Raw genomic sequence first — 72,089 nt, 5'->3', positions numbered from 1 at the left:
TGCTACAATTTTGTTTACGCCACTCTTACTTCCTATGGAAATCCAACTGGTACTTACAGATTAGCGGAACTTCAATGGGCTTTTCTGGAGCCCCAGTCTTTGCCAACATCTTCATGGCTAAATTCGAAAATGATTTTATACTGTCAGACGTTTGTTGGAAAAAACACTTAGTGTTTTACAAAAGATTCATAGACGACATTTTCCTGTTATGGAATGGCCCAGAAGAACTGTTACAGCAACAAATTAATGTTCTCAATACTAAAAATTGCCGTATACAATTCACATCTAAAATCGATCATTCAGAGATTCCTTTTCTGGACGTTTTGGTCCAGAACAACAAACAACAATTAGAGACAGAGGTTTTCCATAAACCGACTGACCGGAATAATACATTGTTAGTCACCAGCTTCCACCCCAAAGCATTGCTTCAAAATGTACCTCTTTTACAGTTCATGAGAGCCAGGCGCATTGCATCTACGGATCAAGCATTTAACCAAGAATTGTCACTACAAAAACAAAGATTCATAAACCGTGGATATCCATCACAAATTTTACAATCAGCTGAATCCAAAATACAAACAATATCAAGAAGCCAACTTCTACAATCAAAAACAAAAACCAAACAACAACGGATGGTATTTGTAACCAAATTTTCCATACAATCACCACAAATCAAAAGTATAATCAATAAACGTTGGGATCTATTGGAGTCAGAGCAAGAATTTCAAGGAATCTTCAAAGACAAACCGTTGTTCGCCTACAACAGAAGCAGAAACCTGAAGGAGATGGTAACCAAACCAAAAACATTTCCCATTCGACCTAGCTCAGGACAACCGGGAATGAAAAGGTGTGCCAATTGTGTGCATTGTAATAATGTCATCGTTAGTAGCAGTGTCCAACATCCACAAACTGGTAAAATTCTCAAATTACGTCATTGAGCAGATTGTAATTCTACTCATGTTGTTTACAGTATAAAATGTCCTTGTGGCAAATTATACATTGGCAAAACAGACAGGAAAATCAAAACACGCATATCAGAGCATAAGAGTCGTATTCGGAACCAATCCATAACCTCAAGCCTCGCCACTCATTGGAATGAACTAAATCACACCATACCACAACTCAGATTTCAAGTATTAGAAGTAATTGACCAAAAACCTGATCGGGACAATATCCGTTTACTATCCCAAGGAGAGATTTGGTGGATAAAACATATGGAAACCATGATGCCTAAAGGACTCAACGATAAGCTAGATATGATTTGCTTCCTATAACCAAGCCATATGCCCCACGGCATCACAAATTTAGAACGTTAGTTTTATTCTTGGTAGATCTTTAGAAACATAGTCATAGGACTACATAGAATTCATGTCTTTTATAAAAATTCATAGATTCGAGAGGTCAACAAATTCTTTATTTGTAGTATTGTATTATATATTTTTTTTAAAAGCGTTGATTTATAATTACTTTGCTCACAATCATTGTCAATTAAGTTGTAGTTATGAAAGGTAATTCTTGTACACACACGGTATGTTTATAATGTGTCTTTAACCATTTAAGTGCCTGTGGTCAAGTTTTTGTAAACCCATACGATACCACATTAATGCATTACACTGTCTTCGAGCACTAATAACATTACTTATTTTTCTTTCCGTTTTTATTCACAGCTAATTTCAGTGTGTTTGTTAACATCGAACTAATTAAGGACTTGGGATATTCAGTTTCTTGGAATCCACAGTTGGCAGTGGTTGTCTCCTAGCGTCGAGTAGTCCTTAACCATTATTTCAGATGTTTGTGTTCGCTATCTTAGACATTCTATTTTGGCCGCCACAGGCTTTTCAATTGAATAGTACTTCTTCAAAGATGGCCGACTCGCGTACCGTTCGTGCAGTCCTGTTTCTAGCTCACATTAGCGTTTAATACTAACGACACACGCATCTCCGTGTTCCGGTACCAGAATTGTGATTTTGTAGGCGCGGAGAACTTCCTACAGGTAATAGCTTGTTTCGTGAGCGCATGATATTTGATGCAGTTGATTGACTAGGCCAGTGGGTGACGGTATGTTGTTTTTATTTGTTTGATTGCAGAATATCCATATTGGCTATTGACTGAATCTGCCGTTCTTCGACAGATACTGGTGTAAACCTCAGGTATTTCATGTCATTTTTACATGAGACAAAATTGTCACGAGCGTGTTGGGTAGCAGTATGACATTTGGAGTATTCGTTTTTATTTTAGAATCTTCATTGGCTTAAATATTGACCAGTCTCTGGATTACGCTTGGCATTCAGAAGGTACGGTTTATTTTGGAGTACACAGAGTGTTTTAGTGCATAAACCTTAAATGATTAGGTTATAATTAGCGTATTTTTATTTTTTCAGTTTCTGGTTCTCTAAAGTTTATTTCTGTTGACAACAATAGCGCAGTACAACCTCATCTTGAATCTTTGGTAAGCTTCGTGTTTCTATGTGTTTGGTCATTGACTCTCACTAACGACTAATAACTGTGTTCAAAGTGGTGCATGAGATCATTTTGGTGCACATTGCCAGTAATTTATTTTTAAATTGACACATGCAGATCCTCGATCTTCCTTGTTTGTTTGACAATTGTAAAAAGTATTGATACCAGAAAAATTATTTTATTTCAGCTCCCCTGAAGAAGAGATCCGTGAGATCTCGAAATACATTGGGATTCACAACAAGATGATAATATTAGTGTCAAATGAAATTATACATTGTACCTATATGTTGTGGTTTTGCAAAGAAGAAATGTATTAATCGAAACGTTATTGCCATTAATTGCAAAGTAAAAAATGTTTTCTGTTTAACAAAATAAATGATGAAAATGAGAAGTAAATAATTGTTATAACATATTTATTGTTTGTCAAAAGGTTACATGCAAAGTTAAAATAAAGTAGCGAACCTTAAGGGTTAGCATTCGCAGTGCAGTAAGGGCCCGGTGATAAGTTCATCACCTATCCTGTTATTTCGGCCTGATAAACAGCCACGAACTAACACCACTTAAAAGAGAGCTTAACAGATGTAGATGGGCTGTGTGCAAGGATCCCTTGAATATGGCAGGAAGGGAAAAATCAAGTCAGTGGACAAGGGCTATAGGTGATGCCTTTACGTGAAAAGACAACGTGATTTGGATTCCCAATGGCTAGCAGTCTTTGCAGCTATAAAAGCAAGGGACTCTAAAAAAGTCGGATCTACAGTCTATAAGGCGAGTGGGAAGCAAAATCAGGAGGAACCGTTTAACATCCTCATGGCTAACTGGACGGCATACATATCTGTGTTATACACTTACTAATCTGTTGTCCAGGAGGCTATTCAGCCGTCACACTCAGATGGAATGCTCAGCCCTGCAGGCAGTCTTTCAATTCATATCACAGCCAAAATGGCCTGGGAACCTTCAGCATCAATCAGCACTGCAGGTGCTCCTGGTCCCCTAAGCTTTCCTGCAAGCATTTGTAATGTAGCAATTTATAAATAGACCACCTATTTGACTCCTCTGTTTAACTACTGGTTACAGACTGCATTTATGGCCGAGAGTTCACAAGGGTCCCTCCTAGTCCCAAATCATAAGAAGGATGTGCAGGACAAGACTAAAAACTTCAGACTCATTGCCCTTTTGGATGTGGAGGGGAAATGCTACTGGAAAATCCTCCATAAAGAATTGGAGGCTTGGGCACAACAAAATATAATAATTCCCGCCACACCGAGTGGATTTCAAAAGGGGCATGGTATGGAGATCAATCTACTATGTATGTCAATCCTAATCAATAATGCACCACAAACGGGGACTCAGCAGCTCTATAGTGCAGTTATTCGTTTAGCAAAAGCCTTCGACAAGGTAGATAGACAGTAGCTGTGAGCCAAACTAGATGCATGGGGGATTCCCCCATGTATATTGGATCGAATCAGGAGTCTCCATAAAAACATATTGATCAAAGTACAATTGACCAGCAAATGGGCCTACTCATCTAAGATTTATACCAATCGGGTCTTAAGCAAGGCTGTATTTTGGTTCCTTTGCTCTTTAATTTGTACTTTGTGGATCTGAACGACCACCTTGGCAGAGCGAACTGCTTCCCACAGAAACTCCAAGGGAAAAGGGTGCATATGTTAAAATATGCTGATGATATGATACTGTTGGACCAAACCACAATTGGTCTTCAAAGGTCCTTAAAACTCTGGGCGAGTACTGCGAGATAAACAAACTAAGTATCAATACATCGAAAACTAAGATCTTAATCTTCAGTAACAAGAAAAACAAAAAAGGATCTTTGTATATAAATGCCCAGAAGTTTGAAAGAGCACCTAGCATTAAGTACATAGAAGTTTGGATTAATGAACGTGCCTTCTAACCCTGGATATTGAGGCTCTGGCAACATCAGCTAAGGCCCTTACTTTTGCTTTGCAGCCAACTTCGAAATCTCTCTGGCCCAGAACAAACAGCAATCTGCAAAGTTATTGAAAGTAAATTAATGCCCACACTGGCAAATGGAGCATTTGTTTTTTTAAATTGTCACAAGCTAGTTTGACCAGGCTCAATGCCAATGCTAAAGGCATTCAAGTTACCGTCATGTTCTGCACAAGCACAAATCCGTTTGGAGTTTAACCTGGTTAGACAAAGCTATTTGTTACACGATAGCTTTTTATCTATGTGCTTCAAGCTTGTAATGGCCAAGCAGGAATCGCTAAAAAGCTCTTGAAGGACATCAGAGAGGATCTGAAATCTGACACTTATAAGCTTATCCAGGTAGCCACCGACCATTTCGTTGCTAGGGACCTCTTGAAAATTGGGCTGCCCCCGAAAAGTCTGTCAAAAGATTAAGCTAGCGAGGCTCTTTTCAGCCCATGAAGAACTACGCTTTATTAATACCAACAAGCATGCTGACATGATAATTGTTTTACACTAACCGTGAATCTTCCTGTGTACTTATCGCTTCTATTACATTTTACAGTAAAGTCTCATGTAATGCATTTGACATTCGGCTTAACTCCATTCAAAGCATACAAATACGGTCTCCTGACTCGCAACTCAGACATTTTATGTCGGGAGAGTAGTTATAATCAGGGGTCACTTTTACATGTTTTATGTCTGCGCTCTTTTTTACCCTCACTTAGACGGCATTATCTTTTTTCAATTTTCAGGCAGTTGAGTATTAGGGCCTGCAAAACAGCTGTCATTGAATGTCTAATAGGTGATTTGTGTCAATTGACTGCAAGATGTATTAAATTAATGACAATTGTCTTGTCAAAGCTTCAAAATGTTACATCTTGAAAGCAAAGCTCATAATTCAATGTTGAACATGTTCTCCTCCATGATGCTCTGGGTGGCCCTAAAGTTAATTGGAACTGGCACTTCTAGTATTTTAACTTTGGTATAGGCAGGATGAGGGTCTTTCTCTTCTTTTGGCCCATTGTTGTGATCTTCTGCTGCTGCCAGTATAAACGGAGGTTGTTGCTGCTATTTTTTTCTATTATTAATTATGTGATAATGCAGTTGCTGCCAGTAATTGTAAGAGGGAGGGCGCGGACAGGACACACACACCCACATACACACTGGCAACCATGCATTCACACACACGTGCCCACAAACATACACACATCTATTCACAACACTCATTACCAAATAATCAAACATACACGCATGAACGCACCAAACATTCATTAAAATAAATTACACTTACCTGCAGCTCTGCCTCAGTGGTCCCAGGAGGCTTGGGAGTGCTGCCTTCCTTCATTGGCTGACCATAGCCAATGAGGGAAGGCAGCAGTCCCTATGTCGTCACAGAGTGCGATGGGGTCAGTGAGACTGCTGACCCCACCCAACTCTGTAACGAAGTGTCACTGATTGACACTCGACCCTGGGCACTTCAGGGCTAGTTGCAAGCCAATGAGTGACGCTAACCCTCGTCACTGAGGGGGTGGGCCTCAAGGACCTTTGCTGAGCTGAGGAAGTCATGCCCACAGGAGCTGAGACATTCTCAACCCAGCAAAGCTCAGCTAAGGCAGCCAAGACCCTGGCCATTTAGCACATATCCTGGCTGTCTGACTTGAAAATAAACAGTGTCTGTCAGGCCATCCTTTGCTCAGCTTGACAGACACTGTTCGTGAGGGGCAAAAGGTGAGGGGGTGTGGCCCCCCAGCCCCAATGGACCTGCCACAGCTTGGATAATGTGGGGTCACAGCGGGGGTACCTACCTGCAAGAGACACAGCCGTGAGGGCAACGGCTTCCAGGGACCGCGAGCACACCAGCGCCTTGCCATTTTGCTCCCGGGTCCGCCACCGCGCCGTGAGGGCAACGGCCAGCGGACTCCAACACCCAGGTGCCCCGGCGTCGCACCTGTGACGTCACCATCAGCGCACGGAGGCGCTACAAAGCAGCGGGGCTTGCACAGCTCCGTGGGGGTCACAGCGGGGGTACCTACCTGCAAGAGACACAGCCGTGAGGGCAACGGCTTCCAGGGACCGCGAGCACACCAGCGCCTTGCCATTTTGCTCCCGGGTCCGCCACCGCGCCGCGAGGGCAACGGCCAGCGGACTCCAACACCCAGGTGCCCCGGCGTCGCACCTGTGACGTCACCATCAGTGCACGGAGGCGCTACAAAGCAGCGGGGCTTGCACAGCTCCGTGGGGGTCACAGCGGGGGTACCTACCTGCAAGAGACACAGCTGTGAGGTCAACGGCTTCCAGGGACCGCGAGCACACCAGCGCCTTGCCATTTTGCTCCCGGGTCCGCCACCGCTCCGTGAGGGCAACGGCCAGCGGACTCCAACACCCAGGTGCCCCGGCATCGCACCTGTGACGTCACCATCAGCGCACGGAGGCGCTACAAAGCAACGGAGCGTATCCCGCCACGCGGGACGCGCGCGGGCGGCGCCGGGAGAAGCCCGGGACAAGGGCGGGTCAGTCTTTGTCAGTCATCGGCAGGAAGAGGCAGGGCGGGGCCTCCCCCCTTGCATCCGACTCGACCATGGGTAAGCGAAAAAACAATACCTGTACAGATGCTGGGGGTAAAAAACCGAAGGTGGCTAGACATTCGGAAAACATCATTTCTTATTTAACATCTGCAGTGGGGGCCCTATCTAAAGAGATAGAAACCGCCCAACAGGAACTGGGTTTACAAGTGACTGCTCCATTATCTCTGGAACCTAACCCTCATCAAGGCACCCCTTTGAAACCTGAGATATTTATAGTAAAACCAACATCAATATCAGGTCAAACAGACCCTCAAGTTAGCAGTACACCAGCGAGCCCACCTACCGCACCTACTCTGCTCCCTAACCCTGCCACTCAAGTCAAACCAACACCCAGAAAGAGGAAGACAGGAGATGGGGTCTCCACGGATAAATATATTTCAGAGCACACACTTAAAGAACATCTTGAAACCCTTTTTGAGGAACGGATTGAACCCCTCTTAGTGGAGATTGCTAAGGATATTGTTGATACCATGAATACATGTCTGGAAGGGTTATTAAAGAAATGTGTACTAATTGATAACCTAGTTAAGAAACTTGAGACACCTTCTCCCCAACAGCTATTGGCAACCCTGGCACCTAAGGGTGATACTAAATCTGCTTCTAAGCCCTTGCTGACTATCCCTACAAATAGACCTATCACTGTGCCAGGTACAGGGAGGAGTATGGGCGATAGGATCTGCAAAGTAGGCACCGCACAACCCTCCCTAGTTAGGCCCAATAAAGCTGTAGAGTTAAAAACAAGAGTAGATTCCAAGGCACATCTACATCTCCTTATAAACACATAACAGAGTAGACCAGGTCAATAAAGTGTGTGTTACCATACAAGTACTGTGAAACAATTGGATGCATGTATGAACCAATGATGTTGATAAATGCGAAACACATATTATTGTGAAAAACATAAACTAGAACAATTTCCATCAGTCCACCATACGAGTGGAATTCTCGTCATGTGGAAATTGTTAATCGTACCATGCCGCATCCGACCTAGTAGTGTCGGTGCGGGGATGGCTAGCACTAATCTTACTAGAACATTTGTCATCGACTAGTGTGAACTAAAGTGCAGTGCTCAAATAATAATAATGTTTAAAATTAACTACACAGATCCTGGAAAATGTTTAAACAGAAAACTATGTGTTAAAGGTTAAAAACACGCTGGGTGGTAAGACCACCCTGTAGCGCTATGCACAATGGTCGACATGTTTCAGCCAAAAAGGGGGCATTGCCCCGGCTTTCTTCAGGACCTTATAATATAAGATAGCTACTGCAGATCTATATGATACACTGGCTAAGAGTATCAGTAAATGTACTTGAAGATGGTACATATCTACCAGGAGCCTGGAACGCTTAGTTTGCCCACTGGAGGGAAAGAAGCACATCTTCTTCCTAATAAAGACAAGGGGTCTCGTTAGTTCTTACAACATTAGTTAACCCACATACAGCCTCATGCATACACAAATAATCGTATGGACAGACACACCTGCATGAATGATTTACATTCAGAATATCAAAACAGCATATTGGCTGAATCAGCTAGAGGCATTTCCTCTAGTGATACTCACCCAGCTTTTTGTGGGTGACGGCCTCACCTCACCCGGCGACCGCTCGGGAGTATGAGGCCCCGCTCTGTAGTGTAGAAACAAAGACACAGTCAGCACACAACTGTAAAGTGCCCAACCTAATTAGTCTACACATATATAACCCAACAAACGTGTGGCAGGCACCCACCCACCCATTCAACCAAAAACCAGTCTACACAGAAACTTTTATGGGCCACTTGAAGATATTTCTAGTGTATCAGTATACAGTAAGAACGCGAATGTACCTCTAAAACCGGTCACATTCACGCATTGATGGAAAATAACGTAATCCAACCCACAAAGGGACACTCTAAGAACGCAAATGTACCGCTAAACCTGGTCACATTCACATGTTGTTGTAGAATAACTTAGTCTAACCCACGGAGGGGTATATGTTCCAAAATAACCCTATAAATCACCCAAAGGCACAGAGACATTACTAGTACCTAGGGAATAGAGACAACCAAGTCTACAGTGGGAGAGAGAGTCATTCGAGGTTAAGAGCATGCTAGATCTCTTTACTTAGTTACATTAGAATGGTATCTCCCCTCGACAAATGACGACTGATGTGAAGCGATCCATATCAAGAAAAGGCCTCCGGTAGCTCACCTGTCCGTCGGTGCCCCGGATGCAAACCAAGCGGAAATGGGAGGTGAACACAATCCCGCCTTTCCTCTTTTTATATTCGCCGGTAATTGGGTGATAGATAATACAAAACGCATTCGAATGAGGGAGTGTGGAAGAGCGGAACTCTATGCGCAGAGCCACTGTTCCCTCGCGCATGCGTGCTAGATCCACCCCGCGAGGTTGACCACGTCCCAATATTGAAAAGGAGAGCAATCCTTTCCAGAGTCTCCTTATCATTAATTGTTATAACGGGTATAAAGAAAACTGTCTTAAATCGTTAGTCAGACAGCAGAGCACAATTAGTTGGACCCTCTTACCTTTGCCAGTCCAGTATCGGCTTCCTGCGCATGCTCAGAGGGGAGACATTGTTCCCATGGTCCTGTGCACGGAGACCCTTACTGAACGAAACCTAAGGTCGACAGGTTAGCAAGGGTCATTTTTGATGAATGAATAAATGTCCAATTGGAACAATGAATCCAGACTGTCATAAATAGTTGTGTACAATGGCACACGTATTCTCGAAACACCTCACATCACATCAAGTACTCATCAGATATTGGGGAGAAGGAACTTCAACGAAGCGTAAATCTATATAGTGGAGCCTCACTAAGCCCCATATAGAGTTTAAAAGTAATTGTACTACAGTTAACATACAGTTCTTCACTTACTGGTGGAAAGTAAAGAAAGATGTTATTGTCATGGAGTATCAAAGTGGAGGTAGATGGGTCTGGGTGGGCAGGGGGGCAGCATGCACAATTGAGTTGGGTGAGCTGGAGGTGCAAACTGAGATGTGTTTGCATCCAAAAAAGGGACCCGCAACCAGAGGCTGCTCAATTACTATAAAAAACAAAAAGTGTGGGGGGGTCCAGGGGAATATTAAACGACCTGTCTGCTCGATCCCCTACTGACAAGATTATAAACACATAACAGAGTAGACCAGGTCAATAAACGGTGTGTGACCATACAAGTACTGTGAAACAATTGGATGCATGTATGAACCAATGATGTTGATAAATGCGAAACACATATTATTGTGAAAAACATAAACTAGAACAATTTCCATCTGTCCACCATACGAGTGGAATTCTCGTCATGTGGAAATTGTTAATCGTACCATGCCGCATCCGACCTAGTAGTGTCGGTGCGGGGATGGCTAGCACTAATCTTACTAGAACATTTGTCATCGACTAGTGTGAACTAAAGTGCAGTGCTCAAATAATAATAATGTTTAAAATTAACTACACAGATCCTGGAAAATGTTTAAACAGAAAACTATGTGTTAAAGGTTAAAAACACGCTGGGTGGTAAGACCACCCTGTAGCGCTATGCACAATGGTCGACATGTTTCAGCCAAAAAGGGGGCATTGCCCCGGCTTTCTTCAGGACCTTATAATATAAGATAGCTACTGCAGATCTATATGATATACTGGCTAAGAGTATCAGTAAATGTACTTGAAGATGGTACATATCTACCAGGAGCCTGGAACGCTTAGTTCGCCCACTGGAGGGAAAGAAGCACATCTTCTTCCTAATAAAGACAAGGGGTCTCGTTAGTTCTTACAACATTAGTTAACCCACATACAGCCTCATGCATACACAAATAATCGTATGGACAGACACACCTGCATGAATGATTTACATTCAGCATATCAAAACAGCATATTGGCTGAATCAGCTAGAGGCATTTCCTCTAGTGATACTCACCCAGCTTTTTGTGGGTGACGGCCTCACCTCACCCGGCGACCGCTCGGGAGTATGAGGCCCCGCTCTGTAGTGTAGAAACAAAGACACAGTCAGCACACAACTGTAAAGTGCCCAACCTAATTAGTCTACACATATATAACCCAACAAACGTGTGGCAGGCACCCACCCACCCATTCAACCAAAAACCAGTCTACACAGAAACTTTTATGGGCCACTTGAAGATATTTCTAGTGTATCAGTATACAGTAAGAACGCGAATGTACCTCTAAAACCGGTCACATTCACGCATTGATGGAAAATAACTTAATCCAACCCACAAAGGGACACTCTAAGAACGCAAATGTACCGCTAAACCTGGTCACATTCACATGTTGTTGTAGAATAACTTAGTCTAACCCACGGAGGGGTATATGTTCCAAAATAACCCTATAAATCACCCAAAGGCACAGAGACATTACTAGTACCTAGGGAATAGAGACAACCAAGTCTACAGTGGGAGAGAGAGTCATTCGAGGTTAAGAGCATGCTAGATCTCTTTACTTAGTTACATTAGAATGGTATCTCCCCTCGACAAATGACGACTGATGTGAAGCGATCCATATCAAGAAAAGGCCTCCGGTAGCTCACCTGTCCGTCGGTGCCCCGGATGCAAACCAAGCGGAAATGGGAGGTGAACACAATCCCGCCTTTCCTCTTTTTATATTCGCCGGTAATTGGGTGATAGATAATACAAAACGCATTCGAATGAGGGAGTGTGGAAGAGCGGAACTCTATGCGCAGAGCCACTGTTCCCTCGCGCATGCGTGCTAGATCCACCCCGCGAGGTTGACCACGTCCCAATATTGAAAAGGAGAGCAATCCTTTCCAGAGTCTCCTTATCATTAATTGTTATAACGGGTATAAAGAAAACTGTCTTAAATCGTTAGTCAGACAGCAGAGCACAATTAGTTGGACCCTCTTACCTTCGCCAGTCCAGTATCGGCTTCCTGCGCATGCTCAGAGGGGAGACATTGTTCCCATGGTCCTGTGCACGGAGACCCTTACTGAACGAAACCTAAGGTCGACAGGTTAGCAAAGGGTCATTTTTGATGAATGAATAAATGTCCAATTGGAACAATGAATCCAGACTGTCCTAAATAGTTGTGTACAATGGCACACGTATTCTCGAAACACCTCACATCACATCAAGTACTCATCAGATATTGGGGAGAAGGAACTTCAACGAAGCGTAAATCTATATAGTGGAGCCTCACTAAGCCCCATATAGAGTTTAAAAGTAATTGTACTACAGTTAACATACAGTTCTTCACTTACTGGTGGAAAGTAAAGAAAGATGTTATTGTCATGGAGTATCAAAGTGGAGGTAGATGGGTCTGGGTGGGCAGGGGGGCAGCATGCACAATTGAGTTGGGTGAGCTGGAGGTGCAAACTGAGATGTGTTTGCATCCAAAAAAGGGACCCGCAACCAGAGGCTGCTCAATTACTATAAAAAACAAAAAGTGTGGGGGGGGGTCCAGGGGAATATTAAACGACCTGTCTGCTCGATCCCCTACTGACAAGATTATAAACACATAACAGAGTAGACCAGGTCAATAAACGGTGTGTGACCATACAAGTACTGTGAAACAATTGGATGCATGTATGAACCAATGATGTTGATAAATGCGAAACACATATTATTGTGAAAAACATAAACTAGAACAATTTCCATCAGTCCACCATACGAGTGGAATTCTCGTCATGTGGAAATTGTTAATCGTACCATGCCGCATCCGACCTAGTAGTGTCGGTGCGGGGATGGCTAGCACTAATCTTACTAGAACATTTGTCATCGACTAGTGTGAACTAAAGTGCAGTGCTCAAATAATAATAATGTTTAAAATTAACTACACAGATCCTGGAAAATGTTTAAACAGAAAACTATGTGTTAAAGGTTAAAAACACGCTGGGTGGTAAGACCACCCTGTAGCGCTATGCACAATGGTCGACATGTTTCAGCCAAAAAGGGGGCATTGCCCCGGCTTTCTTCAGGACCTTATAATATAAGATAGCTACTGCAGATCTATATGATATACTGGCTAAGAGTATCAGTAAATGTACTTGAAGATGGTACATATCTACCAGGAGCCTGGAACGCTTAGTTCGCCCACTGGAGGGAAAGAAGCACATCTTCTTCCTAATAAAGACAAGGGGTCTCGTTAGTTCTTACAACATTAGTTAACCCACATACAGCCTCATGCATACACAAATAATCGTATGGACAGACACACCTGCATGAATGATTTACATTCAGCATATCAAAACAGCATATTGGCTGAATCAGCTAGAGGCATTTCCTCTAGTGATACTCACCCAGCTTTTTGTGGGTGACGGCCTCACCTCACCCGGCGACCGCTCGGGAGTATGAGGCCCCGCTCTGTAGTGTAGAAACAAAGACACAGTCAGCACACAACTGTAAAGTGCCCAACCTAATTAGTCTACACAAATATAACCCAACAAACGTGTGGCAGGCACCCACCCACCCATTCAACCAAAAACCAGTCTACACAGAAACTTTTATGGGCCACTTGAAGATATTTCTAGTGTATCAGTATACAGTAAGAACGCGAATGTACCTCTAAAACCGGTCACATTCACGCATTGATGGAAAATAACTTAATCCAACCCACAAAGGGACACTCTAAGAACGCAAATGTACTGCTAAACCTGGTCACATTCACATGTTGTTGTAAAATAACTTAGTCTAACCCACGGAGGGGTATATGTTCCAAAATAACCCTATAAATCACCCAAAGGCACAGAGACATTACTAGTACCTAGGGAATAGAGACAACCAAGTCTACAGTGGGAGAGAGAGTCATTCGAGGTTAAGAGCATGCTAGATCTCTTTACTTAGTTACATTAGAATGGTATCTCCCCTCGACAAATGACGACTGATGTGAACGATCCATATCAAGAAAAGGCCTCCGGTAGCTCACCTGTCCGTCGGTGCCCCGGATGCAAACCAAGCGGAAATGGGAGGTGAACACAATCCCGCCTTTCCTCTTTTTATATTCGCCGGTAATTGGGTGATAGATAATACAAAACGCATTCGAATGAGGGAGTGTGGAAGAGCGGAACTCTATGCGCAGAGCCACTGTTCCCTCGCGCATGCGTGCTAGATCCACCCCGCGAGGTTGACCACGTCCCAATATTGAAAAGGAGAGCAATCCTTTCCAGAGTCTCCTTATCATTAATTGTTATAACGGGTATAAAGAAAACTGTCTTAAATCGTTAGTCAGACAGCAGAGCACAATTAGTTGGACCCTCTTACCTTCGCCAGTCCAGTATCGGCTTCCTGCGCATGCTCAGAGGGGAGACATTGTTCCCATGGTCCTGTGCACGGAGACCCTTACTGAACGAAACCTAAGGTCGACAGGTTAGCAAAGGGTCATTTTTGATGAATGAATAAATGTCCAATTGGAACAATGAATCCAGACTGTCCTAAATAGTTGTGTACAATGGCACACGTATTCTCGAAACACCTCACATCACATCAAGTACTCATCAGATATTGGGGAGAAGGAACTTCAACGAAGCGTAAATCTATATAGTGGAGCCTCACTAAGCCCCATATAGAGTTTAAAAGTAATTGTACTACAGTTAACATACAGTTCTTCACTTACTGGTGGAAAGTAAAGAAAGATGTTATTGTCATGGAGTATCAAAGTGGAGGTAGATGGGTCTGGGTGGGCAGGGGGGCAGCATGCACAATTGAGTTGGGTGAGCTGGAGGTGCAAACTGAGATGTGTTTGCATCCAAAAAAGGGACCCGCAACCAGAGGCTGCTCAATTACTATAAAAAACAAAAAGTGTGGGGGGGGTCCAGGGGAATATTAAACGACCTGTCTGCTCGATCCCCTACTGACAAGATTATAAACACATAACAGAGTAGACCAGGTCAATAAACGGTGTGTGACCATACAAGTACTGTGAAACAATTGGATGCATGTATGAACCAATGATGTTGATAAATGCGAAACACATATTATTGTGAAAAACATAAACTAGAACAATTTCCATCAGTCCACCATACGAGTGGAATTCTCGTCATGTGGAAATTGTTAATCGTACCATGCCGCATCCGACCTAGTAGTGTCGGTGCGGGGATGGCTAGCACTAATCTTACTAGAACATTTGTCATCGACTAGTGTGAACTAAAGTGCAGTGCTCAAATAATAATAATGTTTAAAATTAACTACACAGATCCTGGAAAATGTTTAAACAGAAAACTATGTGTTAAAGGTTAAAAACACGCTGGGTGGTAAGACCACCCTGTAGCGCTATGCACAATGGTCGACATGTTTCAGCCAAAAAGGGGGCATTGCCCCGGCTTTCTTCAGGACCTTATAATATAAGATAGCTACTGCAGATCTATATGATATACTGGCTAAGAGTATCAGTAAATGTACTTGAAGATGGTACATATCTACCAGGAGCCTGGAACGCTTAGTTCGCCCACTGGAGGGAAAGAAGCACATCTTCTTCCTAATAAAGACAAGGGGTCTCGTTAGTTCTTACAACATTAGTTAACCCACATACAGCCTCATGCATACACAAATAATCGTATGGACAGACACACCTTCATGAATGATTTACATTCAGCATATCAAAACAGCATATTGGCTGAATCAGCTAGAGGCATTTCCTCTAGTGATACTCACCCAGCTTTTTGTGGGTGACGGCCTCACCTCACCCGGCGACCGCTCGGGAGTATGAGGCCCCGCTCTGTAGTGTAGAAACAAAGACACAGTCAGCACACAACTGTAAAGTGCCCAACCTAATTAGTCTACACATATATAACCCAACAAACGTGTGGCAGGCACCCACCCACCCATTCAACCAAAAACCAGTCTACACAGAAACTTTTATGGGCCACTTGAAGATATTTCTAGTGTATCAGTATACAGTAAGAACGCGAATGTACCTCTAAAACCGGTCACATTCACGCATTGATGGAAAATAACTTAATCCAACCCACAAAGGGACACTCTAAGAACGCAAATGTACCGCTAAACCTGGTCACATTCACATGTTGTTGTAGAATAACTTAGTCTAACCTACGGAGGGGTATATGTTCCAAAATAACCCTATAAATCACCCAAAGGCACAGAGACATTACTAGTACCTAGGGAATAGAGACAACCAAGTCTACAGTGGGAGAGAGAGTCATTCGAGGTTAAGAGCATGCTAGATCTCTTTACTTAGTTACATTAGAATGGTATCTCCCCTCGACAAATGACGACTGATGTGAAGCGATCCATATCAAGAAAAGGCCTCCGGTAGCTCACCTGTCCGTCGGTGCCCCGGATGCAAACCAAGCGGAAATGGGAGGTGAACACAATCCCGCCTTTCCTCTTTTTATATTCGCCGGTAATTGGGTGATAGATAATACAAAACGCATTCGAATGAGGGAGTGTGGAAGAGCGGAACTCTATGCGCAGAGCCACTGTTCCCTCGCGCATGCGTGCTAGATCCACCCCGCGAGGTTGACCACGTCCCAATATTGAAAAGGAGAGCAATCCTTTCCAGAGTCTCCTGATCATTAATTGTTATAACGGGTATAAAGAAAACTGTCTTAAATCGTTAGTCAGACAGCAGAGCACAATTAGTTGGACCCTCTTACCTTCGCCAGTCCAGTATCGGCTTCCTGCGCATGCTCAGAGGGGAGACATTGTTCCCATGGTCCTGTGCACGGAGACCCTTACTGAACGAAACCTAAGGTCGACAGGTTAGCAAAGGGTCATTTTTGATGAATGAATAAATGTCCAATTGGAACAATGAATCCAGACTGTCCTAAATAGTTGTGTACAATGGCACACGTATTCTCGAAACACCTCACATCACATCAAGTACTCATCAGATATTGGGGAGAAGGAACTTCAACGAAGCGTAAATCTATATAGTGGAGCCTCACTAAGCCCCATATAGAGTTTAAAAGTAATTGTACTACAGTTAACATACAGTTCTTCACTTACTGGTGGAAAGTAAAGAAAGATGTTATTGTCATGGAGTATCAAAGTGGAGGTAGATGGGTCTGGGTGGGCAGGGGGGCAGCATGCACAATTGAGTGGGGTGAGCTGGAGGTGCAAACTGAGATGTGTTTGCATCCAAAAAAGGGACCCGCAACCAGAGGCTGCTCAATTACTATAAAAAACAAAAAGTGTGGGGGGGGGTCCAGGGGAATATTAAACGACCTGTCTGCTCGATCCCCTACTGACAAGATTATAAACACATAACAGAGTAGACCAGGTCAATAAACGGTGTGTGACCATACAAGTACTGTGAAACAATTGGATGCATGTATGAACCAATGATGTTGATAAATGCGAAACACATATTATTGTGAAAAACATAAACTAGAACAATTTCCATCAGTCCACCATACGAGTGGAATTCTCGTCATGTGGAAATTGTTAATCGTACCATTCCGCATCCGACCTAGTAGTGTTGGTGCGGGGATGGCTAGCACTAATCTTACTAGAACATTTGTCATCGACTAGTGTGAACTAAAGTGCAGTGCTCAAATAATAATAATGTTTAAAATTAACTACACAGATCCTGGAAAATGTTTAAACAGAAAACTATGTGTTAAAGGTTAAAAACACGCTGGGTGGTAAGACCACCCTGTAGCGCTATGCACAATGGTCGACATGTTTCAGCCAAAAAGGGGGCATTGCCCCGGCTTTCTTCAGGACCTTATAATATAAGATAGCTACTGCAGATCTATATGATATACTGGCTAAGAGTATCAGTAAATGTACTTGAAGATGGTACATATCTACCAGGAGCCTGGAACGCTTAGTTCGCCCACTGGAGGGAAAGAAGCACATCTTCTTCCTAATAAAGACAAGGGGTCTCGTTAGTTCTTACAACATTAGTTAACCCACATACAGCCTCATGCATACACAAATAATCGTATGGACAGACACACCTGCATGAATGATTTACATTCAGCATATCAAAACAGCATATTGGCTGAATCAGCTAGAGGCATTTCCTCTAGTGATACTCACCCAGCTTTTTGTGGGTGACGGCCTCACCTCACCCGGCGACCGCTCGGGAGTATGAGGCCCCGCTCTGTAGTGTAGAAACAAAGACACAGTCAGCACACAACTGTAAAGTGCCCAACCTAATTAGTCTACACATATATAACCCAACAAACGTGTGGCAGGCACCCACCCACCCATTCAACCAAAAACCAGTCTACACAGAAACTTTTATGGGCCACTTGAAGATATTTCTAGTGTATCAGTATACAGTAAGAACGCGAATGTACCTCTAAAACCGGTCACATTCACGCATTGATGGAAAATAACTTAATCCAACCCACAAAGGGACACTCTAAGAACGCAAATGTACCGCTAAACCTGGTCACATTCACATGTTGTTGTAGAATAACTTAGTCTAACCCACGGAGGGGTATATGTTCCAAAATAACCCTATAAATCACCCAAAGGCACAGAGACATTACTAGTACCTAGGGAATAGAGACAACCAAGTCTACAGTGGGAGAGAGAGTCATTCGAGGTTAAGAGCATGCTAGATCTCTTTACTTAGTTACATTAGAATGGTATCTCCCCTCGACAAATGACGACTGATGTGAAGCGATCCATATCAAGAAAAGGCCTCCGGTAGCTCACCTGTCCGTCGGTGCCCCGGATGCAAACCAAGCGGAAATGGGAGGTGAACACAATCCCGCCTTTCGTCTTTTTATATTCGCCGGTAATTGGGTGATAGATAATACAAAACGCATTCGAATGAGGGAGTGTGGAAGAGCGGAACTCTATGCGCAGAGCCACTGTTCCCTCGCGCATGCGTGCTAGATCCACCCCGCGAGGTTGACCACGTCCCAATATTGAAAAGGAGAGCAATCCTTTCCAGAGTCTCCTTATCATTAATTGTTATAACGGGTATAAAGAAAACTGTCTTAAATCGTTAGTCAGACAGCAGAGCACAATTAGTTGGACCCTCTTACCTTCGCCAGTCCAGTATCGGCTTCCTGCGCATGCTCAGAGGGGAGACATTGTTCCCATGGTCCTGTGCACGGAGACCCTTACTGAACGAAACCTAAGGTCGACAGGTTAGCAAAGGGTCATTTTTGATGAATGAATAAATGTCCAATTGGAACAATGAATCCAGACTGTCCTAAATAGTTGTGTACAATGGCACACGTATTCTCGAAACACCTCACATCACATCAAGTACTCATCAGATATTGGGGAGAAGGAACTTCAACGAAGCGTAAATCTATATAGTGGAGCCTCACTAAGCCCCATATAGAGTTTAAAAGTAATTGTACTACAGTTAACATACAGTTCTTCACTTACTGGTGGAAAGTAAAGAAAGATGTTATTGTCATGGAGTATCAAAGTGGAGGTAGATGGGTCTGGGTGGGCAGGGGGGCAGCATGCACAATTGAGTTGGGTGAGCTGGAGATGCAAACTGAGATGTGTTTGCATCCAAAAAAGGGACCCGCAACCAGAGGCTGCTCAATTACTATAAAAAACAAAAAGTGTGGGGGGGGTCCAGGGGAATATTAAACGACCTGTCTGCTCGATCCCCTACTGACAAGATTATAAACACATAACAGAGTAGACCAGGTCAATAAACGGTGTGTGACCATACAAGTACTGTGAAACAATTGGATGCATGTATGAACCAATGATGTTGATAAATGCGAAACACATATTATTGTGAAAAACATAAACTAGAACAATTTCCATCAGTCCACCATACGAGTGGAATTCTCGTCATGTGGAAATTGTTAATCGTACCATGCCGCATCCGACCTAGTAGTGTCGGTGCGGGGATGGCTAGCACTAATCTTACTAGAACATTTGTCATTGACTAGTGTGAACTAAAGTGCAGTGCTCAAATAATAATAATGTTTAAAATTAACTACACAGATCCTGGAAAATGTTTAAACAGAAAACTATGTGTTAAAGGTTAAAAACATGCTGGGTGGTAAGACCACCCTGTAGCGCTATGCACAATGGTCGACATGTTTCAGCCAAAAAGGGGGCATTGCCCCGGCTTTCTTCAGGACCTTATAATATAAGATAGCTACTGCAGATCTATATGATATACTGGCTAAGAGTATCAGTAAATGTACTTGAAGATGGTACATATCTACCAGGAGCCTGGAACGCTTAGTTCGCCCACTGGAGGGAAAGAAGCACATCTTCTTCCTAATAAAGACAAGGGGTCTCGTTAGTTCTTACAACATTAGTTAACCCACATACAGCCTCATGCATACACAAATAATCGTATGGACAGACACACCTGCATGAATGATTTACATTCAGCATATCAAAACAGCATATTGGCTGAATCAGCTAGAGGCATTTCCTCTAGTGATACTCACCCAGCTTTTTGTGGGTGACGGCCTCACCTCACCCGGCGACCGCTCGGGAGTATGAGGCCCCGCTCTGTAGTGTAGAAACAAAGACACAGTCAGCACACAACTGTAAAGTGCCCAACCTAATTAGTCTACACATATATAACCCAACAAACGTGTGGCAGGCACCCACCCACCCATTCAACCAAAAACCAGTCTACACAGAAACTTTTATGGGCCACTTGAAGATATTTCTAGTGTATCAGTATACAGTAAGAACGCGAATGTACCTCTAAAACCGGTCACATTCACGCATTGATGGAAAATAACTTAATCCAACCCACAAAGGGACACTCTAAGAACGCAAATGTACCGCTAAACCTGGTCACATTCACATGTTGTTGTAGAATAACTTAGTCTAACCCACGGAGGGGTATATGTTCCAAAATAACCCTATAAATCACCCAAAGGCACAGAGACATTACTAGTACCTAGGGAATAGAGACAACCAAGTCTACAGTGGGAGAGAGAGTCATTCGAGGTTAAGAGCATGCTAGATCTCTTTACTTAGTTACATTAGAATGGTATCTCCCCTCGACAAATGACGACTGATGTGAAGCGATCCATATCAAGAAAAGGCCTCCGGTAGCTCACCTGTCCGTCGGTGCCCCGGATGCAAACCAAGCGGAAATGGGAGGTGAACACAATCCCGCCTTTCCTCTTTTTATATTCGCCGGTAATTGGGTGATAGATAATACAAAACGCATTCGAATGAGGGAGTGTGGAAGAGCGGAACTCTATGCGCAGAGCCACTGTTCCCTCGCGCATGCATGCTAGATCCACCCCGCGAGGTTGACCACGTCCCAATATTGAAAAGGAGAGCAATCCTTTCCAGAGTCTCCTTATCATTAATTGTTATAACGGGTATAAAGAAAACTGTCTTAAATCGTTAGTCAGACAGCAGAGCACAATTAGTTGGACCCTCTTACCTTCGCCAGTCCAGTATCGGCTTCCTGCGCATGCTCAGAGGGGAGACATTGTTCCCATGGTCCTGTGCACGGAGACCCTTACTGAACGAAACCTAAGGTCGACAGGTTAGCAAAGGGTCATTTTTGATGAATGAATAAATGTCCAATTGGAACAATGAATCCAGACTGTCCTAAATAGTTGTGTACAATGGCACACGTATTCTCGAAACACCTCACATCACATCAAGTACTCATCAGATATTGGGGAGAAGGAACTTCAACGAAGCGTAAATCTATATAGTGGAGCCTCACTAAGCCCCATATAGAGTTTAAAAGTAATTGTACTACAGTTAACATACAGTTCTTCACTTACTGGTGGAAAGTAAAGAAAGATGTTATTGTCATGGAGTATCAAAGTGGAGGTAGATGGGTCTGGGTGGGCAGGGGGGCAGCATGCACAATTGAGTGGGGTGAGCTGGAGGTGCAAACTGAGATGTGTTTGCATCCAAAAAAGGGACCCGCAACCAGAGGCTGCTCAATTACTATAAAAAACAAAAAGTGTGGGGGGGGGTCCAGGGGAATATTAAACGACCTGTTTGCTCGATCCCCTACTGACAAGATTATAAACACATAACAGAGTAGACCAGGTCAATAAACGGTGTGTGACCATACAAGTACTGTGAAACAATTGGATGCATGTATGAACCAATGATGTTGATAAATGCGAAACACATATTATTGTGAAAAACATAAACTAGAACAATTTCCATCAGTCCACCATACGAGTGGAATTCTCGTCATGTGGAAATTGTTAATCGTACCATTCCGCATCCGACCTAGTAGTGTTGGTGCGGGGATGGCTAGCACTAATCTTACTAGAACATTTGTCATCGACTAGTGTGAACTAAAGTGCAGTGCTCAAATAATAATAATGTTTAAAATTAACTACACAGATCCTGGAAAATGTTTAAACAGAAAACTATGTGTTAAAGGTTAAAAACACGCTGGGTGGTAAGACCACCCTGTAGCGCTATGCACAATGGTCGACATGTTTCAGCCAAAAAGGGGGCATTGCCCCGGCTTTCTTCAGGACCTTATAATATAAGATAGCTACTGCAGATCTATATGATATACTGGCTAAGAGTATCAGTAAATGTACTTGAAGATGGTACATATCTACCAGGAGCCTGGAACGCTTAGTTCGCCCACTGGAGGGAAAGAAGCACATCTTCTTCCTAATAAAGACAAGGGGTCTCGTTAGTTCTTACAACATTAGTTAACCCACATACAGCCTCATGCATACACAAATAATCGTATGGACAGACACACCTGCATGAATGATTTACATTCAGCATATCAAAACAGCATATTGGCTGAATCAGCTAGAGGCATTTCCTCTAGTGATACTCACCCAGCTTTTTGTGGGTGACGGCCTCACCTCACCCGGCGACCGCTCGGGAGTATGAGGCCCCGCTCTGTAGTGTAGAAACAAAGACACAGTCAGCACACAACTGTAAAGTGCCCAACCTAATTAGTCTACACATATATAACCCAACAAACGTGTGGCAGGCACCCACCCACCCATTCAACCAAAAACCAGTCTACACAGAAACTTTTATGGGCCACTTGAAGATATTTCTAGTGTATCAGTATACAGTAAGAACGCGAATGTACCTCTAAAACCGGTCACATTCACGCATTGATTGAAAATAACTTAATCCAACCCACAAAGGGACACTCTAAGAACGCAAATGTACCGCTAAACCTGGTCACATTCACATGTTGTTGTAGAATAACTTAGTCTAACCCACGGAGGGGTATATGTTCCAAAATAACCCTATAAATCACCCAAAGGCACAGAGACATTACTAGTACCTAGGGAATAGAGACAACCAAGTCTACAGTGGGAGAGAGAGTCATTCGAGGTTAAGAGCATGCTAGATCTCTTTACTTAGTTACATTAGAATGGTATCTCCCCTCGACAAATGACGACTGATGTGAAGCGATCCATATCAAGAAAAGGCCTCCGGTAGCTCACCTGTCCGTCGGTGCCCCGGATGCAAACCAAGCGGAAATGGGAGGTGAACACAATCCCGCCTTTCGTCTTTTTATATTCGCCGGTAATTGGGTGATAGATAATACAAAACGCATTCGAATGAGGGAGTGTGGAAGAGCGGAACTCTATGCGCAGAGCCACTGTTCCCTCGCGCATGCGTGCTAGATCCACCCCGCGAGGTTGACCACGTCCCAATATTGAAAAGGAGAGCAATCCTTTCCAGAGTCTCCTTATCATTAATTGTTATAACGGGTATAAAGAAAACTGTCTTAAATCGTTAGTCAGACAGCAGAGCACAATTAGTTGGACCCTCTTACCTTCGCCAGTCCAGTATCGGCTTCCTGCGCATGCTCAGAGGGAAGACATTGTTCCCATGGTCCTGTGCACGGAGACCCTTACTGAACGAAACCTAAGGTCGACAGGTTAGCAAAGGGTCATTTTTGATGAATGAATAAATGTCCAATTGGAACAATGAATCCAGACTGTCCTAAATAGTTGTGTACAATGGCACACGTATTCTCGAAACACCTCACATCACATCAAGTACTCATCAGATATTGGGGAGAAGGAACTTCAACGAAGCGTAAATCTATATAGTGGAGCCTCACTAAGCCCCATATAGAGTTTAAAAGTAATTGTACTACAGTTAACATACAGTTCTTCACTTACTGGTGGAAAGTAAAGAAAGATGTTATTGTCATGGAGTATCAAAGTGGAGGTAGATGGGTCTGGGTGGGCAGGGGGGCAGCATGCACAATTGAGTTGGGTGAGCTGGAGGTGCAAACTGAGATGTGTTTGCATCCAAAAAAGGGACCCGCAACCAGAGGCTGCTCAATTACTATAAAAAACAAAAAGTGTGGGGGGGTCCAGGGGAATATTAAACGACCTGTCTGCTCGATCCCCTACTGACAAGATTATAAACACATAACAGAGTAGACCAGGTCAATAAACGGTGTGTGACCATACAAGTACTGTGAAACAATTGGATGCATGTATGAACCAATGATGTTGATAAATGCGAAACACATATTATTGTGAAAAACATAAACTAGAACAATTTCCATCAGTCCACCATACGAGTGGAATTCTCGTCATGTGGAAATTGTTAATCGTACCATGCCGCATCCGACCTAGTAGTGTCGGTGCGGGGATGGCTAGCACTAATCTTACTAGAACATTTGTCATTGACTAGTGTGAACTAAAGTGCAGTGCTCAAATAAAAATAATGTTTAAAATTAACTACACAGATCCTGGAAAATGTTTAAACAGAAAACTATGTGTTAAAGGTTAAAAACATGCTGGGTGGTAAGACCACCCTGTAGCGCTATGCACAATGGTCGACATGTTTCAGCCAAAAAGGGGGCATTGCCCCGGCTTTCTTCAGGACCTTATAATATAAGATAGCTACTGCAGATCTATATGATATACTGGCTAAGAGTATCAGTAAATGTACTTGAAGATGGTACATATCTACCAGGAGCCTGGAACGCTTAGTTCGCCCACTGGAGGGAAAGAAGCACATCTTCTTCCTAATAAAGACAAGGGGTCTCGTTAGTTCTTACAACATTAGTTAACCCACATACAGCCTCATGCATACACAAATAATCGTATGGACAGACACACCTGCATGAATGATTTACATTCAGCATATCAAAACAGCATATTGGCTGAATCAGCTAGAGGCATTTCCTCTAGTGATACTCACCCAGCTTTTTGTGGGTGACGGCCTCACCTCACCCGGCGACCGCTCGGGAGTATGAGGCCCCGCTCTGTAGTGTAGAAACAAAGACACAGTCAGCACACAACTGTAAAGTGCCCAACCTAATTAGTCTACACATATATAACCCAACAAACGTGTGGCAGGCACCCACCCACCCATTCAACCAAAAACCAGTCTACACAGAAACTTTTATGGGCCACTTGAAGATATTTCTAGTGTATCAGTATACAGTAAGAACGCGAATGTACCTCTAAAACCGGTCACATTCACGCATTGATGGAAAATAACTTAATCCAACCCACAAAGGGACACTCTAAGAACGCAAATGTACCGCTAAACCTGGTCACATTCACATGTTGTTGTAGAATAACTTAGTCTAACCCACGGAGGGGTATATGTTCCAAAATAACCCTATAAATCACCCAAAGGCACAGAGACATTACTAGTACCTAGGGAATAGAGACAACCAAGTCTACAGTGGGAGAGAGAGTCATTCGAGGTTAAGAGCATGCTAGATCTCTTTACTTAGTTACATTAGAATGGTATCTCCCCTCGACAAATGACGACTGATGTGAAGCGATCCATATCAAGAAAAGGCCTCCGGTAGCTCACCTGTCCGTCGGTGCCCCGGATGCAAACCAAGCGGAAATGGGAGGTGAACACAATCCCGCCTTTCCTCTTTTTATATTCGCCGGTAATTGGGTGATAGATAATACAAAACGCATTCGAATGAGGGAGTGTGGAAGAGCGGAACTCTATGCGCAGAGCCACTGTTCCCTCGCGCATGCGTGCTAGATCCACCCCGCGAGGTTGACCACGTCCCAATATTGAAAAGGAGAGCAATCCTTTCCAGAGTCTCCTTATCATTAATTGTTATAACGGGTATAAAGAAAACTGTCTTAAATCGTTAGTCAGACAGCAGAGCACAATTAGTTGGACCCTCTTACCTTCGCCAGTCCAGTATCGGCTTCCTGCGCATGCTCAGAGGGGAGACATTGTTCCCATGGTCCTGTGCACGGAGACCCTTACTGAACGAAACCTAAGGTCGACAGGTTAGCAAAGGGTCATTTTTGATGAATGAATAAATGTCCAATTGGAACAATGAATCCAGACTGTCCTAAATAGTTGTGTACAATGGCACACGTATTCTCGAAACACCTCACATCACATCAAGTACTCATCAGATATTGGGGAGAAGGAACTTCAACGAAGCGTAAATCTATATAGTGGAGCCTCACTAAGCCCCATATAGAGTTTAAAAGTAATTGTACTACAGTTAACATACAGTTCTTCACTTACTGGTGGAAAGTAAAGAAAGATGTTATTGTCATGGAGTATCAAAGTGGAGGTAGATGGGTCTGAGTGGGCAGGGGGGCAGCATGCACAATTGAGTTGGGTGAGCTGGAGGTGCAAACTGAGATGTGTTTGCATCCAAAAAAGGGACCCGCAACCAGAGGCTGCTCAATTACTATAAAAAACAAAAAGTGTGGGGGGGTCCAGGGGAATATTAAACGACCTGTCTGCTCGATCCCCTACTGACAAGATTATAAACACATAACAGAGTAGACCAGGTCAATAAACGGTGTGTGACCATACAAGTACTGTGAAACAATTGAATGCATGTATGAACCAATGATGTTGATAAATGCGAAACACATATTATTGTGAAAAACATAAACTAGAACAATTTCCATCAGTCCACCATACGAGTGGAATTCTCGTCATGTGGAAATTGTTAATCGTACCATGCCGCATCCGACCTAGTAGTGTCGGTGCGGGGATGGCTAGCACTAATCTTACTAGAACATTTGTCATCGACTAGTGTGAACTAAAGTGCAGTGCTCAAATAATAATAATGTTTAAAATTAACTACACAGATCCTGGAAAATGTTTAAACAGAAACTATGTGTTAAAGGTTAAAAACACGCTGGGTGGTAAGACCACCCTGTAGCGCTATGCACAATGGTCGACATGTTTCAGCCAAAAAGGGGGCATTGCCCCGGCTTTCTTCAGGACCTTATAATATAAGATAGCTACTGCAGATCTATATGATATACTGGCTAAGAGTATCAGTAAATGTACTTGAAGATGGTACATATCTACCAGGAGCCTGGAACGCTTAGTTCGCCCACTGGAGGGAAAGAAGCACATCTTCTTCCTAATAAAGACAAGGGGTCTCGTTAGTTCTTACAACATTAGTTAACCCACATACAGCCTCATGCATACACAAATAATCGTATGGACAGACACACCTGCATGAATGATTTACATTCAGCATATCAAAACAGCATATTGGCTGAATCAGCTAGAGGCATTTCCTCTAGTGATACTCACCCAGCTTTTTGTGGGTGACGGCCTCACCTCACCCGGCGACCGCTCGGGAGTATGAGGCCCCGCTCTGTAGTGTAGAAACAAAGACACAGTCAGCACACAACTGTAAAGTGCCCAACCTAATTAGTCTACACATATATAACCCAACAAACGTGTGGGAGGCACCCACCCACCCATTCAACCAAAAACCAGTCTACACAGAAACTTTTATGGGCCACTTGAAGATATTTCTAGTGTATCAGTATACAGTAAGAACGCGAATGTACCTCTAAAACCGGTCACATTCACGCATTGATGGAAAATAACTTAATCCAACCCACAAAGGGACACTCTAAGAACGCAAATGTACCGCTAAACCTGGTCACATTCACATGTTGTTGTAGAATAACTTAGTCTAACCCACGGAGGGGTATATGTTCCAAAATAACCCTATAAATCACCCAAAGGCACAGAGACATTACTAGTACCTAGGGAATAGAGACAACCAAGTCTACAGTGGGAGAGAGAGTCATTCGAGGTTAAGAGCATGCTAGATCTCTTTACTTAGTTACATTAGAATGGTATCTCCCCTCGACAAATGACGACTGATGTGAAGCGATCCATATCAAGAAAAGGCCTCCGGTAGCTCACCTGTCCGTCGGTGCCCCGGATGCAAACCAAGCGGAAATGGGAGGTGAACACAATCCCGCCTTTCCTCTTTTTATATTCGCCGGTAATTGGGTGATAGATAATACAAAACGCATTCGAATGAGGGAGTGTGGAAGAGCGGAACTCTATGCGCAGAGCCACTGTTCCCTCGCGCATGCGTGCTAGATCCACCCCGCGAGGTTGACCACGTCCCAATATTGAAAAGGAGAGCAATCCTTTCCAGAGTCTCCTTATCATTAATTGTTATAACGGGTATAAAGAAAACTGTCTTAAATCATTAGTCAGACAGCAGAGCACAATTAGTTGGACCCTCTTACCTTCGCCAGTCCAGTATCGGCTTCCTGCACATGCTCAGAGGGGAGACATTGTTCCCATGGTCCTGTGCACGGAGACCCTTACTGAACGAAACCTAAGGTCGACAGGTTAGCAAAGGGTCATTTTTGATGAATGAATAAATGTCCAATTGGAACAATGAATCCAGACTGTCCTAAATAGTTGTGTACAATGGCACACGTATTCTCGAAACACCTCACATCACATCAAGTACTCATCAGATATTGGGGAGAAGGAACTTCAACGAAGCGTAAATCTATATAGTGGAGCCTCACTAAGCCCCATATAGAGTTTAAAAGTAATTGTACTACAGTTAACATACAGTTCTTCACTTACTGGTGGAAAGTAAAGAAAGATGTTATTGTCATGGAGTATCAAAGTGGAGGTAGATGGGTCTGGGTGGGCAGGGGGGCAGCATGCACAATTGAGTTGGGTGAGCTGGAGGTGCAAACTGAGATGTGTTTGCATCCAAAAAAGGGACCCGCAACCAGAGGCTGCTCAATTACTATAAAAAACAAAAAGTGCGGGGGGGGTTCAGGGGAATATTAAACGACCTGTCTGCTCGATCCCCTACTGACAAGATTATAAACACATAACAGAGTAGACCAGGTCAATAAACGGTGTGTGACCATACAAGTACTGTGAAACAATTGGATGCATGTATGAACCAATGATGTTGATAAATGCGAAACACATATTATTGTGAAAAACATAAACTAGAACAATTTCCATCAGTCCACCATACGAGTGGAATTCTCGTCATGTGGAAATTGTTAATCGTACCATGCCGCATCCGACCTAGTAGTGTCGGTGCGGGGATGGCTAGCACTAATCTTACTAGAACATTTGTCATCGACTAGTGTGAACTAAAGTGCAGTGCTCAAATAATAATAATGTTTAAAATTAACTACACAGATCCTGGAAAATGTTTAAACAGAAAACTATGTGTTAAAGGTTAAAAACACGCTGGGTGGTAAGACCACCCTGTAGCGCTATGCACAATGGTCGACATGTTTCAGCCAAAAAGGGGGCATTGCCCCGGCTTTCTTCAGGACCTTATAATATAAGATAGCTACTGCAGATCTATATGATATACTGGCTAAGAGTATCAGTAAATGTACTTGAAGATGGTACATATCTACCAGGAGCCTGGAACGCTTAGTTCGCCCACTGGAGGGAAAGAAGCACATCTTCTTCCTAATAAAGACAAGGGGTCTCGTTAGTTCTTACAACATTAGTTAACCCACATACAGCCTCATGCATACACAAATAATCGTATGGACAGACACACCTGCATGAATGATTTACATTCAGCATATCAAAACAGCATATTGGCTGAATCAGCTAGAGGCATTTCCTCTAGTGATACTCACCCAGCTTTTTGTGGGTGACGGCCTCACCTCACCCGGCGACCGCTCGGGAGTATGAGGCCCCGCTCTGTAGTGTAGAAACAAAGACACAGTCAGCACACAACTGTAAAGTGCCCAACCTAATTAGTCTACACATATATAACCCAACAAACGTGTGGCAGGCACCCACCCACCCATTCAACCAAAAACCAGTCTACACAGAAACTTTTATGGGCCACTTGAAGATATTTCTAGTGTATCAGTATACAGTAAGAACGCGAATGTACCTCTAAAACCGGTCACATTCACGCATTGATGGAAAATAACTTAATCCAACCCACAAAGGGACACTCTAAGAACGCAAATGTACCGCTAAACCTGGTCACATTCACATGTTGCTGTAGAATAACTTAGTCTAACCCACGGAGGGGTATATGTTCCAAAATAACCCTATAAATCACCCAAAGGCACAGAGACATTACTAGTACCTAGGGAATAGAGACAACCAAGTCTACAGTGGGAGAGAGAGTCATTCGAGGTTAAGAGCATGCTAGATCTCTTTACTTAGTTACATTAGAATGGTATCTCCCCTCGACAAATGACGACTGATGTGAAGCGATCCATATCAAGAAAAGGCCTCCGGTAGCTCACCTGTCCGTCGGTGCCCCGGATGCAAACCAAGCGGAAATGGGAGGTGAACACAATCCCGCCTTTCCTCTTTTTATATTCGGCGGTAATTGGGTGATAGATAATACAAAACGCATTCGAATGAGGGAGTGTGGAAGAGCGGAACTCTATGCGCAGAGCCACTGTTCCCTCGCGCATGCGTGCTAGATCCACCCCGCGAGGTTGACCACGTCCCAATATTGAAAAGGAGAGCAATCCTTTCCAGAGTCTCCTTATCATTAATTGTTATAACGGGTATAAAGAAAACTGTCTTAAATCGTTAGTCAGACAGCAGAGCACAATTAGTTGGACCCTCTTACCTTCGCCAGTCCAGTATCGGCTTCCTGCGCATGCTCAGAGGGGAGACATTGTTCCCATGGTCCTGTGCACGGAGACCCTTACTGAACGAAACCTAAGGTCGACAGGTTAGCAAAGGGTCATTTTTGATGAATGAATACATGTCCAATTGGAACAATGAATCCAGACTGTCCTAAATAGTTGTGTACAATGGCACACGTATTCTCGAAACACCTCACATCACATCAAGTACTCATCAGATATTGGGGAGAAGGAACTTCAACGAAGCGTAAATCTATATAGTGGAGCCTCACTAAGCCCCATATAGAGTTTAAAAGTAATTGTACTACAGTTAACATACAGTTCTTCACTTACTGGTGGAAAGTAAAGAAAGATGTTATTGTCATGGAGTATCAAAGTGGAGGTAGATGGGTCTGGGTGGGCAGGGGGGCAGCATGCACAATTGAGTTGGGTGAGCTGGAGGTGCAAACTGAGATGTGTTTGCATCCAAAAAAGGGACCCGCAACCAGAGGCTGCTCAATTACTATAAAAAACAAAAAGTGCGGGGGGGGTTCAGGGGAATATTAAACGACCTGTCTGCTCGATCCCCTACTGACAAGATTATAAACACATAACAGAGTAGACCAGGTCAATAAACGGTGTGTGACCATACAAGTACTGTGAAACAATTGGATGCATGTATGAACCAATGATGTTGATAAATGCGAAACACATATTATTGTGAAAAACATAAACTAGAACAATTTCCATCAGTCCACCATACGAGTGGAATTCTCGTCATGTGGAAATTGTTAATCGTACCATGCCGCATCCGACCTAGTAGTGTCGGTGCGGGGATGGCTAGCACTACAGAAAACTATGTGTTAAAGGTTAAAAACACGCTGGGTGGTAAGACCACCCTGTAGCGCTATGCACAATGGTCGACATGTTTCAGCCAAAAAGGGGGCATTGCCCCGGCTTTCTTCAGGACCTTATAATATAAGATAGCTACTGCAGATCTATATGATATACTGGCTAAGAGTATCAGTAAATGTACTTGAAGATGGTACATATCTACCAGGAGCCTGGAACGCTTAGTTCGCCCACTGGAGGGAAAGAAGCACATCTTCTTCCTAATAAAGACAAGGGGTCTCGTTAGTTCTTACAACATTAGTTAACCCACATACAGCCTCATGCATACACAAATAATCGTATGGACAGACACACCTGCATGAATGATTTACATTCAGCATATCAAAACAGCATATTGGCTGAATCAGCTAGAGGCATTTCCTCTAGTGATACTCACCCAGCTTTTTGTGGGTGACGGCCTCACCTCACCCGGCGACCGCTCGGGAGTATGAGGCCCCGCTCTGTAGTGTAGAAACAAAGACACAGTCAGCACACAACTGTAAAGTGCCCAACCTAATTAGTCTACACATATATAACCCAACAAACGTGTGGCAGGCACCCACCCACCCATTCAACCAAAAACCAGTCTACACAGAAACTTTTATGGGCCACTTGAAGATATTTCTAGTGTATCAGTATACAGTAAGAACGCGAATGTACCTCTAAAACCGGTCACATTCACGCATTGATGGAAAATAACTTAATCCAACCCACAAAGGGACACTCTAAGAACGCAAATGTACCGCTAAACCTGGTCACATTCACATGTTGTTGTAGAATAACTTAGTCTAACCCACGGAGGGGTATATGTTCCAAAATAACCCTATAAATCACCCAAAGGCACAGAGACATTACTAGTACCTAGGGAATAGAGACAACCAAGTCTACAGTGGGAGAGTGAGTCATTCGAGGTTAAGAGCATGCTAGATCTCTTTACTTAGTTACATTAGAATGGTATCTCCCCTCGACAAATGACGACTGATGTGAAGCGATCCATATCAAGAAAAGGCCTCCGGTAGCTCACCTGTCCGTCGGTGCCCCGGATGCAAACCAAGCGGAAATGGGAGGTGAACACAATCCCGCCTTTCCTCTTTTTATATTCGCCGGTAATTGGGTGATAGATAATACAAAACGCATTCGAATGAGGGAGTGTGGAAGAGCGGAACTCTATGCGCAGAGCCACTGTTCCCTCGCGCATGCGTGCTAGATCCACCCCGCGAGGTTGACCACGTCCCAATATTGAAAAGGAGAGCAATCCTTTCCAGAGTCTCCTTATCATTAATTGTTATAACGGGTATAAAGAAAACTGTCTTAAATCGTTAGTCAGACAGCAGAGCACAATTAGTTGGACCCTCTTACCTTCGCCAGTCCAGTATCGGCTTCCTGCGCATGCTCAGAGGGGAGACATTGTTCCCATGGTCCTGTGCACGGAGACCCTTACTGAACGAAACCTAAGGTCGACAGGTTAGCAAAGGGTCATTTTTGATGAATGAATAAATGTCCAATTGGAACAATGAATCCAGACTGTCCTAAATAGTTGTGTACAATGGCACACGTATTCTCGAAACACCTCACATCACATCAAGTACTCATCAGATATTGGGGAGAAGGAACTTCAACGAAGCGTAAATCTATATAGTGGAGCCTCACTAAGCCCCATATAGAGTTTAAAAGTAATTGTACTACAGTTAACATACAGTTCTTCACTTACTGGTGGAAAGTAAAGAAAGATGTTATTGTCATGGAGTATCAAAGTGGAGGTAGATGGGTCTGGGTGGGCAGGGGGGCAGCATGCACAATTGAGTTGGGTGAGCTGGAGGTGCAAACTGAGATGTGTTTGCATCCAAAAAAGGGACCCGCAACCAGAGGCTGCTCAATTACTATAAAAAACAAAAAGTGTGGGGGGGTCCAGGGGAATATTAAACGACCTGTCTGCTCGATCCCCTACTGACAAGATTATAAACACATAACAGAGTAGACCAGGTCAATAAACGGTGTGTGACCATACAAGTACTGTGAAACAATTGGATGCATGTATGAACCAATGATGTTGATAAATGCGAAACACATATTATTGTGAAAAACATAAACTAGAACAATTTCCATCAGTCCACCATACGAGTGGAATTCTCGTCATGTGGAAATTGTTAATCGTACCATGCCGCATCCGACCTAGTAGTGTCGGTGCGGGGATGGCTAGCACTAATCTTACTAGAACATTTGTCATCGACTAGTGTGAACTAAAGTGCAGTGCTCAAATAATAATAATGTTTAAAATTAACTACACAGATCCTGGAAAATGTTTAAACAGAAAACTATGTGTTAAAGGTTAAAAACACGCTGGGTGGTAAGACCACCCTGTAGCGCTATGCACAATGGTCGACATGTTTCAGCCAAAAAGGGGGCATTGCCCCGGCTTTCTTCAGGACCTTATAATATAAGATAGCTACTGCAGATCTATATGATATACTGGCTAAGAGTATCAGTAAATGTACTTGAAGATGGTACATATCTACCAGGAGCCTGGAACGCTTAGTTCGCCCACTGGAGGGAAAGAAGCACATCTTCTTCCTAATAAAGACAAGGGGTCTCGTTAGTTCTTACAACATTAGTTAACCCACATACAGCCTCATGCATACACAAATAATCGTATGGACAGACACACCTGCATGAATGATTTACATTCAGCATATCAAAACAGCATATTGGCTGAATCAGCTAGAGGCATTTCCTCTAGTGATACTCACCCAGCTTTTTGTGGGTGACGGCCTCACCTCACCCGGCGACCGCTCGGGAGTATGAGGCCCCGCTCTGTAGTGTAGAAACAAAGACACAGTCAGCACACAACTGTAAAGTGCCCAACCTAATTAGTCTACACATATATAACCCAACAAACGTGTGGCAGGCACCCACCCACCCATTCAACCAAAAACCAGTCTACACAGAAACTTTTATGGGCCACTTGAAGATATTTCTAGTGTATCAGTATACAGTAAGAACGCGAATGTACCTCTAAAACCGGTCACATTCACGCATTGATGGAAAATAACTTAATCCAACCCACAAAGGGACACTCTAAGAACGCAAATGTACCGCTAAACCTGGTCACATTCACATGTTGTTGTAGAATAACTTAGTCTAACCCACGGAGGGGTATATGTTCCAAAATAACCCTATAAATCACCCAAAGGCACAGAGACATTACTAGTACCTAGGGAATAGAGACAACCAAGTCTACAGTGGGAGAGTGAGTCATTCGAGGTTAAGAGCATGCTAGATCTCTTTACTTAGTTACATTAGAATGGTATCTCCCCTCGACAAATGACGACTGATGTGAAGCGATCCATATCAAGAAAAGGCCTCCGGTAGCTCACCTGTCCGTCGGTGCCCCGGATGCAAACCAAGCGGAAATGGGAGGTGAACACAATCCCGCCTTTCCTCTTTTTATATTCGCCGGTAATTGGGTGATAGATAATACAAAACGCATTCGAATGAGGGAGTGTGGAAGAGCGGAACTCTATGCGCAGAGCCACTGTTCCCTCGCGCATGCGTGCTAGATCCACCCCGCGAGGTTGACCACGTCCCAATATTGAAAAGGAGAGCAATCCTTTCCAGAGTCTCCTTATCATTAATTGTTATAACGGGTATAAAGAAAACTGTCTTAAATCGTTAGTCAGACAGCAGAGCACAATTAGTTGGACCCTCTTACCTTCGCCAGTCCAGTATCGGCTTCCTGCGCATGCTCAGAGGGGAGACATTGTTCCCATGGTCCTGTGCACGGAGACCCTTACTGAACGAAACCTACGGTCGACAGGTTAGCAAAGGGTCATTTTTGATGAATGAATAAATGTCCAATTGGAACAATGAATCCAGACTGTCCTAAATAGTTGTGTACAATGGCACACGTATTCTCGAAACACCTCACATCACATCAAGTACTCATCAGATATTGGGGAGAAGGAACTTCAACGAAGCGTAAATCTATATAGTGGAGCCTCACTAAGCCCCATATAGAGTTTAAAAGTAATTGTACTACAGTTAACATACAGTTCTTCACTTACTGGTGGAAAGTAAAGAAAGATGTTATTGTCATGGAGTATCAAAGTGGAGGTAGATGGGTCTGGGTGGGCAGGGGGGCAGCATGCACAATTGAGTTGGGTGAGCTGGAGGTGCAAACTGAGATGTGTTTGCATCCAAAAAAGGGACCCGAAACCAGAGGCTGCTCAATTACTATAAAAAACAAAAAGTGTGGGGGGGGTCCAGGGGAATATTAAACGACCTGTCTGCTCGATCCCCTACTGACAAGATTATAAACACATAACAGAGTAGACCAGGTCAATAAACGGTGTGTGACCATGCAAGTACTGTGAAACAATTGGATGCATGTATGAACCAATGATGTTGATAAATGCGAAACACATATTATTGTGAAAAACATAAACTAGAACAATTTCCATCAGTCCACCATACGAGTGGAATTCTCGTCATGTGGAAATTGTTAATCGTACCATGCCGCATCCGACCTAGTAGTGTCGGTGCGGGGATGGCTAGCACTAATCTTACTAGAACATTTGTCATCGACTAGTGTGAACTAAAGTGCAGTGCTCAAATAATAATAATGTTTAAAATTAACTACACAGATCCTGGAAAATGTTTAAACAGAAAACTATGTGTTAAAGGTTAAAAACACGCTGGGTGGTAAGACCACCCTGTAGCGCTATGCACAATGGTCGACATGTTTCAGCCAAAAAGGGGGCATTGCCCCGGCTTTCTTCAGGACCTTATAATATAAGATAGCTACTGCAGATCTATATGATATACTGGCTAAGAGTATCAGTAAATGTACTTGAAGATGGTACATATCTACCAGGAGCCTGGAACGCTTAGTTCGCCCACTGGAGGGAAAGAAGCACATCTTCTTCCTAATAAAGACAAGGGGTATCGTTAGTTCTTACAACATTAGTTAACCCACATACAGCCTCATGCATACACAAATAATCGTATGGACAGACACACCTGCATGAATGATTTACATTCAGCATATCAAAACAGCATATTGGCTGAATCAGCTAGAGGCATTTCCTCTAGTGATACTCACCCAGCTTTTTGTGGGTGACGGCCTCACCTCACCCGGCGACCGCTCGGGAGTATGAGGCCCCGCTCTGTAGTGTAGAAACAAAGACACAGTCAGCACACAACTGTAAAGTGCCCAACCTAATTAGTCTACACATATATAACCCAACAAACGTGTGGCAGGCACCCACCCACCCATTCAACCAAAAACCAGTCTACACAGAAACTTTTATGGGCCACTTGAAGATATTTCTAGTGTATCAGTATACAGTAAGAACGCGAATGTACCTCTAAAACCGGTCACATTCACGCATTGATGGAAAATAACTTAATCCAACCCACAAAGGGACACTCTAAGAACGCAAATGTACCGCTAAACCTGGTCACATTCACATGTTGTTGTAGAATAACTTAGTCTAACCCACGGAGGGGTATATGTTCCAAAATAACCCTATAAATCACCCAAAGGCACAGAGACATTACTAGTACCTAGGGAATAGAGACAACCAAGTCTACAGTGGGAGAGAGAGTCATTCGAGGTTAAGAGCATGCTAGATCTCTTTACTTAGTTACATTAGAATGGTATCTCCCCTCGACAAATGACGACTGATGTGAAGCGATCCATATCAAGAAAAGGCCTCCGGTAGCTCACCTGTCCGTCGGTGCCCCGGATGCAAACCAAGCGGAAATGGGAGGTGAACACAATCCCGCCTTTCCTCTTTTTATATTCGCCGGTAATTGGGTGATAGATAATACAAAACGCATTCGAATGAGGGAGTGTGGAAGAGCGGAACTCTATGCGCAGAGCCACTGTTCCCTCGCGCATGCGTGCTAGATCCACCCCGCGAGGTTGACCACGTCCCAATATTGAAAAGGAGAGCAATCCTTTCCAGAGTCTCCTTATCATTAATTGTTATAACGGGTATAAAGAAAACTGTCTTAAATCGTTAGTCAGACAGCAGAGCACAATTAGTTGGACCCTCTTACCTTCGCCAGTCCAGTATCGGCTTCCTGCGCATGCTCAGAGGGGAGACATTGTTCCCATGGTCCTGTGCACGGAGACCCTTACTGAACGAAACCTAAGGTCGACAGGTTAGCAAAGGGTCATTTTTGATGAATGAATAAATGTCCAATTGGAACAATGAATCCAGACTGTCCTAAATAGTTGTGTACAATGGCACACGTATTCTCGAAACACCTCACATCACATCAAGTACTCATCAGATATTGGGGAGAAGGAACTTCAACGAAGCGTAAATCTATATAGTGGAGCCTCACTAAGCCCCATATAGAGTTTAAAAGTAATTGTACTACAGTTAACATACAGTTCTTCACTTACTGGTGGAAAGTAAAGAAAGATGTTATTGTCATGGAGTATCAAAGTGGAGGTAGATGGGTCTGGGTGGGCAGGGGGGCAGCATGCACAATTGAGTTGGGTGAGCTGGAGGTGCAAACTGAGATGTGTTTGCATCCAAAAAAGGGACCCGCAACCAGAGGCTGCTCAATTACTATAAAAAACAAAAAGTGTGGGGGGGGTCCAGGGGAATATTAAACGACCTGTCTGCTCGATCCCCTACTGACAAGATTATAAACACATAACAGAGTAGACCAGGTCAATAAACGGTGTGTGACCATACAAGTACTGTGAAACAATTGGATGCATGTATGAACCAATGATGTTGATAAATGCGAAACACATATTATTGTGAAAAACATAAACTAGAACAATTTCCATCAGTCCACCATACGAGTGGAATTCTCGTCATGTGGAAATTGTTAATCGTACCATGCCGCATCCGACCTAGTAGTGTCGGTGCGGGGATGGCTAGCACTAATCTTACTAGAACATTTGTCATCGACTAGTGTGAACTAAAGTGCAGTGCTCAAATAATAATAATGTTTAAAATTAACTACACAGATCCTGGAAAATGTTTAAACAGAAAACTATGTGTTAAAGGTTAAAAACACGCTGGGTGGTAAGACCACCCTGTAGCGCTATGCACAATGGTCGACATGTTTCAGCCAAAAAGGGGGCATTGCCCCGGCTTTCTTCAGGACCTTATAATATAAGATAGCTACTGCAGATCTATATGATATACTGGCTAAGAGTATCAGTAAATGTACTTGAAGATGGTACATATCTACCAGGAGCCTGGAACGCTTAGTTCGCCCACTGGAGGGAAAGAAGCACATCTTCTTCCTAATAAAGACAAGGGGTCTCGTTAGTTCTTACAACATTAGTTAACCCACATACAGCCTCATGCATACACAAATAATCGTATGGACAGACACACCTGCATGAATGATTTACATTCAGCATATCAAAACAGCATATTGGCTGAATCAGCTAGAGGCATTTCCTCTAGTGATACTCACCCAGCTTTTTGTGGGTGACGGCCTCACCTCACCCGGCGACCGCTCGGGAGTATGAGGCCCCGCTCTGTAGTGTAGAAACAAAGACACAGTCAGCACACAACTGTAAAGTGCCCAACCTAATTAGTCTACACATATATAACCCAACAAACGTGTGGCAGGCACCCACCCACCCATTCAACCAAAAACCAGTCTACACAGAAACTTTTATGGGCCACTTGAAGATATTTCTAGTGTATCAGTATACAGTAAGAACGCGAATGTACCTCTAAAACCGGTCACATTCACGCATTGATGGAAAATAACTTAATCCAACCCACAAAGGGACACTCTAAGAACGCAAATGTACCGCTAAACCTGGTCACATTCACATGTTGTTGTAGAAAAACTTAGTCTAACCCACGGAGGGGTATATGTTCCAAAATAACCCTATAAATCACCCAAAGGCACAGAGACATTACTAGTACCTAGGGAATAGAGACAACCAAGTCTACAGTGGGAGAGAGAGTCATTCGAGGTTAAGAGCATGCTAGATCTCTTTACTTAGTTACATTAGAATGGTATCTCCCCTCGACAAATGACGACTGATGTGAAGCGATCCATATCAAGAAAAGGCCTCCGGTAGCTCACCTGTCCGTCGGTGCCCCGGATGCAAACCAAGCGGAAATGGGAGGTGAACACAATCCCGCCCTTCCTCTTTTTATATTCGCCGGTAATTGGGTGATAGATAATACAAAACGCATTCGAATGAGGGAGTGTGGAAGAGCGGAACTCTATGCGCAGAGCCACTGTTCCCTCGCGCATGCGTGCTAGATCCACCCCGCGAGGTTGACCACGTCCCAATATTGAAAAGGAGAGCAATCCTTTCCAGAGTCTCCTTATCATTAATTGTTATAACGGGTATAAAGAAAACTGTCTTAAATCGTTAGTCAGACAGCAGAGCACAATTAGTTGGACCCTCTTACCTTCGCCAGTCCAGTATCGGCTTCCTGCGCATGCTCAGAGGGGAGACATTGTTCCCATGGTCCTGTGCACGGAGACCCTTACTGAACGAAACCTAAGGTCGACAGGTTAGCAAAGGGTCATTTTTGATGAATGAATAAATGTCCAATTGGAACAATGAATCCAGACTGTCGTAAATAGTTGTGTACAATGGCACACGTATTCTCGAAACACCTCACATCACATCAAGTACTCATCAGATATTGGGGAGAAGGAACTTCAACGAAGCATAAATCTATATAGTGGAGCCTCACTAAGCCCCATATAGAGTTTAAAAGTAATTGTACTACAGTTAACATACAGTTCTTCACTTACTGGTGGAAAGTAAAGAAAGATGTTATTGTCATGGAGTATCAAAGTGGAGGTAGATGGGTCTGGGTGGGCAGGGGGGCAGCATGCACAATTGAGTTGGGTGAGCTGGAGGTGCAAACTGAGATGTGTTTGCATCCAAAAAAGGGACCCGCAACCAGAGGCTGCTCAATTACTATAAAAAACAAAAAGTGTGGGGGGGGTCCAGGGGAATATTAAACGACCTGTCTGCTCGATCCCCTACTGACAAGATTATAAACACATAACAGAGTAGACCAGGTCAATAAACGGTGTGTGACCATACAAGTACTGTGAAACAATTGGATGCATGTATGAACCAATGATGTTGATAAATGCGAAACACATATTATTGTGAAAAACATAAACTAGAACAATTTCCATCAGTCCACCATACGAGTGGAATTCTCGTCATGTGGAAATTGTTTATCGTACCATGCCGCATCCGACCTAGTAGTGTCGGTGCGGGGATGGCTAGCACTAATCTTACTAGAACATTTGTCATCGACTAGTGTGAACTAAAAAGCAGTGCTCAAATAATAATAATGTTTAAAATTAACTACACAGATCCTGGAAAATGTTTAAACAGAAAACTATGTGTTAAAGGTTAAAAACACGCTGGGTGGTAAGACCACCCTGTAGCGCTATGCACAATGGTCGACATGTTTCAGCCAAAAAGGGGGCATTGCCCCGGCTTTCTTCAGGACCTTATAATATAAGATAGCTACTGCAGATCTATATGATATACTGGCTAAGAGTATCAGTAAATGTACTTGAAGATGGTACATATCTACCAGGAGCCTGGAACGCTTAGTTCGCCCACTGGAGGGAAAGAAGCACATCTTCTTCCTAATAAAGACAAGGGGTCTCGTTAGTTCTTACAACATTAGTTAACCCACATACAGCCTCATGCATACACAAATAATCGTATGGACAGACACACCTGCATGAATGATTTACATTCAGGATATCAAAACAGCATATTGGCTGAATCAGCTAGAGGCATTTCCTCTAGTGATACTCACCCAGCTTTTTGTGGGTGACGGCCTCACCTCACCCGGCGACCGCTCGGGAGTATGAGGCCCCGCTCTGTAGTGTAGAAACAAAGACACAGTCAGCACACAACTGTAAAGTGCCCAACCTAATTAGTCTACACATATATAACCCAACAAACGTGTGGCAGGCACCCACCCACCCATTCAACCAAAAACCAGTCTACACAGAAACTTTTATGGGCCACTTGAAGATATTTCTAGTGTATCAGTATACAGTAAGAACGCGAATGTACCTCTAAAACCGGTCACATTCACGCATTGATGGAAAATAACTTAATCCAACCCACAAAGGGACACTCTAAGAACGCAAATGTACCGCTAAACCTGGTCACATTCACATGTTGTTGTAGAATAACTTAGTCTAACCCACGGAGGGGTATATGTTCCAAAATAACCCTATAAATCACCCAAAGGCACAGAGACATTACTAGTACCTAGGGAATAGAGACAACCAAGTCTACAGTGGGAGAGAGAGTCATTCGAGGTTAAGAGCATGCTAGATCTCTTTACTTAGTTACATTAGAATGGTATCTCCCCTCGACAAATGACGACTGATGTGAAGCGATCCATATCAAGAAAAGGCCTCCGGTAGCTCACCTGTCCGTCGGTGCCCCGGATGCAAACCAAGCGGAAATGGGAGGTGAACACAATCCCGCCCTTCCTCTTTTTATATTCGCCGGTAATTGGGTGATAGATAATACAAAACGCATTCGAATGAGGGAGTGTGGAAGAGCGGAACTCTATGCGCAGAGCCACTGTTCCCTCGCGCATGCGTGCTAGATCCACCCCGCGAGGTTGACCACGTCCCAATATTGAAAAGGAGAGCAATCCTTTCCAGAGTCTCCTTATCATTAATTGTTATAACGGGTATAAAGAAAACTGTCTTAAATCGTTAGTCAGACAGCAGAGCACAATTAGTTGGACCCTCTTACCTTCGCCAGTCCAGTATCGGCTTCCTGCGCATGCTCAGAGGGGAGACATTGTTCCCATGGTCCTGTGCACGGAGACCCTTACTGAACGAAACCTAAGGTCGACAGGTTAGCAAAGGGTCATTTTTGATGAATGAATAAATGTCCAATTGGAACAATGAATCCAGACTGTCGTAAATAGTTGTGTACAATGGCACACGTATTCTCGAAACACCTCACATCACATCAAGTACTCATCAGATATTGGGGAGAAGGAACTTCAACGAAGCATAAATCTATATAGTGGAGCCTCACTAAGCCCCATATAGAGTTTAAAAGTAATTGTACTACAGTTAACATACAGTTCTTCACTTACTGGTGGAAAGTAAAGAAAGATGTTATTGTCATGGAGTATCAAAGTGGAGGTAGATGGGTCTGGGTGGGCAGGGGGGCAGCATGCACAATTGAGTTGGGTGAGCTGGAGGTGCAAACTGAGATGTGTTTGCATCCAAAAAAGGGACCCGCAACCAGAGGCTGCTCAATTACTATAAAAAACAAAAAGTGTGGGGGGGGTCCAGGGGAATATTAAACGACCTGTCTGCTCGATCCCCTACTGACAAGATTATAAACACATAACAGAGTAGACCAGGTCAATAAACGGTGTGTGACCATACAAGTACTGTGAAACAATTGGATGCATGTATGAACCAATGATGTTGATAAATGCGAAACACATATTATTGTGAAAAACATAAACTAGAACAATTTCCATCAGTCCACCATACGAGTGGAATTCTCGTCATGTGGAAATTGTTAATCGTACCATGCCGCATCCGACCTAGTAGTGTCGGTGCGGGGATGGCTAGCACTAATCTTACTAGAACATTTGTCATCGACTAGTGTGAACTAAAAAGCAGTGCTCAAATAATAATAATGTTTAAAATTAACTACACAGATCCTGGAAAATGTTTAAACAGAAAACTATGTGTTAAAGGTTAAAAACACGCTGGGTGGTAAGACCACCCTGTAGCGCTATGCACAATGGTCGACATGTTTCAGCCAAAAAGGGGGCATTGCCCCGGCTTTCTTCAGGACCTTATAATATAAGATAGCTACTGCAGATCTATATGATATACTGGCTAAGAGTATCAGTAAATGTACTTGAAGATGGTACATATCTACCAGGAGCCTGGAACGCTTAGTTCGCCCACTGGAGGGAAAGAAGCACATCTTCTTCCTAATAAAGACAAGGGGTCTCGTTAGTTCTTACAACATTAGTTAACCCACATACAGCCTCATGCATACACAAATAATCGTATGGACAGACACACCTGCATGAATGATTTACATTCAGGATATCAAAACAGCATATTGGCTGAATCAGCTAGAGGCATTTCCTCTAGTGATACTCACCCAGCTTTTTGTGGGTGACGGCCTCACCTCACCCGGCGACCGCTCGGGAGTATGAGGCCCCGCTCTGTAGTGTAGAAACAAAGACACAGTCAGCACACAACTGTAAAGTGCCCAACCTAATTAGTCTACACATATATAACCCAACAAACGTGTGGCAGGCACCCACCCACCCATTCAACCAAAAACCAGTCTACACAGAAACTTTTATGGGCCACTTGAAGATATTTCTAGTGTATCAGTATACAGTAAGAACGCGAATGTACCTCTAAAACCGGTCACATTCACGCATTGATGGAAAATAACTTAATCCAACCCACAAAGGGACACTCTAAGAACGCAAATGTACCGCTAAACCTGGTCACATTCACATGTTGTTGTAGAATAACTTAGTCTAACCCACGGAGGGGTATATGTTCCAAAATAACCCTATAAATCACCCAAAGGCACAGAGACATTACTAGTACCTAGGGAATAGAGACAACCAAGTCTACAGTGGGAGAGAGAGTCATTCGAGGTTAAGAGCATGCTAGATCTCTTTACTTAGTTACATTAGAATGGTATCTCCCCTCGACAAATGACGACTGATGTGAAGCGATCCATATCAAGAAAAGGCCTCCGGTAGCTCACCTGTCCGTCGGTGCCCCGGATGCAAACCAAGCGGAAATGGGAGGTGAACACAATCCCGCCTTTCCTCTTTTTATATTCGCCGGTAATTGGGTGATAGATAATACAAAACGCATTCGAATGAGGGAGTGTGGAAGAGCGGAACTCTATGCGCAGAGCCACTGTTCCCTCGCGCATGCGTGCTAGATCCACCCCGCGAGGTTGACCACGTCCCAATATTGAAAAGGAGAGCAATCCTTTCCAGAGTCTCCTTATCATTAATTGTTATAACGGGTATAAAGAAAACTGTCTTAAATCGTTAGTCAGACAGCAGAGCACAATTAGTTGGACCCTCTTACCTTCGCCAGTCCAGTATCGGCTTCCTGCGCATGCTCAGAGGGGAGACATTGTTCCCATGGTCCTGTGCACGGAGACCCTTACTGAACGAAACCTACGGTCGACAGGTTAGCAAAGGGTCATTTTTGATGAATGAATAAATGTCCAATTGGAACAATGAATCCAGACTGTCCTAAATAGTTGTGTACAATGGCACACGTATTCTCGAAACACCTCACATCACATCAAGTACTCATCAGATATTGGGGAGAAGGAACTTCAACGAAGCGTAAATCTATATAGTGGAGCCTCACTAAGCCCCATATAGAGTTTAAAAGTAATTGTACTACAGTTAACATACAGTTCTTCACTTACTGGTGGAAAGTAAAGAAAGATGTTATTGTCATGGAGTATCAAAGTGGAGGTAGATGGGTCTGGGTGGGCAGGGGGGCAGCATGCACAATTGAGTTGGGTGAGCTGGAGGTGCAAACTGAGATGTGTTTGCATCCAAAAAAGGGACCCGCAACCAGAGGCTGCTCAATTACTATAAAAAACAAAAAGTGTGGGGGGGGTCCAGGGGAATATTAAACGACCTGTCTGCTCGATCCCCTACTGACAAGATTATAAACACATAACAGAGTAGACCAGGTCAATAAACGGTGTGTGACCATACAAGTACTGTGAAACAATTGGATGCATGTATGAACCAATGATGTTGATAAATGCGAAACACATATTATTGTGAAAAACATAAACTAGAACAATTTCCATCAGTCCACCATACGAGTGGAATTCTCGTCATGTGGAAATTGTTAATCGTACCATGCCGCATCCGACCTAGTAGTGTCGGTGCGGGGATGGCTAGCACTAATCTTACTAGAACATTTGTCATCGACTAGTGTGAACTAAAGTGCAGTGCTCAAATAATAATAATGTTTAAAATTAACTACACAGATCCTGGAAAATGTTTAAACAGAAAACTATGTGTTAAAGGTTAAAAACACGCTGGGTGGTAAGACCACCCTGTAGCGCTATGCACAATGGTCGACATGTTTCAGCCAAAAAGGGGGCATTGCCCCGGCTTTCTTCAGGACCTTATAATATAAGATAGCTACTGCAGATCTATATGATATACTGGCTAAGAGTATCAGTAAATGTACTTGAAGATGGTACATATCTACCAGGAGCCTGGAACGCTTAGTTCGCCCACTGGAGGGAAAGAAGCACATCTTCTTCCTAATAAAGACAAGGGGTCTCGTTAGTTCTTACAACATTAGTTAACCCACATACAGCCTCATGCATACACAAATAATCGTATGGACAGACACACCTGCATGAATGATTTACATTCAGGATATCAAAACAGCATATTGGCTGAATCAGCTAGAGGCATTTCCTCTAGTGATACTCACCCAGCTTTTTGTGGGTGACGGCCTCACCTCACCCGGCGACCGCTCGGGAGTATGAGGCCCCGCTCTGTAGTGTAGAAACAAAGACACAGTCAGCACACAACTGTAAAGTGCCCAACCTAATTAGTCTACACATATATAACCCAACAAACGTGTGGCAGGCACCCACCCACCCATTCAACCAAAAACCAGTCTACACAGAAACTTTTATGGGCCACTTGAAGATATTTCTAGTGTATCAGTATACAGTAAGAACGCGAATGTACCTCTAAAACCGGTCACATTCACGCATTGATGGAAAATAACTTAATCCAACCCACAAAGGGACACTCTAAGAACGCAAATGTACCGCTAAACCTGGTCACATTCACATGTTGTTGTAGAATAACTTAGTCTAACCCACGGAGGGGTATATGTTCCAAAATAACCCTATAAATCACCCAAAGGCACAGAGACATTACTAGTACCTAGGGAATAGAGACAACCAAGTCTACAGTGGGAGAGAGAGTCATTCGAGGTTAAGAGCATGCTAGATCTCTTTACTTAGTTACATTAGAATGGTATCTCCCCTCGACAAATGACGACTGATGTGAAGCGATCCATATCAAGAAAAGGCCTCCGGTAGCTCACCTGTCCGTCGGTGCCCCGGATGCAAACCAAGCGGAAATGGGAGGTGAACACAATCCCGCCTTTCCTCTTTTTATATTCGCCGGTAATTGGGTGATAGATAATACAAAACGCATTCGAATGAGGGAGTGTGGAAGAGCGGAACTCTATGCGCAGAGCCACTGTTCCCTCGCGCATGCGTGCTAGATCCACCCCGCGAGGTTGACCACGTCCCAATATTGAAAAGGAGAGCAATCCTTTCCAGAGTCTCCTTATCATTAATTGTTATAACGGGTATAAAGAAAACTGTCTTAAATCGTTAGTCAGACAGCAGAGCACAATTAGTTGGACCCTCTTACCTTCGCCAGTCCAGTATCGGCTTCCTGCGCATGCTCAGAGGGGAGACATTGTTCCCATGGTCCTGTGCACGGAGACCCTTACTGAACGAAACCTACGGTCGACAGGTTAGCAAAGGGTCATTTTTGATGAATGAATAAATGTCCAATTGGAACAATGAATCCAGACTGTCCTAAATAGTTGTGTACAATGGCACACGTATTCTCGAAACACCTCACATCACATCAAGTACTCATCAGATATTGGGGAGAAGGAACTTCAACGAAGCGTAAATCTATATAGTGGAGCCTCACTAAGCCCCATATAGAGTTTAAAAGTAATTGTACTACAGTTAACATACAGTTCTTCACTTACTGGTGGAAAGTAAAGAAAGATGTTATTGTCATGGAGTATCAAAGTGGAGGTAGATGGGTCTGGGTGGGCAGGGGGGCAGCATGCACAATTGAGTTGGGTGAGCTGGAGGTGCAAACTGAGATGTGTTTGCATCCAAAAAAGGGACCCGCAACCAGAGGCTGCTCAATTACTATAAAAAACAAAAAGTGTGGGGGGGGGTCCAGGGGAATATTAAACGACCTGTCTGCTCGATCCCCTACTGACAAGATTATAAACACATAACAGAGTAGACCAGGTCAATAAACGGTGTGTGACCATACAAGTACTGTGAAACAATTGGATGCATGTATGAACCAATGATGTTGATAAATGCGAAACACATATTATTGTGAAAAACATAAACTAGAACAATTTCCATCAGTCCACCATACGAGTGGAATTCTCGTCATGTGGAAATTGTTAATCGTACCATGCCGCATCCGACCTAGTAGTGTCGGTGCGGGGATGGCTAGCACTAATCTTACTAGAACATTTGTCATCGACTAGTGTGAACTAAAGTGCAGTGCTCAAATAATAATAATGTTTAAAATTAACTACACAGATCCTGGAAAATGTTTAAACAGAAAACTATGTGTTAAAGGTTAAAAACACGCTGGGTGGTAAGACCACCCTGTAGCGCTATGCACAATGGTCGACATGTTTCAGCCAAAAAGGGGGCATTGCCCCGGCTTTCTTCAGGACCTTATAATATAAGATAGCTACTGCAGATCTATATGATATACTGGCTAAGAGTATCAGTAAATGTACTTGAAGATGGTACATATCTACCAGGAGCCTGGAACGCTTAGTTCGCCCACTGGAGGGAAAGAAGCACATCTTCTTCCTAATAAAGACAAGGGGTATCGTTAGTTCTTACAACATTAGTTAACCCACATACAGCCTCATGCATACACAAATAATCGTATGGACAGACACACCTGCATGAATGATTTACATTCAGCATATCAAAACAGCATATTGGCTGAATCAGCTAGAGGCATTTCCTCTAGTGATACTCACCCAGCTTTTTGTGGGTGACGGCCTCACCTCACCCGGCGACCGCTCGGGAGTATGAGGCCCCGCTCTGTAGTGTAGAAACAAAGACACAGTCAGCACACAACTGTAAAGTGCCCAACCTAATTAGTCTACACATATATAACCCAACAAACGTGTGGAAGGCACCCACCCACCCATTCAACCAAAAACCAGTCTACACAGAAACTTTTATGGGCCACTTGAAGATATTTCTAGTGTATCAGTATACAGTAAGAACGCGAATGTACCTCTAAAACCGGTCACATTCACGCATTGATGGAAAATAACTTAATCCAACCCACAAAGGGACACTCTAAGAACGCAAATGTACCGCTAAACCTGGTCACATTCACATGTTGTTGTAGAATAACTTAGTCTAACCCACGGAGGGGTATATGTTCCAAAATAACCCTATAAATCACCCAAAGGCACAGAGACATTACTAGTACCTAGGGAATAGAGACAACCAAGTCTACAGTGGGAGAGAGAGTCATTCGAGGTTAAGAGCATGCTAGATCTCTTTACTTAGTTACATTAGAATGGTATCTCCCCTCGACAAATGACGACTGATGTGAAGCGATCCATATCAAGAAAAGGCCTCCGGTAGCTCACCTGTCCGTCGGTGCCCCGGATGCAAACCAAGCGGAAATGGGAGGTGAACACAATCCCGCCTTTCCTCTTTTTATATTCGCCGGTAATTGGGTGATAGATAATACAAAACGCATTCGAATGAGGGAGTGTGGAAGAGCGGAACTCTATGCGCAGAGCCACTGTTCCCTCGCGCATGCGTGCTAGATCCACCCCGCGAGATTGACCACGTCCCCATATTGAAAAGGAGAGCAATCCTTTCTAGAGTCTCCTTATCATTAATTGTTATAACGGGTATGAAGAAAACTGTCTTAAATCGTTAGTCAGACAGCAGAGCACAATTAGTTGGACCCTCTTACCTTCGCCAGTCCAGTATCGGCTTCCTGCGCATGCTCAGAGGGGAGACATTGTTCCCATGGTCCTGTGCACGGAGACCCTTACTGAACGAAACCTAAGGTCGACAGGTTAGCAAAGGGTCATTTTTGATGAATGAATAAATGTCCAATTGGAACAATGAATCCAGACTGTCCTAAATAGTTGTGTACAATGGCACACGTATTCTCGAAACACCTCACATCACATCAAGTACTCATCAGATATTGGGGAGAAGGAACTTCAACGAAGCGTAAATCTATATAGTGGAGCCTCACTAAGCCCCATATAGAGTTTAAAAGTAATTGTACTACAGTTAACATACAGTTCTTCACTTACTGGTGGAAAGTAAAGAAAGATGTTATTGTCATGGAGTATCAAAGTGGAGGTAGATGGGTCTGGGTGGGCAGGGGGGCAGCATGCACAATTGAGTTGGGTGAGCTGGAGGTGCAAACTGAGATGTGTTTGCATCCAAAAAAGGGACCCGCAACCAGAGGCTGCTCAATTACTATAAAAAACAAAAAACAAAAAGTGTGGGGGGGGGGTCCAGGGGAATATTAAACGACCTGTCTGCTCGATCCCCTACTGACAAGATTATAAACACATAACAGAGTAGACCAGGTCAATAAACGGTGTGTGACCATACAAGTACTGTGAAACAATTGGATGCATGTATGAACCAATGATGTTGATAAATGCGAAACACATATTATTGTGAAAAACATAAACTAGAACAATTTCCATCAGTCCACCATACGAGTGGAATTCTCGTCATGTGGAAATTGTTAATCGTACCATGCCGCATCCGACCTAGTAGTGTCGGTGCGGGGATGGCTAGCACTAATCTTACTAGAACATTTGTCATCGACTAGTGTGAACTAAAGTGCAGTGCTCAAATAATAATAATGTTTAAAATTAACTACACAGATCCTGGAAAATGTTTAAACAGAAAACTATGTGTTAAAGGTTAAAAACACGCTGGGTGGTAAGACCACCCTGTAGCGCTATGCACAATGGTCGACATGTTTCAGCCAAAAAGGGGGCATTGCCCCGGCTTTCTTCAGGACCTTATAATATAAGATAGCTACTGCAGATCTATATGATATACTGGCTAAGAGTATCAGTAAATGTACTTGAAGATGGTACATATCTACCAGGAGCCTGGAACGCTTAGTTCGCCCACTGGAGGGAAAGAAGCACATCTTCTTCCTAATAAAGACAAGGGGTCTCGTTAGTTCTTACAACATTAGTTAACCCACATACAGCCTCATGCATACACAAATAATCGTATGGACAGACACACCTGCATGAATGATTTACATTCAGCATATCAAAACAGCATATTGGCTGAATCAGCTAGAGGCATTTCCTCTAGTGATACTCACCCAGCTTTTTGTGGGTGACGGCCTCACCTCACCCGGCGACCGCTCGGGAGTATGAGGCCCCGCTCTGTAGTGTAGAAACAAAGACACAGTCAGCACACAACTGTAAAGTGCCCAACCTAATTAGTCTACACATATATAACCCAACAAACGTGTGGCAGGCACCCACCCACCCATTCAACCAAAAACCAGTCTACACAGAAACTTTTATGGGCCACTTGAAGATATTTCTAGTGTATCAGTATACAGTAAGAACGCGAATGTACCTCTAAAACCGGTCACATTCACGCATTGATGGAAAATAACTTAATCCAACCCACAAAGGGACACTCTAAGAACGCAAATGTACCGCTAAACCTGGTCACATTCACATGTTGTTGTAGAATAACTTAGTCTAACCCACGGAGGGGTATATGTTCCAAAATAACCCTATAAATCACCCAAAGGCACAGAGACATTACTAGTACCTAGGGAATAGAGACAACCAAGTCTACAGTGGGAGAGAGAGTCATTCGAGGTTAAGAGCATGCTAGATCTCTTTACTTAGTTACATTAGAATGGTATCTCCCCTCGACAAATGACGACTGATGTGAAGCGATCCATATCAAGAAAAGGCCTCCGGTAGCTCACCTGTCCGTCGGTGCCCCGGATGCAAACCAAGCGGAAATGGGAGGTGAACACAATCCCGCCTTTCCTCTTTTTATATTCGCCGGTAATTGGGTGATAGATAATACAAAACGCATTCGAATGAGGGAGTGTGGAAGAGCGGAACTCTATGCGCAGAGCCACTGTTCCCTCGCGCATGCGTGCTAGATCCACCCCGCGAGGTTGACCACGTCCCAATATTGAAAAGGAGAGCAATCCTTTCCAGAGTCTCCTTATCATTAATTGTTATAACGGGTATAAAGAAAACTGTCTTAAATCGTTAGTCAGACAGCAGAGCACAATTAGTTGGACCCTCTTACCTTCGCCAGTCCAGTATCGGCTTCCTGCGCATGCTCAGAGGGGAGACATTGTTCCCATGGTCCTGTGCACGGAGACCCTTACTGAACGAAACCCAAGGTCGACAGGTTAGCAAAGGGTCATTTTTGATGAATGAATAAATGTCCAATTGGAACAATGAATCCAGACTGTCCTAAATAGTTGTGTACAATGGCACACGTATTCTCGAAACACCTCACATCACATCAAGTACTCATCAGATATTGGGGAGAAGGAACTTCAACGAAGCGTAAATCTATATAGTGGAGCCTCACTAAGCCCCATATAGAGTTTAAAAGTAATTGTACTACAGTTAACATACAGTTCTTCACTTACTGGTGGAAAGTAAAGAAAGATGTTATTGTCATGGAGTATCAAAGTGGAGGTAGATGGGTCTGGGTGGGCAGGGGGGCAGCATGCACAATTGAGTTGGGTGAGCTGGAGGTGCAAACTGAGATGTGTTTGCATCCAAAAAAGGGACCCGCAACCAGAGGCTGCTCAATTACTATAAAAAACAAAAAGTGTGGGGGGGGTCCAGGGGAATATTAAACGACCTGTCTGCTCGATCCCCTACTGACAAGATTATAAACACATAACAGAGTAGACCAGGTCAATAAACGGTGTGTGACCATACAAGTACTGTGAAACAATTGGATGCATGTATGAACCAATGATGTTGATAAATGCGAAACACATATTATTGTGAAAAACATAAACTAGAACAATTTCCATCAGTCCACCATACGAGTGGAATTCTTGTCATGTGGAAATTGTTAATCATACCATGCCGCATCCGACCTAGTAGTGTCGGTGCGGGGATGGCTAGCACTAATCTTACTAGAACATTTGTCATCGACTAGTGTGAACTAAAGTGCAGTGCTCAAATAATAATAATGTTTAAAATTAACTACACAGATCCTGGAAAATGTTTAAACAGAAAACTATGTGTTAAAGGTTAAAAACACGCTGGGTGGTAAGACCACCCTGTAGCGCTATGCACAATGGTCGACATGTTTCAGCCAAAAAGGGGGCATTGCCCCGGCTTTCTTCAGGACCTTATAATATAAGATAGCTACTGCAGATCTATATGATATACTGGCTAAGAGTATCAGTAAATGTACTTGAAGATGGTACATATCTACCAGGAGCCTGGAACGCTTAGTTCGCCCACTGGAGGGAAAGAAGCACATCTTCTTCCTAATAAAGACAAGGGGTCTCGTTAGTTCTTACAACATTAGTTAACCCACATACAGCCTCATGCATACACAAATAATCGTATGGACAGACACACCTGCATGAATGATTTACATTCAGCATATCAAAACAGCATATTGGCTGAATCAGCTAGAGGCATTTCCTCTAGTGATACTCACCCAGCTTTTTGTGGGTGACGGCCTCACCTCACCCGGCGACCGCTCGGGAGTATGAGGCCCCGCTCTGTAGTGTAGAAACAAAGACACAGTCAGCACACAACTGTAAAGTGCCCAACCTAATTAGTCTACACATATATAACCCAACAAACGTGTGGCAGGCACCCACCCACCCATTCAACCAAAAACCAGTCTACACAGAAACTTTTATGGGCCACTTGAAGATATTTCTAGTGTATCAGTATACAGTAAGAACGCGAATGTACCTCTAAAACCGGTCACATTCACGCATTGATGGAAAATAACTTAATCCAACCCACAAAGGGACACTCTAAGAACGCAAATGTACCGCTAAACCTGGTCACATTCACATGTTGTTGTAGAATAACTTAGTCTAACCCAAGGAGGGGTATATGTTCCAAAATAACCCTATAAATCACCCAAAGGCACAGAGACATTACTAGTACCTAGGGAATAGAGACAACCAAGTCTACAGTGGGAGAGAGAGTCATTCGAGGTTAAGAGCATGCTAGATCTCTTTACTTAGTTACATTAGAATGGTATCTCCCCTCGACAAATGACGACTGATGTGAAGCGATCCATATCAAGAAAAGGCCTCCGGTAGCTCACCTGTCCGTCGGTGCCCCGGATGCAAACCAAGCGGAAATGGGAGGTGAACACAATCCCGCCTTTCCTCTTTTTATATTCGCCGGTAATTGGGTGATAGATAATACAAAACGCATTCGAATGAGGGAGTGTGGAAGAGCGGAACTCTATGCGCAGAGCCACTGTTCCCTCGCGCATGCGTGCTAGATCCACCCCGCGAGGTTGACCACGTCCCAATATTGAAAAGGAGAGCAATCCTTTCCAGAGTCTCCTTATCATTAATTGTTATAACGGGTATAAAGAAAACTGTCTTAAATCGTTAGTCAGACAGCAGAGCACAATTAGTTGGACCCTCTTACCTTCGCCAGTCCAGTATCGGCTTCCTGCGCATGCTCAGAGGGGAGACATTGTTCCCATGGTCCTGTGCACGGAGACCCTTACTGAACGAAACCTACGGTCGACAGGTTAGCAAAGGGTCATTTTTGATGAATGAATAAATGTCCAATTGGAACAATGAATCCAGACTGTCCTAAATAGTTGTGTACAATGGCACACGTATTCTCGAAACACCTCACATCACATCAAGTACTCATCAGATATTGGGGAGAAGGAACTTCAACGAAGCGTAAATCTATATAGTGGAGCCTCACTAAGCCCCATATAGAGTTTAAAAGTAATTGTACTACAGTTAACATACAGTTCTTCACTTACTGGTGGAAAGTAAAGAAAGATGTTATTGTCATGGAGTATCAAAGTGGAGGTAGATGGGTCTGGGTGGGCAGGGGGGCAGCATGCACAATTGAGTTGGGTGAGCTGGAGGTGCAAACTGAGATGTGTTTGCATCCAAAAAAGGGACCCGCAACCAGAGGCTGCTCAATTACTATAAAAAACAAAAAGTGTGGGGGGGGTCCAGGGGAATATTAAACGACCTGTCTGCTCGATCCCCTACTGACAAGATTATAAACACATAACAGAGTAGACCAGGTCAATAAACGGTGTGTGACCATACAAGTACTGTGAAACAATTGGATGCATGTATGAACCAATGATGTTGATAAATGCGAAACACATATTATTGTGAAAAACATAAACTAGAACAATTTCCATCAGTCCACCATACGAGTGGAATTCTCGTCATGTGGAAATTGTTAATCGTACCATGCCGCATCCGACCTAGTAGTGTCGGTGCGGGGATGGCTAGCACTAATCTTACTAGAACATTTGTCATCGACTAGTGTGAACTAAAGTGCAGTGCTCAAATAATAATAATGTTTAAAATTAACTACACAGATCCTGGAAAATGTTTAAACAGAAAACTATGTGTTAAAGGTTAAAAACACGCTGGGTGGTAAGACCACCCTGTAGCGCTATGCACAATGGTCGACATGTTTCAGCCAAAAAGGGGGCATTGCCCCGGCTTTCTTCAGGACCTTATAATATAAGATAGCTACTGCAGATCTATATGATATACTGGCTAAGAGTATCAGTAAATGTACTTGAAGATGGTACATATCTACCAGGAGCCTGGAACGCTTAGTTCGCCCACTGGAGGGAAAGAAGCACATCTTCTTCCTAATAAAGACAAGGGGTATCGTTAGTTCTTACAACATTAGTTAACCCACATACAGCCTCATGCATACACAAATAATCGTATGGACAGACACACCTGCATGAATGATTTACATTCAGCATATCAAAACAGCATATTGGCTGAATCAGCTAGAGGCATTTCCTCTAGTGATACTCACCCAGCTTTTTGTGGGTGACGGCCTCACCTCACCCGGCGACCGCTCGGGAGTATGAGGCCCCGCTCTGTAGTGTAGAAACAAAGACACAGTCAGCACACAACTGTAAAGTGCCCAACCTAATTAGTCTACACATATATAACCCAACAAACGTGTGGCAGGCACCCACCCACCCATTCAACCAAAAACCAGTCTACACAGAAACTTTTATGGGCCACTTGAAGATATTTCTAGTGTATCAGTATACAGTAAGAACGCGAATGTACCTCTAAAACCGGTCACATTCACGCATTGATGGAAAATAACTTAATCCAACCCACAAAGGGACACTCTAAGAACGCAAATGTACCGCTAAACCTGGTCACATTCACATGTTGTTGTAGAATAACTTAGTCTAACCCACGGAGGGGTATATGTTCCAAAATAACCCTATAAATCACCCAAAGGCACAGAGACATTACTAGTACCTAGGGAATAGAGACAACCAAGTCTACAGTGGGAGAGAGAGTCATTCGAGGTTAAGAGCATGCTAGATCTCTTTACTTAGTTACATTAGAATGGTATCTCCCCTCGACAAATGACGACTGATGTGAAGCGATCCATATCAAGAAAAGGCCTCCGGTAGCTCACCTGTCCGTCGGTGCCCCGGATGCAAACCAAGCGGAAATGGGAGGTGAACACAATCCCGCCTTTCCTCTTTTTATATTCGCCGGTAATTGGGTGATAGATAATACAAAACGCATTCGAATGAGGGAGTGTGGAAGAGCGGAACTCTATGCGCAGAGCCACTGTTCCCTCGCGCATGCGTGCTAGATCCACCCCGCGAGATTGACCACGTCCCAATATTGAAAAGGAGAGCAATCCTTTCTAGAGTCTCCTTATCATTAATTGTTATAACGGGTATAAAGAAAACTGTCTTAAATCGTTAGTCAGACAGCAGAGCACAATTAGTTGGACCCTCTTACCTTCGCCAGTCCAGTATCGGCTTCCTGCGCATGCTCAGAGGGGAGACATTGTTCCCATGGTCCTGTGCACGGAGACCCTTACTGAACGAAACCTAAGGTCGACAGGTTAGCAAAGGGTCATTTTTGATGAATGAATAAATGTCCAATTGGAACAATGAATCCAGACTGTCCTAAATAGTTGTGTACAATGGCACACGTATTCTCGAAACACCTCACATCACATCAAGTACTCATCAGATATTGGGGAGAAGGAACTTCAACGAAGCGTAAATCTATATAGTGGAGCCTCACTAAGCCCCATATAGAGTTTAAAAGTAATTGTACTACAGTTAACATACAGTTCTTCACTTACTGGTGGAAAGTAAAGAAAGATGTTATTGTCATGGAGTATCAAAGTGGAGGTAGATGGGTCTGGGTGGGCAGGGGGGCAGCATGCACAATTGAGTTGGGTGAGCTGGAGGTGCAAACTGAGATGTGTTTGCATCCAAAAAAGGGACCCGCAACCAGAGGCTGCTCAATTACTATAAAAAACAAAAAACAAAAAGTGTGGGGGGGGGTCCAGGGGAATATTAAACGACCTGTCTGCTCGATCCCCTACTGACAAGATTATAAACACATAACAGAGTAGACCAGGTCAATAAACGGTGTGTGACCATACAAGTACTGTGAAACAATTGGATGCATGTATGAACCAATGATGTTGATAAATGCGAAACACATATTATTGTGAAAAACATAAACTAGAACAATTTCCATCAGTCCACCATACGAGTGGAATTCTCGTCATGTGGAAATTGTTAATCGTACCATGCCGCATCCGACCTAGTAGTGTCGGTGCGGGGATGGCTAGCACTAATCTTACTAGAACATTTGTCATCGACTAGTGTGAACTAAAGTGCAGTGCTCAAATAATAATAATGTTTAAAATTAACTACACAGATCCTGGAAAATGTTTAAACAGAAAACTATGTGTTAAAGGTTAAAAACACGCTGGGTGGTAAGACCACCCTGTAGCGCTATGCACAATGGTCGACATGTTTCAGCCAAAAAGGGGGCATTGCCCCGGCTTTCTTCAGGACCTTATAATATAAGATAGCTACTGCAGATTTATATGATATACTGGCTAAGAGTATCAGTAAATGTACTTGAAGATGGTACATATCTACCAGGAGCCTGGAACGCTTAGTTCGCCCACTGGAGGGAAAGAAGCACATCTTCTTCCTAATAAAGACAAGGGGTCTCGTTAGTTCTTACAACATTAGTTAACCCACATACAGCCTCATGCATACACAAATAATCGTATGGACAGACACACCTGCATGAATGATTTACATTCAGCATATCAAAACAGCATATTGGCTGAATCAGCTAGAGGCATTTCCTCTAGTGATACTCACCCAGCTTTTTGTGGGTGACGGCCTCACCTCACCCGGCGACCGCTCGGGAGTATGAGGCCCCGCTCTGTAGTGTAGAAACAAAGACACAGTCAGCACACAACTGTAAAGTGCCCAACCTAATTAGTCTACACATATATAACCCAACAAACGTGTGGCAGGCACCCACCCACCCATTCAACCAAAAACCAGTCTACACAGAAACTTTTATGGGCCACTTGAAGATATTTCTAGTGTATCAGTATACAGTAAGAACGCGAATGTACCTCTAAAACCGGTCACAATCACGCATTGATGGAAAATAACTTAATCCAACCCACAAAGGGACACTCTAAGAACGCAAATGTACCGCTAAACCTGGTCACATTCACATGTTGTTGTAGAATAACTTAGTCTAACCCACGGAGGGGTATATTTTCCAAAATAACCCTATAAATCACCCAAAGGCACAGAGACATTACTAGTACCTAGGGAATAGAGACAACCAAGTCTACAGTGGGAGAGAGAGTCATTCGAGGTTAAGAGCATGCTAGATCTCTTTACTTAGTTACATTAGAATGGTATCTCCCCTCGACAAATGACGACTGATGTGAAGCGATCCATATCAAGAAAAGGCCTCCGGTAGCTCACCTGTCCGTCGGTGCCCCGGATGCAAACCAAGCGGAAATGGGAGGTGAACACAATCCCGCCTTTCCTCTTTTTATATTCGCCGGTAATTGGGTGATAGATAATACAAAACGCATTCGAATGAGGGAGTGTGGAAGAGCGGAACTCTATGCGCAGAGCCACTGTTCCCTCGCGCATGCGTGCTAGATCCACCCCGCGAGGTTGACCACGTCCCAATATTGAAAAGGAGAGCAATCCTTTCCAGAGTCTCCTTATCATTAATTGTTATAACGGGTATAAAGAAAACTGTCTTAAATCGTTAGTCAGACAGCAGAGCACAATTAGTTGGACCCTCTTACCTTCGCCAGTCCAGTATCGGCTTCCTGCGCATGCTCAGAGGGGAGACATTGTTCCCATGGTCCTGTGCACGGAGACCCTTACTGAACGAAACCTACGGTCGACAGGTTAGCAAAGGGTCATTTTTGATGAATGAATAAATGTCCAATTGGAACAATGAATCCAGACTGTCCTAAATAGTTGTGTACAATGGCACACGTATTCTCGAAACACCTCACATCACATCAAGTACTCATCAGATATTGGGGAGAAGGAACTTCAACGAAGCGTAAATCTATATAGTGGAGCCTCACTAAGCCCCATATAGAGTTTAAAAGTAATTGTACTACAGTTAACATACAGTTCTTCACTTACTGGTGGAAAGTAAAGAAAGATGTTATTGTCATGGAGTATCAAAGTGGAGGTAGATGGGTCTGGGTGGGCAGGGGGGCAGCATGCACAATTGAGTTGGGTGAGCTGGAGGTGCAAACTGAGATGTGTTTGCATCCAAAAAAGGGACCCGCAACCAGAGGCTGCTCAATTACTATAAAAAACAAAAAGTGTGGGGGGGGTCCAGGGGAATATTAAACGACCTGTCTGCTCGATCCCCTACTGACAAGATTATAAACACATAACAGAGTAGACCAGGTCAATAAACGGTGTGTGACCATACAAGTACTGTGAAACAATTGGATGCATGTATGAACCAATGATGTTGATAAATGCGAAACACATATTATTGTGAAAAACATAAACTAGAACAATTTCCATCAGTCCACCATACGAGTGGAATTCTTGTCATGTGGAAATTGTTAATCGTACCATGCCGCATCCGACCTAGTAGTGTCGGTGCGGGGATGGCTAGCACTAATCTTACTAGAACATTTGTCATCGACTAGTGTGAACTAAAGTGCAGTGCTCAAATAATAATAATGTTTAAAATTAACTACACAGATCCTGGAAAATGTTTAAACAGAAAACTATGTGTTAAAGGTTAAAAACACGCTGGGTGGTAAGACCACCCTGTAGCGCTATGCACAATGGTCGACATGTTTCAGCCAAAAAGGGGGCATTGCCCCGGCTTTCTTCAGGACCTTATAATATAAGATAGCTACTGCAGATCTATATGATATACTGGCTAAGAGTATCAGTAAATGTACTTGAAGATGGTACATATCTACCAGGAGCCTGGAACGCTTAGTTCGCCCACTGGAGGGAAAGAAGCACATCTTCTTCCTAATAAAGACAAGGGGTCTCGTTAGTTCTTACAACATTAGTTAACCCACATACAGCCTCATGCATACACAAATAATCGTATGGACAGACACACCTGCATGAATGATTTACATTCAGCATATCAAAACAGCATATTGGCTGAATCAGCTAGAGGCATTTCCTCTAGTGATACTCACCCAGCTTTTTGTGGGTGACGGCCTCACCTCACCCGGCGACCGCTCGGGAGTATGAGGCCCCGCTCTGTAGTGTAGAAACAAAGACACAGTCAGCACACAACTGTAAAGTGCCCAACCTAATTAGTCTACACATATATAACCCAACAAACGTGTGGCAGGCACCCACCCACCCATTCAACCAAAAACCAGTCTACACAGAAACTTTTATGGGCCACTTGAAGATATTTCTAGTGTATCAGTATACAGTAAGAACGCGAATGTACCTCTAAAACCGGTCACATTCACGCATTGATGGAAAATAACTTAATCCAACCCACAAAGGGACACTCTAAGAACGCAAATGTACCGCTAAACCTGGTCACATTCACATGTTGTTGTAGAATAACTTAGTCTAACCCACGGAGGGGTATATGTTCCAAAATAACCCTATAAATCACCCAAAGGCACAGAGACATTACTAGTACCTAGGGAATAGAGACAACCAAGTCTACAGTGGGAGAGAGAGTCATTCGAGGTTAAGAGCATGCTAGATCTCTTTACTTAGTTACATTAGAATGGTATCTCCCCTCGACAAATGACGACTGATGTGAAGCGATCCATATCAAGAAAAGGCCTCCGGTAGCTCACCTGTCCGTCGGTGCCCCGGATGCAAACCAAGCGGAAATGGGAGGTGAACACAATCCCGCCTTTCCTCTTTTTATATTCGCCGGTACTTGGGTGATAGATAATACAAAACGCATTCGAATGAGGGAGTGTGGAAGAGCGGAACTCTATGCGCAGAGCCACTGTTCCCTCGCGCATGCGTGCTAGATCCACCCCGCGAGGTTGACCACGTCCCAATATTGAAAAGGAGAGCAATCCTTTCCAGAGTCTCCTTATCATTAATTGTTATAACGGGTATAAAGAAAACTGTCTTAAATCGTTAGTCAGACAGCAGAGCACAATTAGTTGGACCCTCTTACCTTCGCCAGTCCAGTATCGGCTTCCTGCGCATGCTCAGAGGGGAGACATTGTTCCCATGGTCCTGTGCACGGAGACCCTTACTGAACGAAACCTAAGGTCGACAGGTTAGCAAAGGGTCATTTTTGATGAATGAATAAATGTCCAATTGGAACAATGAATCCAGACTGTCCTAAATAGTTGTGTACAATGGCACACGTATTCTCGAAACACCTCACATCACATCAAGTACTCATCAGATATTGGGGAGAAGGAACTTCAACGAAGCGTAAATCTATATAGTGGAGCCTCACTAAGCCCCATATAGAGTTTAAAAGTAATTGTACTACAGTTAACATACAGTTCTTCACTTACTGGTGGAAAGTAAAGAAAGATGTTATTGTCATGGAGTATCAAAGTGGAGGTAGATGGGTCTGGGTGGGCAGGGGGGCAGCATGCACAATTGAGTTGGGTGAGCTGGAGGTGCAAACTGAGATGTGTTTGCATCCAAAAAAGGGACCCGCAACCAGAGGCTGCTCAATTACTATAAAAAACTAAAAGTGTGGGGGGGGGTCCAGGGGAATATTAAACGACCTGTCTGCTCGATCCCCTACTGACAAGATTATAAACACATAACAGAGTAGACCAGGTCAATAAACGGTGTGTGACCATACAAGTACTGTGAAACAATTGGATGCATGTATGAACCAATGATGTTGATAAATGCGAAACACATATTATTGTGAAAAACATAAACTAGAACAATTTCCATCAGTCCACCATACGAGTGGAATTCTCGTCATGTGGAAATTGTTAATCGTACCATGCCGCATCCGACCTAGTAGTGTCGGTGCGGGGATGGCTAGCACTAATCTTACTAGAACATTTGTCATCGACTAGTGTGAACTAAAGTGCAGTGCTCAAATAATAATAATGTTTAAAATTAACTACACAGATCCTGGAAAATGTTTAAACAGAAAACTATGTGTTAAAGGTTAAAAACACGCTGGGTGGTAAGACCACCCTGTAGCGCTATGCACAATGGTCGACATGTTTCAGCCAAAAAGGGGGCATTGCCCCGGCTTTCTTCAGGACCTTATAATATAAGATAGCTACTGCAGATCTATATGATATACTGGCTAAGAGTATCAGTAAATGTACTTGAAGATGGTACATATCTACCAGGAGCCTGGAACGCTTAGTTCGCCCACTGGAGGGAAAGAAGCACATCTTCTTCCTAATAAAGACAAGGGGTCTCGTTAGTTCTTACAACATTAGTTAACCCACATACAGCCTCATGCATACACAAATAATCGTATGGACAGACACACCTGCATGAATGATTTACATTCAGCATATCAAAACAGCATATTGGCTGAATCAGCTAGAGGCATTTCCTCTAGTGATACTCACCCAGCTTTTTGTGGGTGACGGCCTCACCTCACCCGGCGACCGCTCGGGAGTATGAGGCCCCGCTCTGTAGTGTAGAAACAAAGACACAGTCAGCACACAACTGTAAAGTGCCCAACCTAATTAGTCTACACATATATAACCCAACAAACGTGTGGCAGGCACCCACCCACCCATTCAACCAAAAACCAGTCTACACAGAAACTTTTATGGGCCACTTGAAGATATTTCTAGTGTATCAGTATACAGTAAGAACGCGAATGTACCTCTAAAACCGGTCACATTCACGCATTGATGGAAAATAACTTAATCCAACCCACAAAGGGACACTCTAAGAACGCAAATGTACCGCTAAACCTGGTCACATTCACATGTTGTTGTAGAATAACTTAGTCTAACCCACGGAGGGGTATATGTTCCAAAATAACCCTATAAATCACCCAAAGGCACAGAGACATTACTAGTACCTAGGGAATAGAGACAACCAAGTCTACAGTGGGAGAGAGAGTCATTCGAGGTTAAGAGCATGCTAGATCTCTTTACTTAGTTACATTAGAATGGTATCTCCCCTCGACAAATGACGACTGATGTGAAGCGATCCATATCAAGAAAAGGCCTCCGGTAGCTCACCTGTCCGTCGGTGCCCCGGATGCAAACCAAGCGGAAATGGGAGGTGAACACAATCCCGCCTTTCCTCTTTTTATATTCGCCGGTAATTGGGTGATAGATAATACAAAACGCATTCGAATGAGGGAGTGTGGAAGAGCGGAACTCTATGCGCAGAGCCACTGTTCCCTCGCGCATGCGTGCTAGATCCACCCCGCGAGGTTGACCACGTCCCAATATTGAAAAGGAGAGCAATCCTTTCCAGAGTCTCCTTATCATTAATTGTTATAACGGGTATAAAGAAAACTGTCTTAAATCGTTAGTCAGACAGCAGAGCACAATTAGTTGGACCCTCTTACCTTCGCCAGTCCAGTATCGGCTTCCTGCGCATGCTCAGAGGGGAGACATTGTTCCCATGGTCCTGTGCACGGAGACCCTTACTGAACGAAACCTAAGGTCGACAGGTTAGCAAAGGGTCATTTTTGATGAATGAATAAATGTCCAATTGGAACAATGAATCCAGACTGTCCTAAATAGTTGTGTACAATGGCACACGTATTCTCGAAACACCTCACATCACATCAAGTACTCATCAGATATTGGGGAGAAGGAACTTCAACGAAGCGTAAATCTATATAGTGGAGCCTCACTAAGCCCCATATAGAGTTTAAAAGTAATTGTACTACAGTTAACATACAGTTCTTCACTTACTGGTGGAAAGTAAAGAAAGATGTTATTGTCATGGAGTATCAAAGTGGAGGTAGATGGGTCTGGGTGGGCAGGGGGGCAGCATGCACAATTGAGTTGGGTGAGCTGGAGGTGCAAACTGAGATGTGTTTGCATCCAAAAAAGGGACCCGCAACCAGAGGCTGCTCAATTACTATAAAAAACAAAAAGTGTGGGGGGGGTCCAGGGGAATATTAAACGACCTGTCTGCTCGATCCCCTACTGACAAGATTATAAACACATAACAGAGTAGACCAGGTCAATAAACGGTGTGTGACCATACAAGTACTGTGAAACAATTGGATGCATGTATGAACCAATGATGTTGATAAATGCGAAACACATATTATTGTGAAAAACATAAACTAGAACAATTTCCATCAGTCCACCATACGAGTGGAATTCTCGTCATGTGGAAATTGTTAATCGTACCATGCCGCATCCGACCTAGTAGTGTCGGTGCGGGGATAGCTAGCACTAATCTTACTAGAACATTTGTCATCGACTAGTGTGAACTAAAGTGCAGTGCTCAAATAATAATAATGTTTAAAATTAACTACACAGATCCTGGAAAATGTTTAAACAGAAAACTATGTGTTAAAGGTTAAAAACACGCTGGGTGGTAAGACCACCCTGTAGCGCTATGCACAATGGTCGACATGTTTCAGCCAAAAAGGGGGCATTGCCCCGGCTTTCTTCAGGACCTTATAATATAAGATAGCTACTGCAGATCTATATGATATACTGGCTAAGAGTATCAGTAAATGTACTTGAAGATGGTACATATCTACCAGGAGCCTGGAACGCTTAGTTCGCCCACTGGAGGGAAAGAAGCACATCTTCTTCCTAATAAAGACAAGGGGTCTCGTTAGTTCTTACAACATTAGTTAACCCACATACAGCCTCATGCATACACAAATAATCGTATGGACAGACACACCTGCATGAATGATTTACATTCAGGATATCAAAACAGCATATTGGCTGAATCAGCTAGAGGCATTTCCTCTAGTGATACTCACCCAGCTTTTTGTGGGTGACGGCCTCACCTCACCCGGCGACCGCTCGGGAGTATGAGGCCCCGCTCTGTAGTGTAGAAACAAAGACACAGTCAGCACACAACTGTAAAGTGCCCAACCTAATTAGTCTACACATATATAACCCAACAAACGTGTGGCAGGCACCCACCCACCCATTCAACCAAAAACCAGTCTACACAGAAACTTTTATGGGCCACTTGAAGATATTTCTAGTGTATCAGTATACAGTAAGAACGCGAATGTACCTCTAAAACCGGTCACATTCACGCATTGATGGAAAATAACTTAATCCAACCCACAAAGGGACACTCTAAGAACGCAAATGTACCGCTAAACCTGGTCACATTCACATGTTGTTGTAGAATAACTTAGTCTAACCCACGGAGGGGTATATGTTCCAAAATAACCCTATAAATCACCCAAAGGCACAGAGACATTACTAGTACCTAGGGAATAGAGACAACCAAGTCTACAGTGGGAGAGAGAGTCATTCGAGGTTAAGAGCATGCTAGATCTCTTTACTTAGTTACATTAGAATGGTATCTCCCCTCGACAAATGACGACTGATGTGAAGCGATCCATATCAAGAAAAGGCCTCCGGTAGCTCACCTGTCCGTCGGTGCCCCGGATGCAAACCAAGCGGAAATGGGAGGTGAACACAATCCCGCCTTTCCTCTTTTTATATTCGCCGGTAATTGGGTGATAGATAATACAAAACGCATTCGAATGAGGGACTGTGGAAGAGCGGAACTCTATGCGCAGAGCCACTGTTCCCTCGCGCATGCGTGCTAGATCCACCCCGCGAGGTTGACCACGTCCCAATATTGAAAAGGAGAGCAATCCTTTCCAGAGTCTCCTTATCATTAATTGTTATAACGGGTATAAAGAAAACTGTCTTAAATCGTTAGTCAGACAGCAGAGCACAATTAGTTGGACCCTCTTACCTTCGCCAGTCCAGTATCGGCTTCCTGCGCATGCTCAGAGGGGAGACATTGTTCCCATGGTCCTGTGCACGGAGACCCTTACTGAACGAAACCTAAGGTCGACAGGTTAGCAAAGGGTCATTTTTGATGAATGAATAAATGTCCAATTGGAACAATGAATCCAGACTGTCCTAAATAGTTGTGTACAATGGCACACGTATTCTCGAAACACCTCACATCACATCAAGTACTCATCAGATATTGGGGAGAAGGAACTTCAACGAAGCGTAAATCTATATAGTGGAGCCTCACTAAGCCCCATATAGAGTTTAAAAGTAATTGTACTACAGTTAACATACAGTTCTTCACTTACTGGTGGAAAGTAAAGAAAGATGTTATTGTCATGGAGTATCAAAGTGGAGGTAGATGGGTCTGGGTGGGCAGGGGGGCAGCATGCACAATTGAGTTGGGTGAGCTGGAGGTGCAAACTGAGATGTGTTTGCATCCAAAAAAGGGACCCGCAACCAGAGGCTGCTCAATTACTATAAAAAACAAAAAGTGTGGGGGGGGTCCAGGGGAATATTAAACGACCTGTCTGCTCGATCCCCTACTGACAAGATTATAAACACATAACAGAGTAGACCAGGTCAATAAACGGTGTGTGACCATACAAGTACTGTGAAACAATTGGATGCATGTATGAACCAATGATGTTGATAAATGCGAAACACATATTATTGTGAAAAACATAAACTAGAACAATTTCCATCAGTCCACCATACGAGTGGAATTCTCGTCATGTGGAAATTGTTAATCGTACCATGCCGCATCCGACCTAGTAGTGTCGGTGCGGGGATAGCTAGCACTAATCTTACTAGAACATTTGTCATCGACTAGTGTGAACTAAAGTGCAGTGCTCAAATAATAATAATGTTTAAAATTAACTACACAGATCCTGGAAAATGTTTAAACAGAAAACTATGTGTTAAAGGTTAAAAACACGCTGGGTGGTAAGACCACCCTGTAGCGCTATGCACAATGGTCGACATGTTTCAGCCAAAAAGGGGGCATTGCCCCGGCTTTCTTCAGGACCTTATAATATAAGATAGCTACTGCAGATCTATATGATATACTGGCTAAGAGTATCAGTAAATGTACTTGAAGATGGTACATATCTACCAGGAGCCTGGAACGCTTAGTTCGCCCACTGGAGGGAAAGAAGCACATCTTCTTCCTAATAAAGACAAGGGGTCTCGTTAGTTCTTACAACATTAGTTAACCCACATACAGCCTCATGCATACACAAATAATCGTATGGACAGACACACCTGCATGAATGATTTACATTCAGGATATCAAAACAGCATATTGGCTGAATCAGCTAGAGGCATTTCCTCTAGTGATACTCACCCAGCTTTTTGTGGGTGACGGCCTCACCTCACCCGGCGACCGCTCGGGAGTATGAGGCCCCGCTCTGTAGTGTAGAAACAAAGACACAGTCAGCACACAACTGTAAAGTGCCCAACCTAATTAGTCTACACATATATAACCCAACAAACGTGTGGCAGGCACCCACCCACCCATTCAACCAAAAACCAGTCTACACAGAAACTTTTATGGGCCACTTGAAGATATTTCTAGTGTATCAGTATACAGTAAGAACGCGAATGTACCTCTAAAACCGGTCACATTCACGCATTGATGGAAAATAACTTAATCCAACCCACAAAGGGACACTCTAAGAACGCAAATGTACCGCTAAACCTGGTCACATTCACATGTTGTTGTAGAATAACTTAGTCTAACCCACGGAGGGGTATATGTTCCAAAATAACCCTATAAATCACCCAAAGGCACAGAGACATTACTAGTACCTAGGGAATAGAGACAACCAAGTCTACAGTGGGAGAGAGAGTCATTCGAGGTTAAGAGCATGCTAGATCTCTTTACTTAGTTACATTAGAATGGTATCTCCCCTCGACAAATGACGACTGATGTGAAGCGATCCATATCAAGAAAAGGCCTCCGGTAGCTCACCTGTCCGTCGGTGCCCCGGATGCAAACCAAGCGGAAATGGGAGGTGAACACAATCCCGCCTTTCCTCTTTTTATATTCGCCGGTAATTGGGTGATAGATAATACAAAACGCATTCGAATGAGGGAGTGTGGAAGAGCGGAACTCTATGCGCAGAGCCACTGTTCCCTCGCGCATGCGTGCTAGATCCACCCCGCGAGGTTGACCACGTCCCAATATTGAAAAGGAGAGCAATCCTTTCCAGAGTCTCCTTATCATTAATTGTTATAACGGGTATAAAGAAAACTGTCTTAAATCGTTAGTCAGACAGCAGAGCACAATTAGTTGGACCCTCTTACCTTCGCCAGTCCAGTATCGGCTTCCTGCGCATGCTCAGAGGGGAGACATTGTTCCCATGGTCCTGTGCACGGAGACCCTTACTGAACGAAACCTACGGTCGACAGGTTAGCAAAGGGTCATTTTTGATGAATGAATAAATGTCCAATTGGAACAATGAATCCAGACTGTCCTAAATAGTTGTGTACAATGGCACACGTATTCTCGAAACACCTCACATCACATCAAGTACTCATCAGATATTGGGGAGAAGGAACTTCAACGAAGCGTAAATCTATATAGTGGAGCCTCACTAAGCCCCATATAGAGTTTAAAAGTAATTGTACTACAGTTAACATACAGTTCTTCACTTACTGGTGGAAAGTAAAGAAAGATGTTATTGTCATGGAGTATCAAAGTGGAGGTAGATGGGTCTGGGTGGGCAGGGGGGCAGCATGCACAATTGAGTTGGGTGAGCTGGAGGTGCAAACTGAGATGTGTTTGCATCCAAAAAAGGGACCCGCAACCAGAGGCTGCTCAATTACTATAAAAAACAAAAAGTGTGGGGGGGGTCCAGGGGAATATTAAACGACCTGTCTGCTCGATCCCCTACTGACAAGATTATAAACACATAACAGAGTAGACCAGGTCAATAAACGGTGTGTGACCATACAAGTACTGTGAAACAATTGGATGCATGTATGAACCAATGATGTTGATAAATGCGAAACACATATTATTGTGAAAAACATAAACTAGAACAATTTCCATTAGTCCACCATACAAGTGGAATTCTCGTCATGTGGAAATTGTTAATCGTACCATGCCGCATCCGACCTAGTAGTGTCGGTGCGGGGATGGCTAGCACTAATCTTACTAGAACATTTGTCATCGACTAGTGTGAACTAAAGTGCAGTGCTCAAATAATAATAATGTTTAAAATTAACTACACAGATCCTGGAAAATGTTTAAACAGAAAACTATGTGTTAAAGGTTAAAAACACGCTGGGTGGTAAGACCACCCTGTAGCGCTATGCACAATGGTCGACATGTTTCAGCCAAAAAGGGGGCATTGCCCCGGCTTTCTTCAGGACCTTATAATATAAGATAGCTACTGCAGATCTATATGATATACTGGCTAAGAGTATCAGTAAATGTACTTGAAGATGGTACATATCTACCAGGAGCCTGGAACGCTTAGTTCGCCCACTGGAGGGAAAGAAGCACATCTTCTTCCTAATAAAGACAAGGGGTATCGTTAGTTCTTACAACATTAGTTAACCCACATACAGCCTCATGCATACACAAATAATCGTATGGACAGACACACCTGCATGAATGATTTACATTCAGCATATCAAAACAGCATATTGGCTGAATCAGCTAGAGGCATTTCCTCTAGTGATACTCACCCAGCTTTTTGTGGGTGACGGCCTCACCTCACCCGGCGACCGCTCGGGAGTATGAGGCCCCGCTCTGTAGTGTAGAAACAAAGACACAGTCAGCACACAACTGTAAAGTGCCCAACCTAATTAGTCTACACATATATAACCCAACAAACGTGTGGCAGGCACCCACCCACCCATTCAACCAAAAACCAGTCTACACAGAAACTTTTATGGGCCACTTGAAGATATTTCTAGTGTATCAGTATACAGTAAGAACGCGAATGTACCTCTAAAACCGGTCACATTCACGCATTGATGGAAAATAACTTAATCCAACCCACAAAGGGACACTCTAAGAACGCAAATGTACCGCTAAACCTGGTCACATTCACATGTTGTTGTAGAATAACTTAGTCTAACCCACGGAGGGGTATATGTTCCAAAATAACCCTATAAATCACCCAAAGGCACAGAGACATTACTAGTACCTAGGGAATAGAGACAACCAAGTCTACAGTGGGAGAGAGAGTCATTTGAGGTTAAGAGCATGCTAGATCTCTTTACTTAGTTACATTAGAATGGTATCTCCCCTCGACAAATGACGACTGATGTGAAGCGATCCATATCAAGAAAAGGCCTCCGGTAGCTCACCTGTCCGTCGGTGCCCCGGATGCAAACCAAGCGGAAATGGGAGGTGAACACAATCCCGCCTTTCCTCTTTTTATATTCGCCGGTAATTGGGTGATAGATAATACAAAACGCATTCGAATGAGGGAGTGTGGAAGAGCGGAACTCTATGCGCAGAGCCACTGTTCCCTCGCGCATGCGTGCTAGATCCACCCCGCGAGATTGACCACGTCCCAATATTGAAAAGGAGAGCAATCCTTTCTAGAGTCTCCTTATCATTAATTGTTATAACGGGTATAAAGAAAACTGTCTTAAATCGTTAGTCAGACAGCAGAGCACAATTAGTTGGACCCTCTTACCTTCGCCAGTCCAGTATCGGCTTCCTGCGCATGCTCAGAGGGGAGACATTGTTCCCATGGTCCTGTGCACGGAGACCCTTACTGAACGAAACCTAAGGTCGACAGGTTAGCAAAGGGTCATTTTTGATGAATGAATAAATGTCCAATTGGAACAATGAATCCAGACTGTCCTAAATAGTTGTGTACAATGGCACACGTATTCTCGAAACACCTCACATCACATCAAGTACTCATCAGATATTGGGGAGAAGGAACTTCAACGAAGCGTAAATCTATATAGTGGAGCCTCACTAAGCCCCATATAGAGTTTAAAAGTAATTGTACTACAGTTAACATACAGTTCTTCACTTACTGGTGGAAAGTAAAGAAAGATGTTATTGTCATGGAGTATCAAAGTGGAGGTAGATGGGTCTGGGTGGGCAGGGGGGCAGCATGCACAATTGAGTTGGGTGAGCTGGAGGTGCAAACTGAGATGTGTTTGCATCCAAAAAAGGGACCCGCAACCAGAGGCTGCTCAATTACTATAAAAAACAAAAAACAAAAAGTGTGGGGGGGGGTCCAGGGGAATATTAAACGACCTGTCTGCTCGATCCCCTACTGACAAGATTATAAACACATAACAGAGTAGACCAGGTCAATAAACGGTGTGTGACCATACAAGTACTGTGAAACAATTGGATGCATGTATGAACCAATGATGTTGATAAATGCGAAACACATATTATTGTGAAAAACATAAACTAGAACAATTTCCATCAGTCCACCATACGAGTGGAATTCTCGTCATGTGGAAATTGTTAATCGTACCATGCCGCATCCGACCTAGTAGTGTCGGTGCGGGGATGGCTAGCACTAATCTTACTAGAACATTTGTCATCGACTAGTGTGAACTAAAGTGCAGTGCTCAAATAATAATAATGTTTAAAATTAACTACACAGATCCTGGAAAATGTTTAAACAGAAAACTATGTGTTAAAGGTTAAAAACACGCTGGGTGGTAAGACCACCCTGTAGCGCTATGCACAATGGTCGACATGTTTCAGCCAAAAAGGGGGCATTGCCCCGGCTTTCTTCAGGACCTTATAATATAAGATAGCTACTGCAGATCTATATGATATACTGGCTAAGAGTATCAGTAAATGTACTTGAAGATGGTACATATCTACCAGGAGCCTGGAACGCTTAGTTCGCCCACTGGAGGGAAAGAAGCACATCTTCTTCCTAATAAAGACAAGGGGTCTCGTTAGTTCTTACAACATTAGTTAACCCACATACAGCCTCATGCATACACAAATAATCGTATGGACAGACACACCTGCATGAATGATTTACATTCAGCATATCAAAACAGCATATTGGCTGAATCAGCTAGAGGCATTTCCTCTAGTGATACTCACCCAGCTTTTTGTGGGTGACGGCCTCACCTCACCCGGCGACCGCTCGGGAGTATGAGGCCCCGCTCTGTAGTGTAGAAACAAAGACACAGTCAGCACACAACTGTAAAGTGCCCAACCTAATTAGTCTACACATATATA

Source organism: Lissotriton helveticus, chromosome 10 (assembly GCF_964261635.1).
Source record: "Lissotriton helveticus chromosome 10, aLisHel1.1, whole genome shotgun sequence".
In the NCBI taxonomy this organism is placed as follows: domain Eukaryota; kingdom Metazoa; phylum Chordata; class Amphibia; order Caudata; family Salamandridae; genus Lissotriton; species Lissotriton helveticus.
This window is presented reverse-complemented; position numbering follows the sequence as displayed.